Source organism: Lissotriton vulgaris, chromosome 7 (assembly GCF_964263255.1).
Source record: "Lissotriton vulgaris chromosome 7, aLisVul1.2, whole genome shotgun sequence".
Classification (NCBI taxonomy): domain Eukaryota; kingdom Metazoa; phylum Chordata; class Amphibia; order Caudata; family Salamandridae; genus Lissotriton; species Lissotriton vulgaris.
In genome coordinates, this window is record NC_141695.1 from 235,284,534 (window position 1) to 235,356,622 (window position 72,089).

Consider the following 72,089-nt stretch of genomic DNA (forward strand, 5'->3'; position numbering starts at 1 on the left):
TATATATTTTTGTTTTGTTTTGCCTTACTCCGCTCTCGCGATCAGAGTGCCCCAGCTGCTAGTGACCCTTCGCCGGAGTCCTACGGGCGTAACCTAGAACTGACCGTATTGGTCTTCAGGAGTTGGCAGAATATGCAATTGTACCTGCGTGCACCAGGTGAGTGGATTGTTTTTTATGTCTTTTGGAATGCGCTGTTGAGCTGTGCTTTTGAAGCAGTTAACTGTGTGGTATTTGGTGGTCGGTGTACCATGGAGAATTTTGGGGGTCTGACGGGGCAGCATTGTGGCTGTACGGGTAGATGCTCCACAGACTTTTTTTATGAATAATAAAGGTGCCGATCGGACGCCTTGGTTTGGCCTGTGTGGTGCACACCCGGCAGGACTGGTCTCGGAAAGGCCTGTGGTTGTACCTGGGTAGCCTGGGGGATATATCTGAAGTGATGCTAAGGTAGCAGGCTTAGTCAGAAAAGTCCCAAGGGTGAACGAGGAAGACTTCGGGATGGTCTGTAGGACAGTCTGTGGTTATACCTGTCCGAGGGTATTTTGGTAGTCTTTGGACTGCTTGATTTTGGTATCTGTTGGTCTGAAATCTGAATTGATTAATTCTCCATGAACAGGAGTCGACGGGCTCTGTTCTTTGTTTGAAAGAAAGAAAAAAAGCAAGAGAGACATGTCTTTTGAAAATCTTCTTATGTATGTGCATTATTACTCTGTATGGGTTCAAATATGAGTGCTGCTGAATACTTTGTGAGTATAGGAACATGGCCATGTCTGAAAGTTTGTGTTTATTTTGAATGAAGAATAAGTGTCAACAATCATTATGACGTGTATTAGCAAATTGTGTTTTGGATGTTGTTGCCGCCGAAAGGACACGCGCTTGATTGAAAGTCAACCTGCCCCGCCTGAGGGCAGCCCGAGTTATGATATGCACGTAAAGCATGGTATTACCCCTATCTTGTTTAATACCCTATGGCACAAATACACTATGGATAATGTGGAGTTGCAATGGCCCTTAACTGGGTCTTTTGATGAAACCAAAATACATTTCTTGCAAGATCGATTGTTTGCTAAGCGTAGTCGACAGGCAATGTTTGATTCCTTAAACATGTGGCAGAAGGAAGCAAAGCGTAGGCGTATACGGGAGGAGAAAATATAAACCAAAAACAGAAAAAGGAAATGATTGTGCAGACCGGCAATTTAGATTACAGGTGGATGAGACCTATGTGACAAGGACTGAAGCCGAGGATGAGATGGAGGATTTATTGGATATTCATCTACCTTTCCCTTATGCTCCACAACGTATATATCCTGTTGTACCCTCAACTCCAGTGCAGATCCCTTCAGCCTCTGCTCCGGTTGTTTGCCCTTCCCCTGCTTCTCCGGGAATGTCCTCTGTTTTATCTCCCTCCACGTAGAAAGCTACTTTATGGTCTGTTACATTGCCATCTTCTGTCATGTCCGCAGCTGTTTTGTCTCTCCCTACTCTTTTGTGGGCTTCCCAGACTGCGAGCACGCCCCCATCCTTAGCTGACCCAACTCCATCCCGTGCTCTGGGGGATCTTGGCACATGAAGGTTGTTTACTCGTTTGACTATCGGGTTAGATGAGAAACAGATGATTGCAAATCAGTCATCTCAGTGGGTGCGACATCCTATTTATACTCTAACTGATATATGGAGCACACTCTGAGACTATGAACCTGTTATGCAGCAGCATGCTTTGAAACACATGGCCTCATGTTTGATTACTTTATGGAAACAGTGTTTTTCAGGAGGGCAGGCCCCACAAGTGATGTATGATATCTGGGACAGGGCTCATAAGTCTGAACTTGGATCAGAGGAACTGTACAGAAATGTTGAGGTTCTATTAAATTATCGAGGGCGAATGCACCAAAAATGTCCCTCATGGGACTCTCAGCACCCTATGTGAGAAGTCCATCCTATTTTTCACCCTGAAATACCGGAACATAAAAATGATCAGGATGTAGTGACTAGACCACGTGTAGAGGCATGAGTACAGGAGCAGTGGGTTTACACTCCATGGAAAAGATTCTCTGGAAGACTGGAATAAATAAGTAGGCAGCGCACAGCGCTGTTACCATGAGTCTTGGAGGGTTATGTTCTATCTTGCACCTCTATTGAAATCCACGCAAGTATCCCCAAGTACGGAGGGTAGTTGACCCAGATGATGGCGGATGAGGGGCCAACGATACTGCAGTCAAGTGGAGGAATGGAAGGGGCAAAATGAAAGTGGGCTTTGCCAATGACCGAAACGAATACCTGGCCAAAGGGCATACAAGGGGAAATATAACCTAAATACCTAAAAGAGTCTACCCTCTGACCACCCGGCCGGAAGGCGGGGAACAAGCCCGGCCGCCAGGTGGAGTAGTCAATAATTGGGTTAAGGAAGGGGGTTGTATGAAGGAAGGAATGTAGCCCGGCCGGACGGCGGAGTACAAACCCGGCCGTCGGGCGGAGCAGAGCAGGAGAGAAGGCTGAGCACTCAAGTACCCGGCCGGACGGTGGAGTACAAACCCGGCCGTCGGGCGGAGCAATGCGGAAGAGGAAGCCGAATGCACAAGGGCCCAGCCGGACGGCGAAGTACAAACCCGGCCGTCGGGCGTAGCAGTGCAGGAGGCTGACAGAGTATGCAGCTTTCGGAAAGGGATGAAAGCGGAAGCCGCTACAACTACAGAATCAAAAACGAGGGAAAAAACTCTCTCGGTAGCTCTCCAAATGCTACGCAAGGTGAAACAGGAAGTCAGGCACTGGGAAAACAGGACAAACAGGATATCGGAACAGGAAAATCGGAGCTTCGACGCAAGAACGTAAAGCGTCGCTCCCTGGGCTCGTTTCAGATTTATAGGGCTTGTCAGTTAAAGGGGCAGTACGTGTGGTTTACAGACCACGATTCTCGGGGCATGACAATTTGGAGTGATAACAGAAAACACTTTAATGCAGATCTTATCAGTCACGTATGTAATGGACTACAGATTAAACAGAAATTCCATGTGGCTTGACACCCCCAGTCTGCTAGGTTGGTTGAGAAGTATAAAGGAATACTAAAGCCGAATTGGCGAAAGTGCACAAAAGTACTGGACTGAAGTGGCCAGACGCTCTGTCACTATTGATGTCCATTCGGGTTACCCCACATTCTTGTTCAGGCTTATTTTCCTATGAAGTCATCTTTGGGCGCCCTGCTAATGTTTGGGGCATCACGAGACCCAGAACATTTCATGATATAGAATATCCTATGTTTACAGACTATCTGTATTCTTTGACTAAAGATCTCCGTTCCATTCATCAACAGGTTTCAGCAGTTTTGCAACCCTTGCCAGAGGGTCCTGGACATCGCTTAGAGCTAGGACAGTGGGTGTTGGTTCGTAACTATCAGCGAAAATCCAGCCTGGACCCCCGTTGGTTCGAACCCTTCCCAATCCTGTTGGCTATGCGGACGGCGGTGAAGGTGAATGGCAAACAACACTGGATCCATTTGTCACATGTGAAGAAACTGCCCCTCCCGCTTCCATATGATCAACGAGGTCAGGAAGAGGTCCTGACCCAGGAAAGTAAGCGAGTTCCTTGTTTTTTCCCTTTTTCAGATGTCCAAGTACTTGGAGAAAGGCAAGAAGAAGGTGTCTCGGGTTCGGAAGGGGCTTCATCACCAGTACAAGTGATGGCCCCAGATTCTGTCAGGTGTTTTTCCTGTAGAGCAGAACCTCATTTTCATCAGTGATTAGTTTGAGGCAGTTGAGGTTCATCTAATTGGCGATGTTTGTCATACACCTATGGAAGTTAGTTCTCATGGTGGAGGGTGTAATGTCATGCTTTATTTATATGCACTTGCTTCCTTTGAGAACTAGCAAGACACCACAGAGGGCTCTTCTGATAGCGAGAGGATGAGCTGGGTATTGTCGGCGCAGGAGATAACAACACTCATCCATGGGTTCTGATGATGTCACCCAGAGGAGTCATGAAGGTGTTGAACAGAGTGGGACTGAGAGATGAGCTTTGATGAACGCCACAGATGATGTACTTGTCTTTTAGGGTATAGATTGGAAGACGGAATCTCTGAGTTCTTCCTCTGAAGAAGGAGGCAATCCACCTGAGGGTGTGCCTCTGAATTCTGATGTGGAGAAGTCTCTTGATAAGGGTATGGTGAGATACGATGTCCAAGGCTGCTGATAGGGCAAGCAGGATAAAGGTTTCTGTTTCCCTTTGGCCCACGAGGGCTCTGATGATGTCTGTGGTTGTGTTGATGGCATATCTGGTGATGCGGTTGGTGCAAGATCCATACTGGTAGATGCCTAGGAGGTTGTTGTTCTCTAAATGTTCTGTGAGTTGGTGGTTGATGGCTTTCTTGAGGACCTTGACAGTGAAGGGAAGCAGAGAGGTGGGGTGGCAACTTTTGAGTTCACTGGGGTGGCAGACAGTGCATTGAGAATGGGATTGACCTGGTGTCATTGGTCGGGGAAGATGGCCGTGTTAATGGATCCGTTGAAAATGTGGTGGAGACAGAGGTCCATTGGTGCTCCCAAGTATAGGAGTTCTTGCTGACAGTGGTACTTTGAGGGGTGAGCTGGTCCCAGGTGGTTAGCAAGTGGTTGTGGTTTGCCTCTGTGGAAGCGATGAGGCTGAGGATGTCGGTGTGGTAGGTTGGGGAGTGAGCTTCTTGTAGATGTCGGACATCAATACAAGATGATGTTTACTGCGTCTGGCTCTGGCCTCGATGTGATTTGTCTTTTTCAGGAATTGAAGGTTTTGGTTTTGTAGGCAGTTCAGTCTGTGGAGTTCTTGCTGGTGTACAACCTTTTCTGCAGTTGCTTGTAGTCTCGCTAAGTGTTTCTTAGTTTCGTGGTTTACCAGCTGCCCTGCTTGGAGTGTCTCTTTGATTTAGTTAACTAATTGGGGGTGACTCTGTTGGTGCAATTGGTGATTGAGGCAAAGAAATTCATGACAGCCTGCTTTATGTTGGTAGAGGTGTCCAGGAAGCAGGAGTTGAGGGTGTTGGTCCATAGGTTTTCTAACACTATATTCTAGCTTTTGTGAGTGGTGCTGGGCCATCTTGTGGGGTTGCTGAGGGGCCCTGTAATGGTGAAATGTACAATGGTGTGGTCTGTCCGGTTGAATTCGGTGGTGCGGCTGTGTCAATGGCTGTGAAAATGGGTTCGTGTGCGTGTCCTGTGATGTGCGTATGGTCTGTGACTGGTCAAGTGAAAACAAAGGTGTTCATGCTTACAAGGAGGTTGGCGGTGTTGGTGTAATCTGGGTCATTGAGGTGGAAGTTGAGATCTCTGAGGAATAAGTAGTGCTTGGAGTTGATGTAAAGTGGGGCAATGAATACTGGAATAGCATCTCAGAAGTTGGGTCGGGGTCCTGGAGGTCTATATGCAAGACTGGTATTTGTTGTCAATGTAAAGTAGGAAGTTGAGGTGCTCTAAGTTGATGTGCTCTAGGATTGGGTGGCGTCATCTGTGGTGGTGGTGCAGTGGATGATTTCTTTGTGGATGATGGTGATCCTGCCTTCAAGTTTGTTGGCACAGTTTTGAAATGTCATCTTGTAGTCGGTGGGTTGGCTAAGATGATATTGGACGCTGATACGGGCTTGAGCCAGGTCTCAGTAAAGAAGTCTCAGTAAAGAAGATGATGCCTGGGGTGAGAAGGGAAATTTTGTCCCAGATCTTGGTGGAGTGTTTGCAGAGAGATTGAGCATTGAGCAGGAGGCAGTGGAGATGTTCTAGGGCGGTAGTGGTGGGTGTGATGATGGTTGCTATGAGTGCAGGAGAACAGATGTTGCAAGTGAAGATGAAGTGCCGGTAGGTGAACCGTACTACCGTGTACCGAGGCGAGATGCAGCAGCAGTGGTTGGTGTGGAGCCCTGGGTCAAGGGCTCGGTTGGCAGGACAGCCAGGATCCCTGGTGCTGGGCATAGTCCAGGTGCAGACAGCCACATGCTCGCTAGCCTTTGGAATGCCGATGATGTGATGATTGCAAAACCACAGTTGATGGACAGAATGCAGAACAATGTCATACATTCACCCCAGTACAGAGATCTGGGCTTAAATCCATCATTTTTTTGCACTCCACACCACCCCAGTTCAGACATGGCCATATGCAAATCAGTCTGACCCTGCGTCTCATGGGAACAGTCCAGCCCGAACTGCCAAGCCATGTCTTCCCTGGACCGGAAACAAGCTTCTGAGGACCGGTTTCTGGCATTCCAGCTATCTTCAGCCCGGCTTGCTTGAATCCAGTGGTGTGGAGAGCATGGGACTCACGTCTGAGCATACCCATCCCACTCGGGGTGACAAATGCAAAGCCCACAGTTGATGGACAGAACGCAGACGCAGAACAATGTAATACATTTATTTATTTATTTATTTTTGATATTTATAAAGCGCATACAAAGGCCCGTGGGCGTCTCGGCGCTGAGTATCTGAATTGTTTACCCTGAAAGAAATGAGCAGGATTTATTGATTAAAAAGCCAGGTCTTAAGTTGTTTACGAAAAGACCATAAGGATGGACTGGCTTTAATCACTTGTGGCAGAGTGTTCCACAACTTAGGGGCCGATACCAGGAATCTTCTGTCACCCCATGAGACCGTTTTTGTACGGGGTACCACAAGATCGCCTGAGCAAGATGAACATAGTGTTCTGAACGGACGATAAGGAATCAAGTTGCGGATGAGATGTGCTGGTCCTTGATTATGCAATGCTTTATACACAATGCACAGAGTCTTGAACTTTATCCTGTTTTTAATGGATAGCCAATGCAGCTCTTTGATGGTATTAGAGGCAGAGTGATGTTTGGGAATATTTCCCAAAAGCCTTGCAGCTGAGTTTTGTATTATTTGCAGTTTGTTCAAGACTCCTTCCTGTGCGTTGAGGAACAAAGCATTGCAATAATCCAAAGTGGACAGCACAAGGGAAGTGACTAAAGTTTTACCGGCTTTATCAGGTAGAAAAGGGAGAATTTTTTTGATAAGCTTCAGTTTGAAAAAGGCTGAGGAGGTAATCTGGTTAGCATGTGGGTGAAACGTGAGACGGTCATCAAAGATGACACCCAGATTCCTCACTTTGCTAACAGGCTCCGGTGGGAGCCTAAAGAGGAAGGCCACCAATTGGATGACCACTCAGGTGTTAGTGGTCCGAAGATGACTACTTCCGTTTTATCGGAGTTTAGCTTTAAACAATTGGAGGCCATACAACTCCCTATTGCTACCATGCCTGATTTAAGGTCATCCGCTACTTTATAGCCATTGTTCTTGATGGCTAGAACCAACTGGGTGTCATCTGCGTAGGAAGTAAGGCTCATCCCATAAGCCCGAATGACATTGGCTAAGTCCGACACATAGATGTTAAAAAGTGTCGGACTTAGGGATGAGCCTTAAGGTACTCCACATGGCAGAGACATGGTGGACGAATGAAATGGTTCCATTGTAACTACCTGGGTTCTATCAGCCAAAAAGGAGGCCAGAAGTTTGCTGGCAGTCCCTTGTACACCCAGGCCTTCGACATGGTCAATCAGAGTGGTATGATCGACCGTGTCGAAAGCTGCAGATAGATCAAGTAGTATCAAAACCGCTGTACCCCCAGTGTCACGGATGAGTCTAATGTCATCTGCTGCTTTGATCAAAGCCGTCTCTGTCCCATGACATTGGCGGAACATTCACCCCAGTACAGAGATCTGGGCCTAAATCCATTGTTTTTTTGCACTCCACACCACTCCAGTTCAGACATGACCATATGCAAATCAGTCTGACCCTGTGCCTCATGGGAACAGTCCAGCCCGAACTGCCAAGCCATGCCTTCCCTGGTCCGGAAACAAGCTTCTGAGGACCGGTTTCTGGCATTCCAGACGTCTTCAGCCCAGCTTGCTTGAATCCTGTGGTGTGGAGAGCATGGGACTCACGTCTGAGCATACCCATCCCACTCGGGTTGACAAATGCAAAAACCACAGTTGATGGAAAGAACGCAGATCAATGTCATACATTCACCCCAGTACAGAGATCTGGGCCTAAATACATCGTTTTTTTGCACTCCACGCCACCCCAGTTCAGACATGGCCATATGCAAATCAGTCTGCCCCTGTGACTCATGGGAAAAGTCCAGCCCGAACTGCCAAGCCATGCCTTCCCTGGACCAGAAACAAGCTTCCGGAACCGGTTTCTGGCATTCCAGCCGTCTTCAGCACGGCTTGCTTGAATCCAGTGGTGTGGAGAGCATGGGACTCACGTCTGAGCATACCCATCCCACTCGGGGTGACAAATGCAAAATCCACAGTTGATGGACAGAATGCAGAACAATGTCATACATTCACCCCAGTACAGAGATCTGGGCCTAAATCCATCGTTTTTTTGCACTCCACACCACCCCAGTTCAGACAAGGCCATATGCAAATCAGTATGACCCTGCGCCTCATGGGAACAGTCCAGCCCGAACTGCCAAGCCATGCCTTCCCTGGACCGGAAACAAGCTTCCGAGGACCGGTCTCTGGCATTCCAGCCATCTTCAGCTCGGCTTGCTTGAATCCAGTGGAGTGGAGAGCCTGGGACTCTGGTCTGAGCATACCCATCGCACTCGGGGTGACAAATGCAAAAACCACAGTTGATGGACAGAATGCAGAACAATGTCATACATCCACCCCAGTACAGAGATCTGGGCTTAAATCCATCATGTTTTTGCACTCCACACCACCCCAGTTCAGACATGGCCATATGCAAATCAGTCTGACCCTGCGTCTCATGGGAACAGTCCAGCCTGAACTGCCAAGCCATGTCTTCCCTGGACCGGAAACAAGCTTCTGAGGACCGGTTTCTGGCATTCCAGCTATCTTCAGCCCGGCTTGCTTGAATCCAGTGGTGTGGAGAGCATGGGACTCACGTCTGAGCATACCCATCCCACTCGGGGTGACAAATGCAAAAACCACAGTTGATGGACAGAATGCAGAACAATGTCATACATTTACCCCAGTACAGAGATCTGGGCTTAAATCCATCATTTTTTTGCACTCCACACCACCCCAGTTCAGACATGGCCATATGCAAATCAGTCTGACCCTGTGCCTCATGGGAACTGTCCAGCCCGAAGTGCCAAGCCATGCCTTCCCTGGACTGGAAACAAGCTTCAGAGGACCGGTTTCTGGCATTCCAGCCAACTTCAGCCCAGCTTGCTTGAATCCAGTGGTGTGGAGAGCATGGGACTCACGTCTGAGCATACCCATCTCACTCGGGGTGACAATGCAAAAACCACAGTTGATGGACAGAATGCAGAACAATGTCATACATTTACCCCAGTACAGAGATCTGGGCCTAAATCCATCGTTTTTTTGCACTCCACACCACCCCAGTTCAGACATGGCCATATGCAAATCAGTCTGACCCTGTGCCTCATGGGAACAGTCCTACCCGAACTGCCAAGCCATGCCTTCCCTGAACCGGAAACAAGCTTCCAAGGACCGGTTTCTGGCATTCCAGCTGTCTTCAGCCCGGCTTGCTTGAATCCAGTGGTGTGGAGAGCATGGGACTCACGTTTGAGCATACCCATCCCACTCGGGGTGACAAATGCAAAAACCACTGTTGATGGACAGAATGCAGAACAATGTCATACATTCACCCCAGTACAGTGTGCTGGGCCGAAATCCATCGTTTTTTGCACTCCACACCACCCCAGTTCAGACATTGCCATATGCAAATCAGTCTGACCCTATGCCTTATGGGAACAGTCCAGCCCGAACTGCAAAGCCATGCCTTCCCTGGACCCGAAACAAGCTTCCGAGGACCGGTTTCTGGAATTCCAGCCATCTTCAGCCCGGCTTGCTTGAATCCAGTGGTGTGGAGAGCATGGGACTCACGTCTGAGCATACCCATCCCACTCGGGGTGACAAATGCAAAAACCACAGTTGATGGACAGAATGCAGAGCAATGTCATACATTCACCCCAGTACAGAGATCTGGGCCTAAATCCATCCCGTCCAGTCCAGCCCGAACTGCTTGGCAGTTCCGGCTGGACTGTTCCCATGAGGCACAGGGTCAGACTGATTTTCATATGGCCATGTCGGAACTGGGGTGGTGTGGAGTGCAAAAAACCGATGGATTTGGGCCCAGATCTCTGTATTGGGGTGAATGTATGACATTGCTCTGCATTCTGTCCATCAACTGTGGTTTTTGCAATTGTCACCCCGAGTTGGATGGGTATGCTCAGACGTGAGTCCCATGCTCTCCACACCACTGGATTCAAGCAAGCCGGGCTGAAGACAGCTGGAATGCCAGAAACCGGTCCTTGGAAGCTTGTTTCCGGTCCAGGGAAGGCATGGCTTGGCAGTTTGGGCTGGACTGTTCCCATGAGGCACAGGGTCAGACTGATTTGCATATGTCCATGTCGGAACTGGGTTGGTGTGGAGTGCAAAAAAATGATGGATTTGGGCCCAGATCTCTGTACTGGGGTGAATGTATGACATTGCTCTGCATTCTGTCCATCAACTGTGGGTTTTGCAATTGTCACCCCGAGTGGGAAGGGTATGCTCAGACGTGAGTCCCATGCTCTCCACGCCACTGGATTCAAGCAAGCCAGGCTGAAGACGGCTGGAATGCCAGAAACCAGTCCTCGGAAGCTTGTTTCCGGTCCAGGGAAGGCATGGCTTGGCAGTTCCGGCTGGACTGTTCCCATGAGGTATAGGGTCAGACTGATTTGCATATGGCCATGTCGGAACTAGGGTGGTGTGGAGTGCAAAAAACCGATGTATTTGGGCCCAGATCTCTGTGCTGGGGTGAATGTATGACATTGCTCTGCATTGTGTCCATCAACTGTAGTTTTTGCAAATGATGTGATGATGGCACTCCCTGATGCTGTGGCTTCCATGAAGTAGGGCCTAGGGGGAGGGGTACTAGGAGGTGAGAAATGAAAGGAAAAGGATCAGCAAAACAGCGTGAAAAAGCTTGTGGTTGCAGGACCAGAATGAAGAGCACAGAAAGGAAAAATAATCAGAGACACAGCAATGAGTTGCAGAGATAAGCAGACTAAATTAGAGGCTACGAAAACAAGTTACTGGCTATACGGAATGGAATACAGCAGACTGCAATACAATGTTACAGTATCAAAACAATGAGATACAAGATACAAAATAGTCAGTTACAATCAAAGGCTGTGCAGCCTAACGGATTCTGACAGCATTAACACAGTGTACAAAGCAGGTAAACAAGCTGCTAGGATCAGGCAAGCGACACATAGCAGGTAGAGCTGACATTAGTACCTCGGTGTATTGTGTGGATTATTTTTGCAAGGCACTGGATAGATGTGTAAAGGGCAATGAAGTCAAGGATTAGCAAGGGCTGTATGTTCTGATTGCTAGAGAGCACATGCTCAGTCTTTGTTTGGCAGATGTCCGCCAATACCTGATTGATAGCAAGCTCACTGACCCAAGAGAGATTTTCAAGAAAGCAGACCTCTGGCTCAGCAGCAGTGTCCATAATGAGGTATCTGGGTGAATCCTCACACTACTGGGCAGGGTCCCCACCAGAAGAAGGAGGTGGTGAGACAAACATAAAACAAGGAGTTCTCGAAAATGTCCACAAAATGCTTCCACAGTTCAGGACACCCAATGCCCCCTGAACAGTGGAAGAAATTGATCCCTGACACCAAATACTCATGGGAGGAACCCCCAAAATGCTATGAGTTCCAACAGGCTGGTAACTACAAGGGAGAACAGTCCCCTACTGTTGGGCAGACACCAATGTTGGCTAGTGTAGCGTTCGGGGAAGAGATTGCCCCAGTTAGCATGGGAGGTAATGCAGAAGTTATCCTTGTGTCTCTAGGTAACGGAGCGATGGTGCTAAAAGCCCATCTGCCTAACACTAAGAAATATAGGCAGTGGATCACCATCAATGGGCAGAGGCGGAGGCTCTGAGAGACACAGGAGCCGGCCTGACAACCTTCAGGTGTCATCTGGTGTCCTCAGAACAGGTAGTCCCAAATGTAGTCCACCAGGTTGATGTACCTGACAACCATGAGAGGGACTATTCAGTGGCTTTGGTCCCCTTTGAATGGAGAGGGTTCCAGGTTCCTTGAGTGTAGCTGAGTCCATCCTTGCCTGAGGAATGTTTGCTTGGAAATGACCTGGAGCACACCATCTGGAAAGAGGTAGATCTCTTATCCCACGTGAAGTTGGGGTTGCCTGGGCGGGTGTGCCTGACCATGTGGTAGTCATGAGGATTTGGAACCTGGGAGAAATGCTCAGGTGCCTGCCAAAAAGAGAAAGGGCAATGGACATGGGAATCCTGCTCAATAAGCTCTAAATGTACCAGAGGAGGCGGAGCCTCAGGGTGAAAACCTGAAACCTAAAGGGGCGGACATTACTGTCCTGAGAAAACTACCTGAGCTAATCAAGTATTTATTTATAAAGTTTTATGTAGCGCAAACTTGATCCTGAAGGATATCAGGGCGCTTTACAATTTTTCTCCTTTTGTACATATTCATATATTGTTTGAAATATGAAAGAATTATTGAAAATACCACCTGAGGTGTTCATGGTCTCCTTTCCCTTTGACATCAATCTAACCCACAATTATTGTGATTGTGCGTAATATTATCAATATAGAGATGTATTTTTTCGTAGGAACCACTGTTTCTGTTACATACAATTTACCGTGGTTCCTAGTGAGCAGGGTGTCCCTTGCTTTTGTTTTCAACTGAGCTGATCAAGTGGCAGAAGGATCGAGGACCCACCAGGGAGGAAATCTGCAGAGTGCAGCAGTGCCTGACTCGCGAGGGTCTACTACCGCAGGCCGAGGCTCAGGCAGTTGGTGACACCTCTGGTGGTAATCAGATTTAATAGGAGAATGGAAAGCCCTGCGCTTGGTGCAACACATGTGTTGGTGGCCCCACAGTGCTGCAGGGCCTTACGACTGGAATTGGCTCATAATATTCCTTTGGCAGGAAATTTGGGCCAAGACAAGACCTTTGTCAGGTTTGTCCCCACTTTTATTCGACCTGAATGAGGATGGCCGCAAGCACGTTCTGCGTCATGCCCTACCTGCCAGGGCAGTGGGAAGTAAGGGTGAAGCGCAAGTCTCCCTTGGTTCCCTTTACCATCATTGGCATGCCTTTTGAGAGGGTGGGCATCAACATTGTTGGTCCTCTGAACCTCAAGACAGTCCTAGGTAACAGGTACATCCTGGTCTTGGTAGGACATTTCTCCTGGTACCCGGAGGATAAACTTCTGAGAAAAGTGACCGCACCTGCATTGGCCAGGCATTGATGGGGATATTTACCCTATGGGATTCCTCCAGTTTCATGTCAGTGTCAAAGAAGTCCAAGTGGGGAGTAACATACAATTTCTCCACATCTTATTATCCCCAAACCAATGGGTTTGTTGGAAGATTCAGCAAGACCCAAAATGGTATGATCATGGGCCAGTCTCACTTCCCCTTGAAAGGGAAGTGAGAGATCATGCTGACATGACTGTTGTTTGTGTGGAGGAAGGTAATTCAGAAGGGGTTGGATTCAGCCTTTTTGATCTTCTGAAGGGCACTCTTTTAGAGGGTGGCAGCAAGCTCCCAAGAAAGCCCCTGAGGTTGTGGTCAGTTACATGCTGGCCCTTCACACCCAAATTAAGCGCTTTTAGAAGAAAGCAAAGGAGAATATAGAAGGCAGCCAGAAGGTTATGAAACAATAGTATGACTCTAGTCAAGTTTCAGCCTGGTTAAAAAGTATGGGTGATCGAGCCTGTAGAACACTGGGCCCTACAAGACCGATGATATGGGCTCTATGAGATAAAAGAGCGCAAGGGTGTTGTCACACATTTGGTGGACCTCAAGACATCCAGGAACCATTAACAGGTCCTGCACTGCATGTCAATCGCCTAAAACCCCACTTCGAGAGCTCATGGGTTACCACTCTCCTGGTCATGGATGACAGAATACAGTTCACCTATCTGTTCTCACTTACCCCGAAGCTCACTACATGGTCTACCCATGATATTGACACTGGGGACAGTGGGCCAGATGCATCAAGCATCCATTTTGCGATTCCTTATTAGCGAAAAATAAGGAATCGCTAATAAGGAATAGCAAAATGGAATGCATCAAGCAATCACTATAAAAATAGCGATTCCTTAGAATTCCTTAATTGCGACTCGCAAATTGCGAGTTGCAATTAATGAATACCTCCCCATAAATTCATATGGGCCTAGAGGCCCATAGGAATGAATGGGAAGACAATCTCAATTTGCGAATCGCAATTAGTGAATCGCAAATTGAGATTGCGAGTTCAAGGGTGCAGGGGTGTCCAAAGGACACCCTGTTACACCCCTGAATGTGATCTGTGCACATATGTTGTGCGCAACATGAAACTTTGAAAAATGCACAAAAGTGCATTTTTCTAAGTTTTTGCAAATTACCATGAAGTTGTACTTCGTGGTAATTTGCGTGCCCTATTAGCGAATTCGCTATTTTTGATACTTTCATGCATTGCATTTAAGGAATCTCAATTTGAGATTCCTTAAATGCAAACAATCGCAATTTAGCGAATTCTCTATTTGCGATTTTTGCATTTGGGATGATGCATCCCAAATGCAAAAATTGCACTCGCAAAGGGCCAGATTCTGAGAATCTGGCCCTTTTGCGAGCGCATTTCGCTTGATGCATCTGGCCCAGTATGCCTGTGAAGAGCAAAATCCTCCGGCTTTCTAACAGGGTGAGGGCCACCATAAAGGAGGAAGTATCCAAATGCTGAAGCTTGGGGTAATTGACCCATTGAGCAGCCGTTGGTCCAGCCTGTGGTATTGGGTTCCCAAGGCCTACATGCTCCGCAGAATACCCACTTACACCAAAAGAACTGTTGGCACGGAAACTGAAAAGTACAAAATTTATTTATTTATTTATTTACGAGCTTATATTGCGCTGGAATCGACTCCAGCTGGAGTATCTCTGGGCTTTTGGGCCAGTTAACAAATACAGAGGAGAAAGTACAGATGTGGATTATATCTCATTTTTAAATAGAACAGTTTTAAGGAGTTTTCTAAATTTTAAATGAGAGGTACAGAGTCTGAGAGTCAGGGGAAGTCGATTCCATAGAATGGGTCCTGCTACGGACAGCGCTCTGCCTCCGTGTCTGGTCTTTTTGACACGAGGAACCACCAATAGATGGCTTGTACTAGATCTGAGTGACCTGGAGGGGATGTAGGGGGTGAATTTCTGTTGCAGGTAGGTGGGGCCTTGTCCATTTATGTTTTTATGAATTATACAACAAATTTTAAATTTTACTCTTTGTCGTATGGAGAGCCAATGGAGTTGATGTAAAAGAGGTTTGGATGCTGTTCTTGGTGGAGCATTCAGGACTAGGTGCGCCGCGGTGTTCTGGACTACCTGAAGTCTGGCCAGCACTCCCTCGTTGGCAGATAGAAGCAGGCCATTGCAGTAGTTAATACGGCTCAGAACAAGGGTTTGCACTAAGGTCTTCCTAAACGTGTCTGGCAACAGTGGGAACATTTTTCGCAACATGCTGATGACATGAAGACACGAACCTACGACAAGGTTGCTGTGTTGCTTTAAAGACAGATCCTGATCGAGGCGGATCCCCAGGTTTTTCACGACCTGTTTGGGTTCTGGGATCACACCAAGATCGGAAGGCCACCAATCCGGAGTCCATAGAAGCTTGGCTTCGCCAAATAGCATAACTTCTGTTTTGCTAACGTTGCACTGTAGATAGTTGGTGGACATCCACTGTGCAACGGCCTTCATACCAGCAGAGAAGGAGTTTTTTATCTCAGCGGTGAGAGTTTCAAAAGGGAAGAGGAGCTGCGTGTCATCCGCGTAAGATACGGGGATGAAACCAAATTTTCGCATCACTCTTGCCAGGGGTGCCACATAGATGTTGAAGAGTGTTGGGCTCAAGCAGGAGCCCTGTGGCACCCCTTTAGAAATGTCCACCTCTGCTGACCGATGTGTACCCATGGTGACAGTCTGGGTGCGCTCGGTTAGAAAACTCCTTATCCAGTCAAGGGCTTTGTTCTTAACTCCTACGTTCGACAACCGGTCAATAAGGATGTTGTGTGAAACGGTGTCGAACGCTGCCGACAGATCTAATAACACTAGAATCACGGAGTAGCCTTTGTCTTGAAGCATATGTAAATCATCAGTGACAGACAAGAGGGCAGACTCCGTGCTGTGTTTCGGCCTAAAACCAGATTGGGAATAGTCTAGGCCGCCAGTGATTTCAACATAGTTGGAAAGATGTTGATTTACATATTTTTCTGTCAGCTTACCCAAAAAAGGAAGCAGGGAGATGGGCCTGAGATTTTGTTAATTCAGTACTTGGAATGGCGGTATTTTTTCTAATAGGCCTAACTAGCGCCTGTTTCCATTGTCTTGGGACAGAGCCTGTTCTAAGTGACAGATTGATGAGTTTTTCCATCGTGGGGCATAACACCTCCAGCAAGGAGGGCATAAGTCTGGCTGGGATTGTATCATTGGGACTACCACTTTTGATTTGCATGGTGAGTGCTGACAGCTCCTTTGGGGTAATGGGGGGAAAAATATCCAGAGTGTGATCATTGTGATTACTCTCTATTTCGTATGAAGCAAGACCTGCATCGCTGGTCATAGTGTTATTAGAATGAATGATTTTCTTATAGATCAAGTCTATCTTATTAGAAAAGAATTGGGATATCTCATCACAAAGCTTTTGTGATGAAGCGTCAGGACTTTCGCTTGCTGTCGGTTTGACAAAAGATTGTAGTATTTGGTACAGAACCCTAGGGGAATTATCTGCCTCTGTAATAAGAGATGTTATGTGGGTTTTCCTTGCAGTACGAATAGCTTTGTGATAGGTACTTAATGACTCCCAGTAAATGCTTCTATCAGTAGCTAAATGAGAACACCTCCATTTTTTCTCTAACTTCCTAGCTGTTAGTTTTAATGTTCTAAGGTTGTCAGAGAACCACACTTCCTGTTTTTTAGCTGGCCGTTGTTTGAATTTTTTCATAGGGGCTAAAGCATCTATGACAGCTTTTGAGGCTTTTTCAAATTTATTTAGGGCATTTTCTATATGATCCGCCGTGGTAAAAGATGGTTCAATGAATTTATCAGAAAAAGCAATTTTATTAACTTTATGCCATTGTCTTCGTTCACTGGGAAGAGACATCGGCCCATGAGAAGTAAGTTTTGGGTAGGGGGTGTGAAACTCAATAATATAGTGGTCAGTCCAGCTGACTTGGGTAGGAGGGGAACAGATAACTGAAGAGAAATTAGCTAAAATAAGATCTAGGGTGTGCCCAGCCTGGTGTGTTGGGCCCACATTGCATTGTTTTAGTCCTAATAGGAAAAGATCATTAAGAATGGATTGTGCTTCTTTGCAATCTTTCAGCTCACTATGTATGTTGAAATCTCCAATTAGAAGAAAATCTCTGTCATTACAGACATAGGGTGCAAGAGTCTCGAGTAGAATATTCGAGAAATTGGTACTGGGTCCAGGAGGACGATATACTAAAGCACCCATTCTTGTATGTTTAGGGGATAAGGCAATTTTAAAAATAAGTATTTCAATGTCAGGCGTACTTAGTTCTGCTACTGTGGTACAATTAATTTCCTGTTTATGAATCATCGCAATCCCCCCTCCGGTTTTTATGAGGCGATCTAATCGTATTATTTTATATCCAATAGGAATTGCCAAAGCGATAGCAGGGGTCGAGTGGGGTTTGAGCCAAGTTTCAGTGCAGAAACATAGGTCTGGCTCAGTGGTGGAGATAAGGTCCCACACTTCAGATGTATGTTTGGGTAGGAATCTTATGTTACACAGAATATTTTTCCCTCCAGTAAGACTGGGGGTGTTGGTATCTTTGTCCCTAACTCTAGGGAAGGAAGAACATACTGAAGGGTTTCCCTCAACATCGGCTTCCTGACATTGAGTGGAAAACTCGGCTCTGCAATGAATGCAAGCGAAAGGGCCCTCCAATTAATTGTTTGTGTCTTTACCACAAGCATGTATAGGACTTAAGACAAAAGACAAAAGACAAGTTTATTAAGACCCCATGGGGTGGTGGTACATTCCTACAGCACCCTTCGGCCATGCAAGAAGTATCACCCCGAACGTTGGTGCGAGTCCTTCTTTTATACAATTTACAGACAATAAAAAGGTAGGCGGTACATGATTACAGAGTTTAGGTACATATATGGTCATTTTTAAAGCACAGCCAACTCATGGGAGGGGTTACAACTCCACTGGTCAGTTTGGCGGGACATTCCTAAGGGGTGACTGGTCAGTTGGAACTGCGCATGTACAGGCTTGACCGTTACTAAAAATAGCCTGTTGCTGGGCAAACTCGAGCGGTCAGCGGCACGGACAAAGGACTAAAGGGCATGCTGACCACGAGGCCGCTCATTCCCTAAAATGGCCGCCGTAACATACAAAATGGCGTTTTCGAATAAGGCCAAGTTAAGGGAAATAACGTGTAGCAAAGCTAAGCGCTATCCCAGCCATCGTCAAATTACGACAGACGACCCTTTTAGCGTTTAGCTGAAGCTACCTCATAGTGGACATAGTCGGGATACTCATCTTCTATATCAATTGACATAATTTGAGCCACTTCTTTATGAAGCATCAATTCATTTTGGGCAAGAGCTCGTCTAGATGGAATACAAGCCGATAAACACATGGAACATAATGCAGGGCCACATTGTATACATAAACACAAGAAGAATAATATCCCAACTATGATACATAACATTGTCAGTAGCTTCCAGCCCCATGTACTAAGCATTGACCAGAACCACCCCGAAAGGGTCCATGTACCATTGTCCGGATGTATTTCAGCAGCAATTTTATGCAATTTAGATATGGCATCATATACAGATGGTGAGTTGTCAGGAACGTAAACACAGCAGCTACTGCCGATAATTCTACATGTCCCCCCTCGATCAGCAAGAACTACATCTAGAACCATCCGGTTCTGGAGCGTAACAATTCTAGATATTTGAAGCTCTTCAGTTATATTCCCCAATGCAAAAGCGGTATCATTAGCTACAGCCTCAACAACACGGGTCAGTCGTCGTATTTTCCGACTGTTCAGAGCAGCCCCCACAAAGGAAAACAAACCCAAATTAAAATCCACATATTGTTGTAGTGCAGTATCGGTCTGGTCAATGTCTTCCAGGACTACAGCACGTTTGACTCTATTTAACACAAAATCATGATACAATACATAGTCATTATAGTACATAGGTGGGGCAATGAATACAGGGGGCAATACAAAGGAGATATAACATGTACCTAACCATCCCAACGGAAGACGATGATAACCTTTATTACCACAGATAAAATATGTATTTCGGGATGCCACAAATGATATGCCATTCGGACTGTCAAATGTAAGTGTGGTGTTACATTCACTTTTTCCAACAGGGATTGTACCTTTATTTCTTATGCAAAGATCAGCTTTAGTCTCTATAACATTAATGCCATGAGAGCTGGACATATTAATGTTCCGTTGATTACTGTAGATTCGAGGTGCAGACACGTTGTCGGGGCGGTACTCTTCCCATTCGAATCGAGTACCCTCAGCTTGTGGATAGCCGTCCCGATCATGATAGCATATCTTGTTTAAACGGAAAAGCACCCCCCCTTTTGTTGGCCAGCGCAAAGTGAATAGAAGAGTATACCAAGCATTGCAGGAACCATTGTGGGAAAACGGGAGTGGAATAAGTGGTGTGCCTCCTTTCTTCTGGTGCCCAGGCAACATCCCACACACCCAACAGTTAGAAGTGTTCGTCATATTGTGAGTATGATGCAAGATTTGAATGAAGCTATTGTTCAAGTAAGTCTGTCGATGCCGTTCTTCATGGTAGGGTAAGGTGAAATGAAAATGTTCAGATGGAGCCGGGGTAGTCGGCAGCAAATGTTCTCGTACAGGCACCACAAGTTCTACTACCCAGGCTATCACTGCTATTACCACAATTGTCAATACAAACAATATAGCACCAAGAATTCTTTTGTCTCGTGATGCAGAAGACGCCATAGTTCAAAAGAGTTCACAATGTCTTGAATATACAACTAAAAAATAAAAATGTGAGTGCTGAGCTCCGAGGTAGCCGTTGTTTTCTTCTCCGGGGTCATGACGGGTGTCGATACTCTTGGCAGAACTGATCCCCCCCCCTTGAGATTCCCGGCTTCCGTTTCACAAACCCCAGAGCGGTAACCAACCAGTCTTGCACAAAAAAAAAAATGTTCTTCCTATTGTGGCCGCAGATTGTAGCGCTGTTGTCCAGAAACGGTGTGGTCCGGGAAGGCTCCCTCAGATTCGGCCGATGTCACAGCTGGGCTCTTTTCTTCGTCCAAGATATCTCTGTAGTCGGACAGCACAGTAGGATTCACCAGGTCCGGAGAGACGCGACGGCAGTGAGTTGAATGCACCCACCGCTTCCTGTTGGTCACTCGCACAGCCGTTCGAGTCGCAAGCAGGACTTGCTCGGGGCTACGCCACCTCGGTTCCAAGCTGTTCGCTCTCTCAAACGATTTTATCATAACGAAGTCGCCAGGACAAAGATTGTGAGCCTCTCCAATGGAATTGTCAGGGATCGCTTCTTGAACCTGTTTGTGAATAGAAAGTAAATCATTTGTTAATCGTGCCAAATAATCGTTCATCATTATACAAGGCACATCATGTAACAATCGCGGCTTAGGAACTCCCCATATATTCATTGGTTTTCCAAACACTATCTCATAAGGTGTGAGGCCAGTTCGAGAGTGGGGCACTGATCTAATAGAGAGTAATGCTAGCGGCAGGGCATCCGGCCACTTCAAAGACGTGGACGCCACAATCTTAGCCAGTTTTAGTTTCAACGTGGCATTGTACCGCTCGACAAGACCTGCTGATGAAACACAGCATGGAACTTTTGCTGAATCCCCAATCCCTTTAGCACATATTCCACAATTTTCCCAACAAAATGGGGACCATTATCGCTCCACAAAAATTTGCAAACTCCATATCGAGGAAAGTACTCTTTGAGCAAAACCTTAGCCGTTGTCAAAGCTGTATTATCTTTCGTGGGGAAGGCCTCAACCCATTTGCTAAAAGTACATACCACCACTAAGACATACTTAAGGTTATTGCAGCGCTCAAGCTGGATATAATCCATCTGAAGTACCTCGAATGGTACAGAAGGTGGAACGAACCCTCCTTTCGGAGTATGCGTCCCTTTTGCAGGATTGTGCTGTAAACATATCAAACAAGTCTGCACTACTCTCTTGGCAGTGTTGGCAATCTCAGGATGCTCCCAAACTCGTGTTAACAGTCGAGTGATTGCAAGAGCTCCAACATGTGCCAACCCATGTGTCATCTGGACCATCGCTTGCAAGTAAGCTGCAGGCAATTTCCATCGTTCCATGTCCTTGCTCCTCCAACAACCCTCATCATCCAGTACCCCTTCTGCTGCCCATGGTACAAGTTCTGCTTCAGTCGCTGATTTTTGGATGTCTAATATCTCTGCTCTAGCATCATGCCATCGCTCGGCCTGCGACTTCACTACATACATGGGGGAGTCGTTTCGTGACATAGCTGTTTGTCTTGCTATACTGTCAGCAAAGGCATTGCCTTGTCCCACTTTGTCAGTGACCTTTTTATGTGCACTGCATTTGATTATCGCCACTTTCTTTGGACAAAGCAACGCGTTTAAGAGATCACGCACTAGTTCTCCGTGCATAATGTGTACTCCATGAGAAGTCAAAAACCCACGCTCTCTCCAGAGTAGGCCAAAGTCATGCGCTACTCCGAAGGCGTACCAGCTATCTGTGTAGATGTTCACACAAAAGCCAGCACTCAATTCGCAGGCTCTTGTCAAAGCTATCAGCTCCGCTGCTTGGGCTGATTTCTGGGGTATTTGTGCTGTTTCTACCACTGTCTTAAGTGTTGTGATCGCATATGCTGCAGAAGTTGTGCCATCTGGCAGCCTCAAACACGATCCATCAACCCACAGTTCCCCATACACATCTGGAAGTGGCATATCCTGTAAGTCGACACGACCCTTTGTTTGTTCCTCGGTCAGGAAAACACAATCATGGTGTTTTTCCTCCTGGCCCTCTTCAACCGGATAAGGCAATAAAGTGGCAGGGTTCATGGTAGCGCATCTTTTCAGTGTGATATGTGGCGCCAGAAGTGTGAGCTCATATCCTGTTAAACGTGCGCTCGTAAGATACTGCATCTTTGTTTGATTTAACAGGGCATCTACTGCATGGGGAACTAAAACCAACAATTTGTGCAACAAAACTATTCCCTCATTTTGCCGTATAGCTACTGCTGTTGCTGCAACTGCTCGGAAACACACAGGTAATCCTCGCGCTACAGGATCAAGAATAGCGGAGAAATACGCACATGGCCTCTGCTTATCCCCCTGTGCCTGCACTAACACTGAAACGCGCACCCATCTTTCTCGTGCACGTACAACGTGAAAATCTTTGTGTAATCTGGTGTACCTAACACGGGTGCAGAGCAAAGGACCTGTCTCAATTGTTCAAAAGCATTTTGACATGCATCTGTCCATTCAAGGGGCATTGGTGTAGTTTTGGACAATAACGCTAACAAAGGTTTGATAATGTGCGAAAACCCCAGGATCCACTGTCTACAAAAGGACGTTAGTCCTATGAAGGCGCGTACATCTCTCTGAGTGCGGGGGACTGGCGTATCTAAAATCGCTTGAATTCGATCTGATGTTAATGCACGCCCCTCCTTAGACAAAAGATGACCGAGGTAGGTCACCTTTGGTCTACAGTATTGTAGCTTTTTCTTAGAGACTTTATGATTGTTCTGAGCCAAAAAGGAAAGCAAAGCAAGTGTACTCTCTTCACATTGTGCATAGGTGTCTGCAGCCAAGAGGAGATCATCAACATACTGTATAAGTGCTACTCCGGATTGCAATTCAAAAGAGTCAAGCTGTCTTTTTAAAGCCTGGCTATAGATGCTAGGACTCTCTGTGTAACCTTGGGGAACACGACAAAATCTATACGATTTATTATTTAACGTAAAGCCAAATAAGTATCTGCTGTCGGGATGAATGGGGATGGAAAAGAACGTGTTTTTAAGGTCAATAACAGTAAAGGTTGTTGCAGTTGGGGGTACCAATGTAAGTAATGTCGTGATATCAGACACCACCGGATATTGGGGAATGACAATTTTGTTAATTTCTCTCAAATCAATAATAAATCGATAGACTTTGTCGTGAGTGTCTTTCTTAAGGATCGGAAGAATAGGGCTGTTACAGACATTGTAAGGAACTTCCTCCACTACTCCTGCAATGATCAAATCCTGAACGATGTGTGTCAGAGCAATTTCACCTTCCCTATAGATCTTGTACTGTGGTACACGTGGCAAAAGTACTCCCTCCTTGACAGTAATTCGAATAGGTGGAATAAGCATCTGTCCCACATCCGTGTCTGATGTCGCCCATAACGTGTGTGGGAGAGAGGCTAATGCTTCAATTTCCTTCATTGTACAAAATCTGTCTGAATGTGGGTAATTGTGGTTCAAAATAACCCGCACTCCTTCAGGAGCGCAGCGTATCGTTGCTCGAAAATATTTGAGCAAGTCAATGCCCATAATGTTATCTGGAGTGTGAGGTGACAACAAAAATGGGCAAAAGCTGAAAAATTTGTCAATACAAAGTGCAAGAGGTTGTGATAATGGGCTAGGAGAGGGTGTGCCATCAAACCCTATACATGTTATCGTTTCGCCAGACAGGGGAGCCCTTGGAACCAAGTTTTTGGACAAAGCACTACGAGTAGCTCCTGTGTCAACTAAAAACCGATCAGTAGAACCCAAAATGCCCGCTGATACATATGGACCTCTTTGATCTACTGGCACTTCAACTGATTCCGTACCCCATCCTACGCAATCCTATGCATGCACATAATCCTGATGCTCCACATTCTCACCCTCCGATATCTGATATTGATTCCTTCTATCAAAAGTATTTCGTTCATCCTGACCATGACCCTTCGCTTCAAACCTACCACGATCACTTCCGCCACCTCTCGCTCCTGAATAACTATTCCTTGACCTTCCACCTCCTCGACCACGCTGGCTACATTGCTCACGAAGCACCGGACAATCTTCAGCCCAATGCCCAAACTCTTTACATTATGAACATTGGTCCTCAGCAATGTCGGTACGACCGTACGACGCATTACCCCCTCCTCGCCTGCCTCTATCGTTTCCTCTAGATTGCGCACCGCGAACCTGTGTCAACATCACCTTCGTTTTCAATTCCTTCGTTTTCTTATCAACACTTTCTTTAGCCTCTAATTCCTGCCGCTCGTAATACTGAGCCATAGTTAATAAAGACGCGGGGGTCGCCGTGGTCCAGGAACTTTCAATTGTTTTCAACCGTTTTGCAATCTCCGGTAGGAGATTAGCCACATACTTATCAACAAACAAATGCCTACCCGTATCATCTGTTAATGATTGACCACTGTAATCATGAAACGCTTCTTCGAAACGTGTAAAGAAATCAGATACCGATTCGTCTGGCTTCTGCTTGCATGAAGCCAACATAGTCCAATCGATCTTTTTAGGAGGAACAAGCGTTTTTAGTTTGTTCAAAATAGCCGTTGGGAGGTCTAAAATTAAATCACACGGTTTGCATGCAGGTTCCCTGTCTAAGTCAGCCTGGCTTATCTCCTTCCAAGTTGCCCCAAACATCGCTTGATCATTGGTCTTACGAATCGACCTCCACATATCAGGGGGGAGTATTAAACCAAAGAAAAGATCTATATCAACAAGAGTCATAGCACAAGAGGAAATGGCCCCCTCCACCCCTTCATAGAATGCTGCCGGATTCTTACGGAGATCAGGTAAAGCGTTTTTCAATGCCATAACATCTGCTCTATTCCAAGGCGTATACACCCAATTATATATAAAATACCCCTTTGAATTTGCCGACATTTTATCTTCATCTGTACCGTCCCCTTTAGGGGGAACATACAAAGGTGCAGCTTCACGCATAGGCATAACATGCACTTTAGAATTCTTATCTGAGCCCAGGATAGAACACTGTTTGGACTGCTCCGTCGACCCCGGCACGGACTCTTTGTCTGCTTTTCGTGCTTCCCGCAATCTGGACGCCTCATCCCGTAGCTGGAGCAGTCGCGTGAAAAACCCATCTGCATCTGCAAGAACAAATAAACCTTTACGCATATTCTCATGATGGACTGACATATCCTTGGGTTCTAAGTCCACTGAATTTTTACGGAATTGAGCAATAACTTCATCTGCAAAAGTAGTTAAAAAACACATCAATTCTCGTTCCGGCCACTTATCCCTTTCAGCTACAACTTCTGACACAGTTATATGATTCAAATTCAGTTTCCTAGCAAAACTACGCAATTCCGCGGCTCTCTCAGCAGTTAACCTGGTACTCGACTTATCTCGATCTTCATCACCAGAATCCTCAGTCGGGGCCGAATGTACGGAGGCGGAGATCGATCTAATAACGAAAAATCATCAATTTCATTATTAAGGACAGGATAAAGCGGACGTCGAATAGGAAATTGACCGGTCGTTTGCAAATTGGCCTGGACGTGCTGTCATATGCTGATGGCACACAGATCTTGGTATCCATCACCCAGCCAGTCTGTGAGATCGCCTCCAAGTTTAGAGCTTGTATGGAGGCAGTCTCCAATTGTATGACAGGTAATTTCTTAAAATTGAACGGTGAAAAAACCGAAGTTATGGTCTTTGGAGGGAGCCAAGATCTCTGGTCAAAGGACTGGTGGCCTCCATCCCTGGGAGATTGCCCGACTCCCACCCCTATTGCTAAGAACCTTGGAGTACAAATTGATCCCGCCCTTTCCTTGAACCCCAGGTAAATAGGACAGTGTGTACTTGCTGTGGCACCATCAGAATCTTAAAGAAAATTGTCCCTTACCTGTCCTTGGCAGCCCGGAAACAAGCAACAGATGGCCTAGTACTATCGAGGCTAGATTATTGTAATGCCCTTTATGGTGGCATCAATAAAGGCTCTATCCATCGCCTCCAAATGGTGCAAAATGCTGCAGCCAGATTGGTTCTAAGCCTCCCTAGGAGGGCATCTGCAACAATGGCCAGAAGGGACCTTCACTGGCTTCCGATTCCATCTAGGATCTCTTTCAAAATTCTCTGTCTGGCCCATGGTGCTATCCATGGCTCAGGATCTGAAAGCATTAGATCTCTTCTGTGTGCCTACACCCCCACTAGAACGCTCCATTCATCTTCAAAGAATAGGCTGGTAGTCCCTAGGTTTGCTAAGGTTAGATGGGGAGGTAGAGCCTTTTCCACCTTGGCTCCCAAACTGTGGAACTCCCTTCCCCTTGAGCTCACCAGTCAATCCTCCTGGACAATTTTCAAAAAACTTCTCAAAACCTGGCTTTTCTCTCAAGCATATTAGATTCTTGCTCTCCCAAATGGCCTTTGGTCTACCTATCTGGAGTCTGGACTTTCTATGTCTGTTCGTATTGCGCCTTGATGCCCCTTGGGGCTAAGTTTTGCGCGGTATAAAAATGCCATTCATTCAAATTACATTCCCGTGCCTCCCTCTCTTTCTTCTCCTGCGCCTCCTTCTCCTCAAGCTGTAAAGCTTTATCTCGAGCAGCCTTGCGCTGCTCTTTGTCCGCCAAGGCAACCTCATGCTTCATTCGTTCACGCACTGCTTTCTCCCATATTCGCACACAATCAAACATGTCCTGTCTAGACCTGCGCTAAAACAAACATTGCTCCACAAACTGAACCTTTCGCAAATCAAACGACCCATGTAGTGGCCATTGCAACTCGGGATCGGTTCTAGTGTATTTATGCCATAATTTACTGTACAGTATAGGGGGAAGGCCGAATTTCACATACATCTCACGATTAGGTTTTCCCTCTGGGGGAGCCGGCTGAGATTCTGTTAACCTATATGTGGTACCATTTCCAAGACAGCACATCCCTCGGAGTGTGCTTAAAACAGGCATGTTCAAAAAGTACCACGAAAGCGTGATACCGTAAAAAATGGCACTTACAGTACTTCACACAAATGTGCCGCTCAAAGTACGAACAAAGTTAGAGAAACATCTCTATACGCCTGCCTATGTGAAGTGCACTACACATATATTCAAAGTTCACAAAGTCAAAATGTTAGCTAACTCAAATTATAATCACAGTCATAGAACTTCAGTAAGCATCCGCAGACTACCTTACCGATCACAAATCTTACCCAAATCTCAAATATCCAGATTCCAACTGCCAAGGTCTTTGATCGAATCAGCCAAACGGGCACTGTACAGCAACGCAGACGATCAGGATCTCAGTCGGAGACCGGCGCCACCTGGAAGGTCAGATCAGAAGGAAGGGAAGAGAACACCGTGGGTGCCAAGACTCGAGTCACTCAGTGGCAGCGTACGCGTCCATGGCGAGTTTCCAATCCTTCGTCACGACCACTCCTTCGGGCATCCAAATCGCCGATGAGTCCCTTCGTGGTCGCCAATTTGTGGTATTGGGTTCCCAAGGCCTACATGCTCCTCAGAATACCCACTTACACCAAAAGAACTGTTGGCACGGAAACTGAAATGTACAAAAGACAAGTTTATTGAGACCCCATGGGGTGGTGGTACATTCCTACAGCACCCTTCGGCAATGCAAGAAGTATCACCCCGAACGTTGGTGCGAGTCCTTCTTTTATACAATTTACAGACAATAAAAAGGTAGGCGGTACATGATTACAGAGTTTAGGTACATATATGGTCATATTTGGAGCACAGCCAACTCATGAGAGGGGTTACAACTCCACTGGTCAGTATGGCAGAACATTCCTAAGGGGTGACTGGTCAGTTGGAACTGCGCATGTACAGGCTTGACCGTTACTAAAAATAGCCTGTTGCTGGGCAAACTCGAGCGGTCAGCGGCACGGACAAAGGACTAAAGGGCATGCTGACCACGAGGCCGCTCATTCCCTAAAATGGCCGCCGTAACATACAAAATGGCGTTTTCGAATAAGGCCAAGTTAAGGGAAATAACGTGTAGCAAAGCTAAGCGCTAACCCAGCCATTGTCAAATTACGACAAGCCCAGTGATGGCGGTGCTGGTCCCCAAGGTTGCACATCCAGGTTGTGTGTGGATTATCAGATGTTCAGATGATGCACAGTCCATCCCCGAGCTGACAAGCTCCTTTATTGGTTATTCGGCATGTTTAATTTAACATCTGAGGACTGGCAGATTGCCTTAATTGGGTGGGCTAAAGAAAGGTCTTCAGACTGCTTTTGACACCCTGGAAAAGGCCATGGGCACAGTCCCTGTGCTTGTGCTCAAAGCCCCTGATTTCCCCCAGGAGTTCATCATGTAGACAGATGCCTCAGAGCATGGCACAGGGGCTTTGGTCTCCCACCTTTAGCCTTCATTAGTCCTAGGTTTCTCCCCGGGGAGCAGAGCTGGATTGTAATAGAAAGGGAAGCCTTTGCAATGGTGTGAGCACTGAACAAGCTGAGACCATACCTGTTTGGCACTCCTTTAGGGGTTAATACATACCACTGACACCTCAGATGACTAATGGAGATGGGAATCCCAAACGTTTGAGGTTGTCCATCTCCTGACAAGGAATGGACTCTACGGTGGAGAATTTGCCCTGGAACGGAGGATGCCAATGCTGATGGTCTCTCCAGGTTCTTCAGTGTTGGACCTGCCACTTTCTGGCTAGCGGACTAGGTGCCCCAGCCAGGCAGAACCTACCACTTCTGTCAAAGGTGTGTGATTGCACACACTGTATAACCTGCACTTACCTCGGATAGCTTGGCACTGAGCAGTCATGCTTATCACAGAGGCAATGTGTAAAGCATTGGCACAGCAGTCCCACACAATAAGCACGCTGAGCGTCACAAAAGAGATTTCACATGAGCTGTATGTAAATAATGCTTGTATTCAACACACACATTACTGAACACAACATGAACGTCATGCATTTCTGGGCATATATCACATTTGGAAATATTACTAGCACTACTAGGCCCAACCCTATTAAAATGACATCCGTAGTATGCAGACTTGGGAAATATCCTAATTTCCCCCCCTACCCTCCCCAGACACCGTTATGGGTTGCAAAACATTGTCAGAACTAGACGTACTCTGGCAAGCATTACAATTCAATACCACACAGTTATAAGGTGCAGCCCAGATTACAACAGTATCAGAAATGTATACACACAGTTAACTACAAAGCTTTTATACTGTACCATGGGCCAAGGCCGCACTGGTAAAACCCAATTTCAAATGGAGTATTCTATTGGCAAAGAATCAACGTGTAAAGCAACACCACCTTGCGGTGTAATTATCAACAGGTGGTTCTCATGTAGTCTCTCCCACATTCAGAGTAGAAGCAGGCTGATGGGTCATAGTTGTTCAAACAATGGTTTCCACTATGGGCCTCTATGCACCGTGCTCCCTACGCCACCGGAGTCAAGCAATCCTGGCTGAAGACAGCTGATAGCCAGAAACCGGTCCTAGGATGCTTGATTCCGGTCCAGGGAAGACATGACTTGGCAGTTCGGTCTGGACTGTTCCCATGAGGCACAGGGTCAAGACTGATTTGCATATGGCCATGTCTGAAATGGGGTGGCTTGGTGAGCAAAATAACGATGGATTAAACCCAGATCTGTGATTGGGAGTGAAAGTTTTGCCATTGTGCAACATTCCGTCCATCATCTTGTGTGTTTTGCTGTTCACCCTAAGTGTCCATCAATTGTTCTTTTTGCTCCAATCCAGGGAGGACTGGGCATGGCAGTTTGGGCTGGACTTTTCCCATGGGGAGCAAGGTCAAGACTGATTTTCATTTGACTGGGTTTAAACTGGAATGGCATGGGGTGAATGTTTCTCAAAACAAAGAGAGAACAACCCTTTAAACAACAAAGGGAACAGGGTTAAAGTAACCAACTAAGAACGTCTTGTACCCCTTGCGCTGATTAATTAAGTCTAATAAAACACCCCTATTTTTTAGGTCTCGCCTACGCAGCGCGCATGCGTGCATAGGAAAAAGACCTTTTGGAATTGATTCACTTTTTGCCCTAAAAACATGCACGCATTGCATTGCGTTCAATGGCAACGCGTGCACCTTTGGCGATTCCCTTGCGGAGCGAGCTTTGGCACCATGTGTTAGCAATTATCGCTCCTGGTGCTGCTCACTCCCGCAAGGGAAACGCTTTCACTTTTGAAGAATTTTTGTTTTAACTTTTGGCGCGAGGCGCGCGCTTGTCCTGTTCTTGAGTTGGAGAGTTCAGCAGTTAACGTTTGTGAGAGCGTGGTTAGTGCATCGCCCTTTTAATGTCTTGTAGTGCTGGTGTGAATCTGGCTTAAAGTACATGCTAAATTTTCTGTTGAGTGGCGTTGCGTAGTCCTAGCCTCCACTTTCACTGCCTCTGAACCGTGGGAGATTTTACACCTTGTGCGTTTTAAAACACATTATTTACATGCCACTAAAATTGGGAAGTGCAGGTGCTTAAATAATGCCCATTATTATCTGCGTTAATGGTCCAAATTGTAATGAGCTCAAAATGGTGAAATTCAGAACCAGCATTGCAAGGATACACGTTTAACCGTTAGGTTACACCTAGACCTCAGCAGCAGGCACTTTGCCTGCTACGCTACAATTACAGCTAGGACGCAGTCTTTAATAATTTCTATGTAGATCGGGCAAAATATATTTCCACAGAACCTCGCTGCATAAACACATCATTTGGATGCATAGTGCGTTGGGATCTTGCTTAAATTAAAAAAAAGCTTGTTTAAAGCAACACTTTATCATCTTCAGAACCTGAGCACTAAGTTAATTATTTAACTGCACAAATAGAGAGTGCAAATTTAGGTATTAGTGGCACAGAAACCATAGCAACTTCTGTTACTTTGCTGTTGCGCAAGGTGTCTGGTTGTTCTCGGAGACGGCAGGGAGTTTGCTGTGAGACCCCTGAGGATGCGCACTGCTTATGTGATGCAGGACGGCTGCTCTGCGGAGCATGCTCTGCCCTCCTTGGAACCATGTTTACATATACAACCTCAGCCTGAGGTTTAACCAGGCGCGGTGCGTCCATTGGGGCCTGGGGTATAGCCCCCCGCCCGCAGCTCCGCAGCTCCCTCGGCGTCTCAGTTTACTTAGTTCAAAGTGTGTTGTGCTGCTGCCTAATGCCAGTGGGGGGCAACAGGCAGCAGCAAAACACAAGTGCGCATGAGTGGGGACGGAGGGCGAATTTTTGCACCGTGCCCACTCATGCGCACTTGTGTTTTGACTTGTTTGCGCATGCCCATTAGGAGCCCTTTCGGCATCTAATGGGCATGCGGCTGGCGAAGAATAGCTGTGCCCTAAGACAGACTGAGATGGCCTGTAGGCGCCAACGGACTCGGGGCGGCGCGGACCTCCTCAGGGCCTCAGGTAGGATTTTAAAATGTTATTTTAATAATCCCCCTCCCCCCGCGAACCCCCCCCCTTTCTCGAGCCGCGACTGAGCAATTGTGGTGCAGTTTCCGAAAAAAGTAATGGCGGAGGGTTGACAAAAGGGACAGAGGGTGGGAGAGGGATAAATGATTGTTAAAGGGAGGAGGAGGATGAATGAAGAGAGAGATATCATGCGAAGGAAGGAAGAAGAAAGTCTGGAGAAGTGGGGAAGAAATTTAAACTACAGGAGAAGTAGGTAAAGAAAAATACGTCTGCCGAAACCCGGGCTCGAACCAGGGACTTTAGCCTTGGCGCTATTGGTGATGCTTTTCAGGCCACAGTTTATAAAAACAGCAGTCAAAACATTTGGTCACGTTATGTACAGCTAGTGTGCTGGATGACGTCACTGGTCATAGCCAGTCGCAACAGGGTCCGTCTGTGCAGTGACAGTCTATGAAATGACACAGCCTGTGGGGTGGCAGCCTGAGACAAGACAGTCAATCACTGTAGCGGGGTGCTTTTTGGCAGACTTTACAGTGACTGGCTGCGTGGTGACAGTCTGTGGCATTACAGCCAATGCAGTCAGCGTCCCTATTGGCTGCCTTTTCCGTAAAAGTGCGTGGGGTCATAGTCTGTGAAATGACTGTGTAGTGGCAGGCTCAGATGTCAGATAACAGCAATGAAGAAGGCGTAGAGGTTACGGATCACAGCGAACTGTTCCTTTCAATTGAAGCTGAATTAAAGCAAACAGTAAAAGAAAGGAAGGAAATGGAGGGGTAGAGGTAGTTCGTGAGAGTGTTTATCCGGGAAAAAGGTCCCAGAGCGTGGAAAGGCTCTGTCATGCTGTTGGCTCACAGGGCCCCGTTTGCCTGCCAGCACTGGTGCTGAAGTGTAAAGTAATCGCTCTCAAAATGATGCTCATTTTCAATTTCTTTGTGCCGCGTTCAGAAAGTGTCACCTTTCAACCTGTCAGCAGAATGCCTCGCCTGCCTAGCCCTACTTTGTGGTAGGAGCCAAGAGAAGCATGCTGTGCATGACACACAGTCTAAGTGAAATGCAGTGTATTAAACATGCTAAAATTTACTTACAGTGTTTCACACGACTATTGCTGATGCACATGCTAATCAAGCACCCTACACTTAGCATCTCCCTTCTAGGAGCACTTTATTTGAGTGTATTTTGTGTGCTTATTCAGGATTTCCATGTGCTGGGCTGTATTTGCTTACTGCACAAGCTAAAGTCTGGTTGATGGAAAGTTACAAACTTCCAAATTGATATACAATGGACAACAGGGATATTGTACAATATAATTTTTCCGTTTCTTTGAAGAAACTGTGTGTGTGTTTGTATGTGTGTGTGTTCGTATCAGTGGGTTGTGTATGTGTGTTTGTGTATGTGTGTGTTGTATGTGTGTGTGGGGTTGGCGGTGTATTAGAGGTGCATTAGATGGCTTTGCTGGCCTGTCATCTTGTCCATGCTGTAGGTGTGATAGGTGAGTTTGGTAGGTGTTTTGACATTCAAGAGTAGGGGGTGAGGCTTGCCTTTCTGTGGATATATGACCTGAAAACTTTCCTCAACAAAGCTGCCTTCTGATCTTCAAGGACAAAATTTCACTAGTGTAGGTTAGTAGTCCGTGTCCTGTGCTCACTGTGGAAGCTCACACTATGTCTTTGTGGCTCACACCATGTCTTTGTGGTGTGTCCCCTGGGTGATAGTGTATGGGTCACAGAGTGTATGTGAGGGCTCAGTGAATGAACTTCACAAGCACACCCGCCATTAGTGTACATTGCTCAGAGGTGTGTGGCACTGGCAGGGCCTTGCTTCAGAAACATTTCTATCTACATGTTGTTGTTATATGACATCCCTTTATTAATGTAATAACTGCACTTTCACAATTGCTTTAATAACCTTATTGCTTCTCAAATTTGCTTGAAAATGCACCATTTGCCCACGGTGCAATCCAACAGAAAGTTTACACCTCACCACTTTCAAATGCCACCAGCCACCACTGGGTTTAACCCTCTGTGCCTTCTTCACGCATGTGTGTTCCATTTATAGAAGTGAGCGCACTGTGTGTGTGTGTGTGTGTGTGTGAGGGGGGTGGGGTAGGAAGAATGAGAATCATCCACTACCCCTGCTATCCTTGCAAGTATATTCTGATTGAAGTGAGTGAGGCTGGGTACACTGTGTGCTAGCTTGGGTGTAAGGAGACCCCTCCCCATTCATTCACATTGGTTTGATCCTCTCCAGGGTTGTTCGTGTTTATCATCGTATCCGGTGAACTATAAGACAGGTGTTTGTATTCCAGGCCTTAAAGAAAGTCATTGCTCCCTTCCTGCACGCATCCACAGACATTTTAATCTGCCAGCTGCTGAAAAAATGTGTTCTGGGTAAGGGCGTGTACTGCACCGAGGCGGGGATGGTGCTGCAGAAAATGTCATTGTCAGAAAGCATTCCTAAGAAGTGTTGGTGCTCTTCAGGGCACAAGTCCTAAACAAGCATTGGCATAGCCAATAGGTCTCGCCTTTGGGACCTCATAAGTGTGTAGTCATGCAACAGTTGATGTTGTTGCACCAATGATATTGTGCTGGATAACTAAACACTTCTAAGGTCCCAAAGAAGAGACCTATTGGCTATGCCAATGCTTGTTTCTTATGTTGTCGCACTCCTACATACACACTCATAACACATTGAAATACCTGTTTCTTGCAAAAGGTGTTTCCTCCTTTATTCAAAATGTTTCTTTTATATTCATGTAACAATAAAAAACAGCAATTAATATTTATACACAAGATCACAGAGAAAAATTCCAATATGTTGAACAAATACTTCATGTGATCTTGTGTATAAATATTAAGTGCTGTTTTTTATTTTTACATAAATATAAAAGGAGCATTTTTAACAAAGGAGAGGACACCTTTTACAAAAAACAGGTATTTCAGTGTGTTTTGAGTGTGTATGAAAGAGTGAGACAACATAAGACAAAATAGCGGTGTTTTATAGGACTAAATTAATCAGCGCAAGGGCGACAAGAGATTTTTATGGGGTGAATGTTTGACATTATTCAACATTCTGTTCATCAATTGTTCTTTTTACATTTGTCACCCAGAGTGGGTTGGGCATGTGCTATCCATATACCAATGGAGTAAAGCTAGCCTGTCTGATATGAGGTGGAACTCTGAAACCGGTACTAGGATGCTTGCTTTCAATCCAGGGAGGACCTGGTCTGGCAATTCGGGCCAGGTTGTTCCCATGAGGAGCATGGACAAGACTGATTTGCATATTGCTGGGTTTGAACTGGAATGGCAGAGGTAGCAAAAAACAATGGTTTTAGGCCCAGATCTTTGTACTGGGGTGAATGTTTGACATTGTTCAACATTCTATCCATCAATTGTTCTTTTTGCATTTGTCCGCCCCCCCTGAGTGGGACAGGTATGCCCAGACATGGGTCCCATGCTCTCAATGCCACTGGAGTCAAGCTAGCCTAGCTGATATGGGATGATACCCTGAAACCGGTCCTAGGATGCTTGTTTCCAGTCCTGGCCTGGCAGTTCGGGCTGGACTGTTCCCATGGGGAGATGGGTCACAGAAAAAAATTCCTATGGCTGGTTTTAAACTGGAATGACATGGGAAGAAAAACAACCAATGGATTTAGTTGCAGATCTCTGTACTGGGGTAAATGTTTGACATTATTCAACAATCTGTCCATCCATTGTTCTTTTTGGATTGTCACCCTGAGTGGGACGGGTATATCCAGACATCGGTCCCGTGCTCTGCATGCCACTGGAGTCAAGCTAGCCTGGCTGATGAGGGGTGATACCCCTAAAGCAGCCCAAGGATGCTTTCCAGGGATGACCTGGCCTGGCAGGTCGAGCTGGACTGTTCCCATGGGGAGCAGGCTCAAGACTAATTTGCATATGGATGGGTTTAACCTGGAATGGCATGGGGAGCAAAAAACAATGGCTTTAGGCCCAGGTCTCTGTACTGGGGGTGAATGTTTGACATTGTTCAACATTCTGTCCATCAATTGTTCTGTTTCCATTTGTCACCCAGAGTGGGACGGGAATGTGCAGACATGGGTACTGTGCTCTCCATGCCACTGGAGTCAATCGGGCTTGGCTGATGAGGGGTGATACCCTGTAACTGGTCCTACTCTGCTTGTTTCCAATCCAGGGAGCAGACTTTTCCAATGGGGAGCAGTGTCAAGATTGAGTTGTATACAGATGGGTTTAAACTGGAATGGCAACAAACAATGGATTTAGACCAAGATCGTTGTTCAATATTCTGCCCATCAATTGTTCTTTTTGGATTTGTCAGCTCGAGTGGGATAAGTATGCCCAAATGTGGGCCCCGTGCTCTCTCTGCCACTGAGGTTAAGATAGACTGGCTAATGAGAGGTGATACCCCAAAACAGGTCCTAGGATAAATATTTCCAGGCCAGGGAGCCCCTGGCCTGGCAATTCTGGCTGGAGTGTCCCCATGGGGAGCAGGGTCATGACTGATTTGCATATGACTGGCATGGTGAGCAAAAATCTATCGATTTAGGCCCATATCGCTGTACTGGGATAAATGTTTGACAGTACTGAACATTCTGTCCTTCAATTGTTCTTTTTACATTTTTAGAAAGTTGGTATTCTCTTGTCTTATCCATTTGGTGCCTTCAGCCTGTCACTGGGGCATATTACTAGGTGTAACTGGCAGTTGGTTTTTGTGAATTTCTCCCGTACAGTGACACAAAGGGAAGATAGGTGTTCTCTAGATTGGCCACTCTGAGTTGATGGGGGGACAAACTGTCACCTAACTCACTTACACATCACAAAGCCTCTGCCTGGTCATACTCATAAAGAGTTTCACACTCGTCGTTTCTGACCCCAGACAGGCTTGGGCCAGGGAAGGGAGGAAGTGGATGCATGACATCTCAGAAATGGGGAAACCTCGAGAACCTTCACCTACTTTAAAATGTGTATGAATATTTGACCCGTAGACCCAGCTCTTCAGTACACACGTGGACCAGGGTGAAAACTTAAATAAAGGACTGCTGTGCTGCTCTAAAAGAAGGACTGCCACTCTGCTGAAGGACTGGACCTTCCGCTTGAACTTAGGACCACCAGAGTGACAACAAGGGCTAGTTGACTGGACACCAACCACAGCCTCAGGGACAGAAGGCTCCCACCACCTTGAACCCAGCACCTGGACAGTGCCAGCTGTGAATCATTCTCTCCCAACTGGTGTTACCCCAGTCCTGGACCCTTACAAGTGGGCCTGAAGGTTCACTGCCAACCCAACTGTGGTCTCAATAGAACTGACACAGCGCGATGCACTGCCTGTCTGAACTACGCATCAGAATCGATGTGCAATGCAACTTCGATTCAGGGCTTTGCAACACAACCACTTATCCGCTGGGCAAAACCATTTAAGGTAGTTTGTTCAGCAGGCTTAACGGGGTCCCTGTAGCCAACCTGCTGTGCATCGCATTCAGCCTGAACTTTTGACTTTTCCCTGGCCTGGCGCAACCAGATAACCACAGCAGGTGCTTTGTGCTTTTTGGCACTATTTTCACTGAAATCTTTTAAATTGCATATCTCTGGTTCAACTGATTAGATGTGACACTTTTGCCTTAAAATATTTATAACATTTTACTCTTTCTTTTTTTATTTTATTTGTATGGGATTTTTCTTCTCTCCATCTACCCATAAGTAGCTCTCCTGTGTGCAACCCAGACTGATCAATAAAGAAGCTTTTGGAGGTGCTAAGCGCGCATCCAAGATGGTCGCGTGAGCACAGGGCTCCCGAGACCCTCGCCGCCTCCCGCATATATCCTGTCACTAATCCTGATGATGACGACGGGTTATTAAGGACATAACCCTGCTGACATAAAAGCTGTTTTCAGGAATCGATTTGGACGCCGGGAGCCAGACTTTTTTCACTCCGAATGTTGACGGCCTACACCGAGGAGCGGCCAGGGACTCGAGTCCCCGTGATACCCAGGTGGTAGTTAAACAACAACGGCCAGTGGAAGTTGACGTGTGCCCTTGGATGTACTTTCGGTTTTGTTTTTGTATTTTTCCTATCGAAACCTGCCACCACCCACCTTCGGTGGCCCATGGACTAAACTTTGGATTGTATGGTCGCCTGTTGCGTCTCATATCAAGACTCTCCCAAGACTGACTTGTGAGGAGCCACTCTTACCAGGTCTCAGAGGTCCCTCCGGGGCACATTGCTCAACATGGCGGGCAAGCCAGACAGCGAGAAGCGGACGACCAAAGTCACACACCGAGGGGGTATCATTCAATCAAATGTTATGGATCGTTACACCTGGCCTAAAGGATCCCCCAGTGGTGCTAGTAAAACTTTGGAAGAGGCCAGAGATGGTTCCGCTGCGACGGATGATTTGACTTTGCGAGACGTCATGGGCGCCATTACGCACATGAAGACATCTATGGGCCAGCAATATGAGACATTGGCTCTGAAGCTTGATACTGTGGCTATAGACGTTAACCTGATCAGGACAGACCTGGCGAAGACCAACGAACTGGTCAAGTCTCTAGATATAAAGACTGCCAGCCTCACGACTGACATGTCCGATCTGCAAACAGAGGTTCGCAATCTACGGTCCTCCAACGACCTATTTGCCCGCCGGCTGGAGGATTTCGAAAGTCGAACATGGCGCAATAACGTTCGTATCATCGGAGTTCAAGAGAAGTCCACTGAGTTGACCAAGGATCTCCTCGTGGACGACCTAATTCTGAATCATCTGGCCCACAAGGGCCTCAGTAACTTTTTTGCTGTTCAACGTGCGCACAGAGTTCCGGGCGGGAAGCATAAACCAGGTGCTCCTCCACGGCCCATAATAGCTAGAATCTTCAATTTCAGAGATAGAGACGCTATCCTGCAGGCGTCGCAGGCCAATGGCCCCATGAAATTTGAGAATGCGACGGTTAGCTTCTACCCAGACTTCACTCAATCCGTACAGAAGCACAGGATGGGATTCTTGGGGGTGAAACGGAGATTGAGAGACATGGGATTGAAGTATGCAATGCTTTTTCCTGCTCGGCTTCGTGTTGAATACAACGAACTGACGTTCTTCTTTGATCGGCCTGAGAACGTCAGTGACTGGCTTGACACTCTGCCGACGCATCGTGACCACCAGGAGCACTCGGGGGCGCAGAAGGTGGCCCGTTGGAACAAGAGTGAGGAGTGGTGACCGGCCCGAGCAGTATACGGACTTCAAAGCAGTGGTTTGATGACTTTTGTGTCTGTACATACAACTGTATATACCCAGAGGCGGTAGGGGAGACGGGACTCTCCCTCCTTCCAGGGTTCTTTTTCTTCTTGTAGATTAGTTTTTATGTCAGGGCGACAGGCACACTGCAAGTTGGGGTGGCTATTTAGTCTAATGCAGGGTGGGGGGGTGTGTTCAGGGGATTTCTTTGGGGGTGTGGGGGGACTTTGTTTGATTTCTTTTTGTTTAGAGGCAATACATTGTGGTATATTCTGATTTTGGTGACCTGTTCGCTGTGGGGTGGAGCCTGCCTTCATTTCCGGGATAGGGGGTAGGGGGTTGAGGGTACTAAGTTGGAATGTTAACGGTTTGGGGACAGGATAAAACGAGGGGTAGTACTACAGCTTTTGAAACGTCTTTCCCCTGATGTAGTATTACTCCAGGAAACACACTTGATAGGGAACACGTGCCATGCAATGAATCGGCGAGGTTATCGTTTAGTTGCACATTTGGGATTCACTACTGGATCTAGGGGGGGCGGGTATCCTAGTCAGGAGTTCCCTCCCCTTGGAAATAGATGATACGATTCTGGACGACAAGGGACGCTATGCCGCCATCACGGGCAGATGGGAGGGGAAGACGATTTCCATACTCATTGTGTATGTTCCGCCAGGCTTGCAAACAATGACTTTTGCTGATTTGGGGAGAATAGTGCTGGGACTCCCCGAGGGCATTTTAGTTATAGGTGGAGATTTCAACTCTGTTGTTTGTGGTAGGGAGGACCGCAGCCCTCCTAGGGATCTTGCGAGATCGCAGTCTTGGTTGGGTAACTTCTTGGAGATACTGGGTCTGGTGGATTGTTGGAGACTGATGCACCCTGGGCAGGCACAATACACTTTTCACTCTGGTGCACATGGTAGCCTTGCTAGGCTTGATTATGTCCTTATGCCGGCAGCGCAGGCCGTCTCGGTGAGGGAGATCAGGCACTTGGCCAGGGGTATTTTGGACCACTCCCCACTGTGGCTCTCTATTGATATACAGCTGGGGGCGGAAGGTCGAGTGGCTCTGATTAATCCCTGGCATCTTCGTAACCCTAAGACCCGGGCGGGCTTGGTCAAGTCTATAGATCAGTATTTCACTGAAAATGTGGGGTCGGTATCCTCCTCAATCTCACTGTGGGAAGCCTTCAAGACGGTAATCCGTGGTCAAGCTCTGTCGTTTATTGCTTGTGCAAAGAAAAGAAAGAATGAGGAGGTAGTACGGCTGGTGGCTGAAATCACTGCATTGGAGGGAGAGTTGGAGTCTAGTGCCACACATGATAAGGTGCACCCTCTCAACCTCAAACAGCTTGACTATAGAGCCTTGGTGACTGATGCGGCTAAAGCCATGAGTCGTGAGCAGCAGGGACGGCTGTATGATTTGGAGATAAAGCGGGCAAGCCGATTGCCTGGTTGGATAGAAAGGAAAGATTGAATAGTGTGGTGCCTGTGATTGAGAGAGCGGATGGAGTGCGAGTTGTGGATCCTGTGGAGATAGTGGAAAGTTTTGCACACCATTTTCAAAAGGTGTATGCGCCAGTCTCAGACAGACCGGAGGAGGACTCGCATTTGTTGCTGAGAGATATCGCGCTGCCTTGTTTATCTGATTCTGACAGGGAGCTTATGGATGCGGAATTTTCCAACGATGAAGTAGCGCTCGCTATCCGCTCCATCCGCTCTGGAAAAGCTATGGGCCCAAATGGTATCCCCATTGAGCTCTACAAGCTACGTCCAGACGAAAAGGCACCGTATCTCTGTGAGATGTTTCTGGAGTCGCGAAATGTTGGGTCCCTTCCCCGTGATCAGAGACTTGCATCCATTGTTGTGATTCATAAAGAAGGGAAACCCCGGGACCAATGTACGTCTTACAGACCGATATCACTTTTAATTGCAGAACATAAAATGTTGGCAAAACTGCTGGTAAACCGGCTAATAAAGGTGATCGGCGACTTGATACACCCGGATCAGTCTGGGTTTATACCACACCGCAATACCGCACTGAACCGGCGTCGTCTTCATGGCGTCCTGGCGAGAGCGGAGTCGCTGCGAGAGCCGGCCACCTTGTTCTACTTGGATGCCACGATGGCCTTTGACACAGTGGAATGGCCATATTTGTGGGCTGCTCTCGCAAAGTTTGGTTTTGGCCCAGGATTTGTTGGTTGGGTTAAACTCCTTTATGAGGAACCAATGGCCCAGGTTGTGGTAAATGACAGGGTCTCGGGGTCCTTTGTTGTCGGGAGGGGCACGCGGCAGGAGTGTCCATTGACTCCTTTGCTCTTCGCACTCGCCTTGGAACCCCTAGCCGCCTGGTTGCGGTGAGAGCCATCGCTTAAGAGTATTAGGTGGACCCCTGACTTTGAAGATCGCATATCGCTATACGCAGATGATATTCTGCTATACCTCACATCCCCCCGGAAGTCACTAATAGTATTGTTTGACGTGCTTAGTTCATTCGGGAGGAACTCTGGTCTAGTGATCAATTGGGCTAAATCCTATGTTTATGTTCTCATTGGGGATGTACCCCCCCTGCTGCGTGTCTGCCTGATACAGGTATCACAGATTGGTTTTAAATATTTGGGGATTTTCATATCACTTGACCCCGGTGTCCGATATGAACTTAACTTGCTTCCCCCGCTTCTGCGGCTTAAATCCGACGTAGCTTCCCCCCCGTCTGCTCCATATGGGTTATTCTGTGGATTGATTGTGTAAGCATGGGTGTGGTTAGACGGGTACTTTCCTCCATATCATATGGGAATGCCCGGAGGTGGTTGTGTTCTGGAACCGTGTGCATGCAGTTATGGAAAAGGTTACGGGAGTTTCGTTGTTTCCTGAAGCCCAACGCTGTCTGCTGAACGTATGGGAACCGAATGATTATAATGTGGCACAGACTCAATGGGCTACCCTTGGGAATATGGTAGCTAAAAGAGACATAGCACAATTGTGAGGGTCCCAAAGAGCACCTACGGTCTAAGCGTGGAAAGAAAACATGGACTGGTGCATGTTCAGGGAAAAAACGGTGTATGTTGCTCGTGGCAGACCAAGGAAATGGGTAAATGGGACCAATGGAATTCATACCGGGGGGAGGTGTGTACTCCTCCTTTTGTAGTTACTCCGGAAATGTCGCAGTCCCCATAGCCGAGCACTCCTTGTACTGTTTAGATCCTTTATACACTTTGGAATCAGCACCCATCAACAAAGTAGTTCTTGTAAAATACAAGTAATGTCCTTTAAGATAATAGGAAACATCCGTATCAAATGAACAGGACCGAGCTGGATAGACGTGTATTTTCAATCCTTTATTTTTTGTAGACAAATGATCAAATCACAATGAATTTTTCTTTTTCTTTTTTCTAGCCAACGCGTTTCGTCTCTTTTGATGAGACTTCTTCAGGGCTAAAAAACATATGGAAAAATATTTTATAAAAAACACACTCATTTATATTTACATAGTATTTAAAAGACAAAATGACAAACGTCTATATACAAAAAGATTTTTTACATTAAAAAACAAAGATTTTACCAAGTTAGAAACAGTTATATGGTGGGCATTTCTTTTCTTCTACATGTTTTTTTGGTTGACGATAAGAAGAAACTGCATATGTACAACTTGGGGACATGGAAATTTTTCTGCACAAAATTACCATGTCAATTCATATGTTTCACCCAAAAAAATTGGTTCATTTTTACCTGAATTTCAAAATCTTGTGACCATCATTTAGGCTGACCTATCGAACACAACGATAAGTTCGTACATACATTTTATCCTTTGAATTATTTCAAAAAATAACTATGAAACCTCAGAAAAAGAGTACATCTGATTATAAAAACACATCACATCCAATTTGAAAAGAGTCACTTGCAAAAATCATACCTCAAAACACCTGTCTTTATACTAAGCGGTAAAGAGTACATCTGATTATAAAAACACATCACATCCAATTTGAAAAGAGTCACTTGCAAAAATCATACCTCAAAACACCTGTCTTTATACTAAGCGGTATGGGCTGGAGAGTTCTTGGTATTCACAAGAAACTTGTAGAATCTAGAAAATGCATATTAGTGTTTAGAATAATCCGCTCTTGAGAAGTTTTACAATAAAGAGAATAACATTGAGCAATCCATCAACTGCCCATATGACAGGAAAAATAATCTTCAATAAAACTGAGATTTATATCACCCATTTAATAAGTGTCAGTTATTCTAATCCTATCAGAGATCTGTTGAGATGTTTTGAGATTATAAAAATCAAAAAGGATAAAGGTCCATAGATTAGCCTATAACTTGAAAACAGATTGCACTGTTAGATTATCCCTGAGAAACCAATTTAATATAGATTGAAAAAATGCAGCAAAAGAAAAAAAAATTTTTATATTATTCAAATGCAAAGCAAACCTAGATATTTGACAGTGCAATGAGACAACCAGTAATGCTATTGAGCTTCCTAACACAGTCATTAAGGTCAAAAGGTACCTGTCATATCCTATGGGTATTCAGGAATGACTGTCAAAGAAAGAAAAAAACTATTGTAATCAATGTAGTAAGGAATATATCTCTATCTTGTATAATGCACGCTAATAAAAATGAATAAAATTATTCCAAAATTACATCCTAAAGCTAAAATACCATATCAGCCAAAGAAGGTGTGTTGTTGAAAGTAAGGTAAACTAGGAAAGCGCAAGCGAGCATAAGAAAAATGCTCTGTCAAGTATTCTCATGGGGACCTTAATGGTGAGAGCCGATGTGAAACACACAGACCTCGTCGGACATCTTGAAATGTCTAAACGTTACTTTGAAAAGATAGGAATAGTGAAAACCGTATGCAAAGTACTAATAACTATAAAGAATATCTGATGCATGAGTTAAAGAGTAGAATCGAAAGCTCTCTACTGGAATTACATGTACATGTACATGTACATCCATTTTCGTTTTACTACTTTTTTTCACCGTTTCAGCTTAATTTCACAATCTTTTGAGATAATTTAATACACTTAAATCGTCTCTTGAAAGTGTAGGACCATGGCGATTTCCCTTTTAGAATCGTCTACTCTGGTTCTTAATTATTTACCCATTTAAGTGCATCTCTTTCACACATTTTTTCCCCCCAAGAATTTGGTTTGCTTATAAAACTTAAGGGAATTAGCGATTCAATCTCAATACATAGTCATTATAAGATGGCCGCCATTTTCGGGACTGTTTTCCCTATTATGAACCATGCTTTTCTCGTAAAGTTTGCCGACTTACGTTTTCACAAGTGTTGGTAATTATCCAATTATTTCCGTGTATATATACCGGCTCCTTTTTGACTTTTCTGTTCACTACTTTGAATCCACGCTGTCTGTTTAGCAGGTCACCATGCCGGTCTCGAGGTAAGCCTTTGGATGCTTCGCGTAATTCCAGTAGAGAGCTTTCGATTCTACTCTTTAACTCATGCATCAGATATTCTTTATAGTTATTAGTACTTTGCATACGGTTTTCACTATTCCTATCTTTTCAAAGTAACGTTTAGACATTTAAAGATGTCCGACGAGGTCTGTGTGTTTCACATCGGCTCTCACCATTAAGGTCCCCATGAGAATACTTGACAGAGCATTTTTCTTATGCTCGCTTGCGCTTTCCTAGTTTACCTTACTTTCAACAACACACCTTCTTTGGCTGATATGGTATTTTAGCTTTCGGATGTAATTTTGGAATAATTTTATTCATTTTTATTAGCGTGCATTATACAAGATAGAGATATATTCCTTACTACATTGATTACAATAGTTTTTTTCTTTCTTTGACAGTCATTCCTGAATACCCATAGGATATGACAGGTACATTTTGACCTTAATGACTGTGTTAGGAAGCTCAATAGCATTACTGGTTGTCTCATTGCACTGTCAAATATCTAGGTTTGCTTTGTATTTTAATAATATAAAAAAATGTTTTTCTTTTGCTGCATTTTTTCAATCTATATTAAATTGGTTTCTCAGGGATAATCTAACAGTGCAATCTGTTTTCAAGTTATAGGCTAATCTATGGACCTTTATCCTTTTTGATTTTTATAATCTCAAAACATCTCAACAGATCTATGATAGGATTAGAATAACTGACACTTATTAAATGGGTGATATAAATCTCAGTTTTATTGAAGATTATTTTTCCTGTCATATGGGCAGTTGATGGATTGCTCAATGTTATTCTCTTTATTGTAAAACTTCTCAAGAGCGGATTATTCTAAACACTAATATGCATTTTCTAGATTCTACAAGTTTCTTGTGAATACCAAGAATTCTCCAGCCCATACCGCTTAGTATAAAGACAGGTGTTTTGAGGTATGATTTTTGCAAGTGACTCTTTTCAAATTGGATGTGATGTGTTTTTATAATCAGATGTACTCTTTACCGCTTAGTATAAAGACAGGTGTTTTGAGGTATGATTTTTGCAAGTGACTCTTTTCAAATTGGATGTGATGTGTTTTTATAATCAGATGTACTCTTTTTCTGAGGTTTCATAGTTATTTTTTGAAATAATTCAAAGGATAAAATGTATGTACGAACTTATCGTTGTGTTCGATAGGTCAGCCTAAATGATGGTCACAAGATTTTGAAATTCAGTTAAAAATGAACCAATTTTTTGGGGTGAAACATATGAATTGACATGGTAATTTTGTGCAGAAAAATTTCCATGTCCCCAAGTTGTACATATGCAGTTTCTTCTTATCTTCAACCAAAAAAACATGTAGAAGAAAAGAAATGCCCACCATATAACTGTTTCTAACTTGGTAAAATCTTTGTTTTTTAATGTAAAAAATCTTTTTGTATATAGATGTTTGTCATTTTGTCTTTTAAATACTATGTAAATATAAATGAGTGTGTTTTTTATAAAATATTTTTCCATATGTTTTTTAGCCCTGAAGAAGTCTCATCAAAAGAGACGAAACGCGTTGGCTAGAAAAGAGAAAAAGAAAAATTCATTGTGATTTGATCATTTGTCTACAAAAAATAAAGGATTGAAAATACACGTCTATCCAGCTCGGTCCTGTTCATTTGATACGGATGTTTCCTATTATCTTAAAGGACATTACTTGTATTTTACAAGAACTACTTTGTTGATGGGTGCTGATTCCAAAGTGTATGCTGTTTTGTTTAGGACTTTTGTCCTTGAGAGGAACTTATAGGGTTGTGTTCCTAGGTCTCTCAAGCACCATCATATTATTCTAAGTCACGGACTACGACAGGTGCAGGTACTTTGCTCCAACCCTTCCTCTGTTAGCTTGCTGTTTAGATCCTTGTTGACACTGTGGTCTACTTTCTCCTTGCCCCCCCCCCACAATTTTTCATTTATTATTGCAGCGTACATTGTTTCACGGCGTTGTTTCTCCCCCCTGGAGCAGACACCTACCGACATAGCTTCTTTTGCCTCGTTAGTCTTTGTTTATTTATTGTTTATAATTTGATTTATGTATACCTAAAATGTAAAACCTTAACTTCATCCTGTGCAAATATCCTATGATTCATACGAACTGTATGCTGAATCGCTGCCGGACCCCCGGGTTGTCAGCTGAAGAGCTGTGTTTTTATACAATACCAAGTTTCTGTTTAATCTTAGTGACGGCCGGCCCCTGTGGTTGTCGGTCCACGAATGTACTGTTGCTGAAATGAACAATAAAGGTTTTCAAAAAAAAAAAAAGAAAGAAGCTTTCGGATGGTTAGATTAATATGCATGTACCAAAATTGAAAAGCTTCTCTTCGGATAAAAATTTGTGTATTTCAGAATTCATGAGCTGATGCTTGGGTAGATTTATTAATAAAATTAACTTGGTGCCTGGGGCATTGCTGCTGTGGGTCTTATGTATTACTCATGAAGACGCTTCCCATATTAATAAATATTTTTTCACATTACTTCTGGGAACCGTGCCTGACACACTGAGATGATCACAGCTAGTAATCTTGCATTGTCATGTCAGATGTGGTCAGTATTAACACTACAATAATAGTAGTAGCTTGGATTGATTTTATTGATCATAAGTAAATCTTACTGTAGAAAAAACTGGAAAGCCCTGTTTTTAAAGACTATAAGGCGAAATGACAGTGACAATTGTTAAGAGTAGATCAACAGGTTCTATGGAAACAAACAGCAAATAGCACTCACAGACGTCACCTCTGAATGGAATCAACAACAGCAAATATTGAGAGAACCTATGTGGTTTCTAGGCTTGAGTTTCATAGTTGAATATACCTTACAGTCTGGAATATCAAACCCTGAGAGAACAAAATGCACATGCCCTATTGCTAATGGACAATTACACCAGTGTGGCCTCATGCTATCAATCAATCAAACAATCAAGGGATTTGTAAAGCGCTCAAGTCGCTGGGAGAGGGGGAGCCCGCTAACACTCGAAGAGCCACGTCTTGAGAAGTCTTCTGAAGGTCAGCAGGTCTTGGGTCTGGCTAAGGTTGATGGGGAGGGTGTTCCAGGTCTTGGCGGCGAGGTTGGTGAAGGATCTGCCGCCGGCGGTCATTTTTCGGATGCGTGGGACCGTGGCGAGGGCGAGGCTGGCTGAGCGGAGGCTGCGGGTGGGGTGTAGAAGCTGAGTTGTCCGTTGAGGTATGCTGGTCCGGCGTTGTGTAGGGCTCTGTGTGGGTGGATGAGGAGTTTGAAGGTAATCCTCTTGTTGATGGGGAGCCAGTGTAGGTCTCTCAGGTGGGGGTGTTGTGGCTGGGTCGGGGAATGTCGAGGACCAGTCTTTCAGAGGCGTTCTGGATGCGTTGCAGCTGTCTTAGGAGCTTGGTTGTTGTTCCTGCGTAGAAGGCATTTCCGTAGTCCAGCCTGCTGGTGACGAGGGCCTGGGTGACGGTTTTTATCGTTTCGGAGGGGATCCAGTTGAAGATCCTGCAGAGCATTCAGAGGGTGTTGAAGAAGGATGCAGAGAAGGCGTTGACCTGCTTGGTCATGGAGAGGGTGGAGTCGAGGATGACCCCCAGGTTGCGTGGGTGGTTGGTTGGTGCTGGTGCTGTTCCCAGCGAGGTAAGCCACCAGGAGCTGTCCCAGGCTGAGGGGGTGGAGCCGAGGATGAAGACCTCCATCTTGTCAGAATTCAGCTTCAACCTGCTGTCCTTTATCCATTCGGCGACGGCCTTCATTCCCCTGTGGAGGTTGGCTTTGGAGGTGAGAGGGTCTTCGGTGAGGGAGATGTTCAGCTGGGTGTCGTCGGCGTAGGAGATGATGTTGAGGCTAGGCTGGCGGGCTACGTGGGCGAGTGGAGCCATGTAGATATTGAACAGCGTTGGGCTGAGGGAGGATCCTTGTGGTACCCCACAGATGATCTCGGTGGTCTTGGAGCAGAAGGGTGGGAGGCAGACGCTCTGGGTTCTGCCGGAGAGGAAGGATGTGGTTCAGGCCAGCGCCTCCTCTTGGATTCCTGCGTCCTGGAGGCGCGCCATGCTGAGAGAATTCTGGCTACAATTAAGGGGGGGGTCTAATCAAGGGGCAAAGTTATTGCAATTACTTTTCATCAAGCTGTTTGTCAAACATTACCTGACTTGTGCGCCTCCACTGCAACAATGCCCCCTAAACTAATGTTTGGAAGGATGATTGAAATAACACTACCTCAATTTCTAGGCGATAATCACATGGCTATGAAAATGTCCGCCATCATGAGCGACAAACGAAGCAAAGAGGGAAATAACATGCTGAGCTTCATCCTCGTGCAGGTTTCAGAAATCAGTATTAAGAAATCAGCCCTGGGGTTTGGGCGCTCATGAGAAGCCGTAGTTAAAGAGGACTGATGCTCAGTTTAAAGACAATCCGATGCAAGTGACACAAGTTAAAGGCACTATGGTGTGCGCAGCAATCTCTCAAATGTCTGTGAGGAGAAAATATAACTCGCTTCAAACGTGAACAGGGACAGACGTTTGGCAGGAGTCAGAACAAGATGACGTCCGTGCATCACAAGATGTATGTGCGTGAGTTCGATTTGGACTGAAATTCTGCATGAAACCAAGGGTTTGCTAGTTATAGTGTCAGTCAGTATGTTCAGAAGAACATACTTGCACACCTGTTCGCAAATCAACAATTATCAGAAGGCCTCAACAAATACTTGAACAAGTATGATCACTGCCGTGTTCAGGACCGGCCCCTATGAAAGAACTATGGTCTTTTTAGATCAACAAAATCCCGCCGTAACGGGTCCATGCAAGAATGAACCCAAAATATGGATATGAGGGGAGTTGGAACGAGGGTACAAGGGTCACGTGATGTGGCGACCGTCTTTGGGTGCAGTCATCTGCGTTTTCTTGGCTTGGTTTTTCAGAGTGGGAAAAGCACCAGTGCGAGTTACAGGTCTCGTCCAGGAAGGCGCTATCTACCTTCCTAGGCACTTGGATATGTGTCACTTCGACGAATCCTCACCCCCGTTGTGTTTGTGGTGAGCACTGGGTCAGCTGTCATGAATATGGGTTTTCTTCTCCTTACTTCCTCATTGCATGTGTGCTGCATTCTGCAGGAAACATACAATTAGCAATACACCTCGAAGGATATTTTCTGTGAGTAAGTTCCTTCTTCCTACACAAAAACGTTCCTGCCCACAACACAAGTGCCATGGCAGCATGTGAATATATCTCCTCGTAGTATACAACAACAGTGTCTAAGAAACATTTCTAAAATACCGCTTCGGACTGCTGCCACTCATCATCTACCTCAGTGACAAAAAAATAAAGGCCTCACGGTTGCGGCTATGCAATGAGGGAGCAGAGGATATGGCCCACCTCATATGCACCTGTAGGGATTTGCAATGGAAATGGACATTTCTTTTAAAAGTCTCTTTTAATAAAAAAGGAATCCGTACACAAAGGAAGGCCTTGCTGGCTTGTTTTGCCCCTACGAATCCACAACTCAACTGTAGCCTAGTGAAGTTCCTCCGAAGGGTATTAAGGAAAATGGCAGCCCTACAATCACGATTGAGGTTCCCCGTTTCTTCCCGCCCTCTCTTCTCTAATGTCTGTATGCAATCCACTTGCAACAAATCTTTACCACAGGCATTTCAACGCTCCTTGTCTGCACTAGCAGAAATTGCCCGGAGGAGCCCCAGCTTTTTTTGCACACCTTGTTCTCCCCAAAACAAATCTTGTATTAGCTCTGTCAATATTTGCGGTTTTGCACAACTACCCCCAAGTTGATGGTAACTGTATATCTACTCCATTTTCCTACCGCTTCCTGTGAATTTACACAACACTATATGAAATGTTTACACATCTAAGAGACTGACCCTCATGGGTAACCTGCCTGGATTGCATCTTAGTGGCAATAAGAACCTTTGGGCATATTATCAAGGAACGGCGTTAAAATTATGGCAGCTTAACACCAGAACATAGGTTTCTAATGGAATTCTCGAGGGCATATAATCAAGCCCATTATCGCCGTTTTAGCTGCAGTTTCCTGCCGCTAAAGCGGCGATAACTTTAACGCCGTTCCTTGATAATATGCCGCCTAATTTGGCCCCATAACAGACCGGTGCCTAAGCTCACCTGCACTTTTTGTTCAAAAGGTCTTAGTTGGGTATCACATCTTTCCTTCCGTTATATTCCTGCAAACTTGCACATTAGAGACAGTACAGAACCGGTCTCAAAGACTATTGACCCTTGGTGGCTTTTGACTCCTGTGCCAAACTTTGGGAATTTGCACATATTAGTTTGTCATTTGGGTCACTCTCGAAGGTAAAAGCCTCGCAGGACTAGCATCCCATAACTTTAAACTGTGAATACGGAGCATTTTACATAACACTGTTATTTTTTTACCATTTGAATGTTTTGGGGACATATTATCAAGAAACAGCGTTAACATAATTGCCGCTTTAGCAGCAGAATACTGCTGCTAAAGTGGCCATAATGGGCTTGATAATACGCCTTTGTGAATTCCCATAGAAGCCCATGTTCTGGTGTGTACATGGGCTTTTATGGGCATTCTCTACGGCGTATTATCAAGCCCACTATTGCCACTTTAGCGGCAGTTTTCTGCTGCTAAAGCTGCGATAATGTTAACGCCGTGCTTGATAATATGCCCTTTAGTTCTTTTACGACCAACTTTTGTATTGATAGTTTTCATTGTTTTTGCACTGGTTTTAATTACCAGCGCAATATTAATGAACTAGACCAAACAATACTCCTTGTGCAATGCTATTGTAAAGATAATGTGAATGGCAATCTTGCTAAGAAAAAAGGCAAAATGGAAATGCTCTGCAAAGAGTGAAGTGGGAAAGAAATTCACTTCATACATTTTCCACCTGAGTGAAGTTCAATTAAAGTAAAAAAGATTTTACTTTGTGATCGATAATTTGTCATAATTTTGAAAAAGCTTTGCGTGGGCAAAGGTAATTCAGGAAACGAAAACTGAGTTAAGTGTATGTATTGCTTTTTCTTTTACATATATCTGGGCACGAAGGGGGCTATTCACTAAAGTATTTACGAGTATTTAAAATATCACTGCCATAGAAATATGTAAGATACTCAAATGTCATTACTCATCTCCGATCATCGATCAACGTCTACGTCAGTCACAAGTGCAGAGAACTCCACTCTTCGAGGTACACATTTTTAGGGTAAACATGGGTGGGGCAAGAGGCAGCGGTTGGAAAGCGGCAATGTCTACTACAAAATGGGAGGAGTAAGACAAAAATTAAAGAGGGGGTAGGGAGGCTACTGCAGATACTAAAACACGCCAAACAAAAGAGTTAAACTGTTCCCATTCACCAAAGTTAAGACCAAATCTACTTCAGTAGAGCTACTAAAAAAACCACAGGTTAAAATCTACTCGGCTCAAACCTTGGAGTACGTCACATACCACAGATGCAAATCACTGGTACTGTAAGGTAATCTCATGCAAATCAATAAAGGCAACACTTACACAATATAAGGAAATATTGCATAGATTCATCAACCAAAATCGCGATTGCAATTGCTGTTAGCGCAGTTCATGATAGTAAAAACCACCAAATTGCGAATTTGCAAAAAAAAATTTGCGAGTTCGCAATTTAATTTGCAGAATCAACGTGGAACCCCCTTTGTGATTCTGTAATAGCGATGTTCCACTGATTCTACAAAATCATTTGCGAAATGGCAAAATAATCGCAAAGCAAATTCATCAATAATCGCAATTTTGCGAAAAACCCCAAAATCGCTATTAGCGAGGTGCAATTTAAGGAGAGCGCGAACCAGGTGGTAACCATAAAGTTCCGTTTGAAAAAAATATATTAAAAAAATTCCTAACAAGATACAGGTGCAGGGCTAAACAAACACACTTAAGGAGACACAGTAGGAGCATGAGGACATTCCCAATGCCAGGACTCTACATCGTGGTAAGGCGGCTAAGGCTCCAGGCTGCAGCACGGGACCGACGCAGGATCCAGAAGCGCATCTTCCGGCTGGGGATCACACTCCTGGACGAGACGGAAGAGGAGATCTACTCCAAATACAGGCTGAATAGGGCAATGATATCCAAGCTCATGCGAGACCTTGACCCCCTGATCCAGCACCCAACGAGGAGGACCAATGCAGTGCCCACCCATGTCCTGGTCCTCTGCTGCCTGCACCTCCTGGCTTCCGGAAGCTTCCAGGGGATAGTCGCTGTTGCAGGGGGGATCGTCCAAAGCACACTGTCCTGCTGCCTACAGAGTTTCCTGGACGCCATGCTGACCCGGATACACCATTACATAACCTTCCCTACCACCCAACAGGACTTAAATCAAACAAAGCTTCAATTCTACAACATTGGGCAAATTCCCCATATAATTGGATGCATTGACTGTACCCACATCCTCATCTGCCCACCCGCTGAGACAGAATACATGTACCGGAACCGCAAGTCCTACCACTCACTCAACATCCAGATGGTCTGCAATGCAAAGACAATCATCACCGACATAGTGGCCCAATACACATGATTCTTTCATATTCAGGCACAGCGGCTTACACACCCGCTTGGCCGGGGGTGACTTTGGCGAAGGACACCTCCTAGGTAAGTACACATGCCCACATACAGTACGTCAAGCACATGTAGCTGCGCATGACAGGCACTGACCCTCTGCTCCTTTCCTTCAGGTGACAGCGCCTTTGACCTCCGTGAGTACCTCCTCACCCCATACCTCAACCCTGCCTCACCACAGGAATGCGTTACAATGCAGCGCACATTCGTACCAGGAATGTCATTGAACGGACATTTGGGATGTTAAAGAGCCGATTCCGCATCCTACATAAGACTGGTGGGGCCCTCAAATACCAGCCTGAGGTCTGCTGCCGCATCGTGGCCGTGTGTGCCATACTCCACAATATTGCTATCAAGCGGAGGATACCTTTGGAGATCTCTGGCAGTGAGTTGGAGGGGGACAGCCGCCCACCTGCACATGTGCGTCATGCACGCGGGGAGAATCCTGCTGAAGGACACAGGCGCCGCAACAACATCACACTGAATTATTTTTAGCGCTCACATACCCCTCACACAACACTGCACTCATGCATGCCAAATGAAATATTGACATGAGATATGATTTGCGTTTGAAATAAATTCTCATTATAATGTAAACAGGATCTTTCTTTTACATTTTTTGATTCACAAAACATGAAAACTGTATTAAGTCATACAGCCCCATTATTAGGAAACATGCCTGCTTTGTACTTCAGCATGGCACTGCTGCTAATAGTCAGCTGATCACTAACGCCTTCGGCCGGACACGCCCTGTCACCTCTCCACATCCACCTTGCCAGTATCGGGCCTTGATACTGCAGTGGGCCTGGTACTGCAGCGTCGTTCTTGTACGCTTTCGGTGAGCTGGCTCACGTTGCGCGCTGTTTTGTAAAGCTGCAGCTGCATGGCTGCCATGTGCCGTGCCAGCTTCTGGTGGACAGCTAGCATCCGGCGTTCGATGCCATGTCCTTGTTCCTGATCATATTGACCCCGGTCAGCCCTTGTTGCCATGTTGCCCTGCTGCCTCATATGGCCACTCGACTGCAACCGCACAGTGGCTGTGTGCCGTGTCTTCCTCCTGGGTGGTGGTGTGGCCTGTTTCACTGACATTTGTGATGCATGGGGTGGTTGCTCTCCTCCTGTGGCTGCAGGGGTGGCCCTGTTTGCATATGGAGGTGGTGGTACTGGTGCAGGTGTGTCGGAAGGTCCAGGTCGTGGGACAGGATGGCTCTCTCCCTCTGTGTCCTCTGTGTTCTCCTCAATTTGGAGTGCCTCGCTGTCTTTGCTCTGTGGTTCAGAAGCACCTGTGATGTAATGGGTGCATGATTAATGATATCAATCTTGCACATGGGAAGTTGAGACATTCATGCAGGCTTGCATTCCCTGACTGTCTTTAGGGACATGTTTCACTTTACAGGTCTGGCTGTGTGTGGCTACCAGGAAACTATTATCACACTACTGGTCCCACAATGCAATATGGCGTTTCTGATGTGCATGGCCTGCATCACTGTGGTTTTCAGATGGCTATCTCTGGGGGCATTGGCATTGTTAGGGGACGGGGTTGCAGTTTCATGGCTCTTACCTTTGGATTGATGGGTGGGTCAGGATGTGTCCAGCTGGGTGACCCCCACGCAGGCTGGAGGGTTTATGGTCTCCTCCACCAAGTGGTGTGTTGGGCACAACTGTGGGGTCTCCTCCTCGGGTCGCATGTTGCTCCCCCAGCCTCTCTGCTATGCACTCTTTGGCACGGCCTCTGAGGTCTTACCACCTCTTCTTTAGCTCATCAATAGAGCGCTGGGTGGCTCCGACAGAGTTGACCTTAGCCCTGATGCGCTGCCAAATGCGCCTCTTGTCTGCTTCAGGGACCTTCCGGGATTGCTTCCCAAAGAGCCTATCATGGTCCCTACTTACACCCTCGATGAGGAACTCGAGCTCCTGTTCAGAAAATCTTACTTTTCTTTTTCTGCCAGGTGCACTGCTTCCTGCTGCTTCCTGGGACATTCTGCATGTGTGTCCTGTTGTGGGGCTGCAGGGTGTGTATGTTGGAGCTCTGTGCTGTGCTTCTTTCACTCCCAAGCTCTGTGTTCAGAATGAGTGAGGAAACTGCCTACTTCCTGGTTGTGATGTCATCATTGTGCTCGAAATGCAACTTCCCGTTTTTGCGATCTCCCAGTTAGCGAGATCGCAATTTGCGATTTCGGTAATTGCGAAATCGCTATTTCTCCATGGGAAACCGGCTATTCTGTGATTTTTGTAGGATTTAGCGGAAATCGCAATCAGCGAATGTGGCCGTCTGTGAATCGCTTTTTTGGTTGGCTTTTACTGATGCATCCCATTCTGTGAATTCTAATTTGCGATTCGGTATTTTTCGCAATTTAGAATTCACAGAATCTGGGCTTGATGCATCTGAGGGTATAGGAGGTAAATGTAAGCCTTATCGTAGGCACACAACAGTAAACATAGCTGCTGTTAGAAAACACAAATTGCAACAAGACTTCTATTGTATTCAACATACCTGATGTTAGAAATGGGGTTTCTGGTTGGCTAAGGTATGCACCCAAAACACACAAAACCCACAACCCTAGTCAGGGTAAGTCAGATACATATCCTAAATGCTTGGCACACAGAAGTCAGGCTTAACTTAAGAGGCAATATGTTAAGTATTTGTTTAGCACATATAACAGCAACTCAATGAAAACACCACAAAAAGACTTCACACTGGTTTAGACAACAAGGGGATATGTATCTGAATAAATGACAAAAACAACAAAAATCCAATCAGTAGAAGAAGAGAAGAGGATTTTTAGAGATTAAATGTTAAAACAGTGCTTAGAACTCACTAGCAGTCAAAAGGTTACTTGAGGTCGTGAGGGACCAGTACTAAGTCAAAGTTCAGGCCAACCACAATCGATGGCAGGCCGGCTACAAGACCCAGACAGGTCTTGCTAAAGAAATACCTAGGGTGGAGCTTTGGTCGACTTTGAAGACTCAAGACTTGAAGTTGAGGGTACATCTCGTCACCGTTGATCCATAGAGGGAGACGAGCGTCAGCGCTGATCCTAGCCGCCGAAGGGTTCTTCTGTGTTGAACCTTTTTTATGCAGGTTCTGCATCGATGTCGGGCTGCACTGTCATTGTCAAGCGGCTTCAGAAGTAGAATCACCCTTATCGTCAACCTGCGTCGGCGCTAGAAACACTGTTATCTAGCCACCACTGTGTCGGCATCAAAGGGCAATGCGTCTGTTCCGATTGGTGCAAAGCTGCTGCTGTGCCGACGTCAAGGTAGGAAATGCTGCAGAAACCCCCTTCTGGTGTCCAGGAATGGAGGAGCACCTCAGGCAGGGGTAGGACTCACAGATGGCAGAGTCCAGCAAACCAAGCCGGTTTGCAGGAAGTCTTTTGTGTCCCTGTGGCTTCAGGAACAGGAGGGAAGCCAGCAAGGTCTTGGAACCACTTTGGGTTCAAATTAGATAAATCCAGTCAGCAGGGCAGAGATAAGCAGGCAGCAACGCAGCTCAACAAAGCAGAGAAGTAGTTCATCAGAACAGTCATTCACATCAACGTGGCAATCCTTTCAGTACAGCAGTCTTTACTTCAGCAGAGTTCTTCGCAGATTCAGTAGTCTGCTGATTTGGTAGGGTCAGAGCCCAGGTACTTATATTCAAAAGTGCCTTTGATATAAGGGGTGACTTCAAAGGATTTCTCTGAAGTGCACAAGGTTCCTTTTCAGCCAAGCACTGCTCCAGACTACCAGTAAGGGGCAAATCAGCTCTTTTTGTGCGGGAAGGACACAACCCATTAAGACGTAAGAATAACCACCTCTCCCTGCCCAGGAAGGCTATCAGAATTCAGATGAATGCAGATTATCCTCTGTCACACCCAGCCCTTTCTTTGTTGTGGCTGTGTAGAGAGTATGCATAAAGCGTAGCTGTCACGCAGCCCACACGTGTAGTGGGGACAGACTGCAAGGCACCAAAGTAAAGTTAAGAGCAGAAGAATGTCCACGTTCTAAAAGTGGAATTTCTAGAATGGTAATGTTAAATGCAAATTTACCACTAAAGATGGTTTATAACCAACATTCAAAATATATTAAACATAAAGTAGCTACTCAAATAAGGAATTACAGCTTAAAAGGTATTTTAAGGAATCCTCAAAACTAGCCTATCGAAGGTTTAGGCCTCACAGCAGTGAAAAATAAATGTAGCTGTTTGCTACTGCCAGGATATGTAAACCTTAAATGTATATGTCCTGCTTTTAAGTTACACAGCGCCCTGCCCTTAGGACCACTTGGGTCCTACTTAGGGGTGACTTAGGCATAATAAAAATGGGTGTTTAAGGCTTAGCAAGTGGTTGTAAATGCCAAGTCGAAGTTGAAGTAAACTGCACACACAGGCCTTGCAATGACACGCCTGAGTCAGGTTTAAAAGGCTGTTTGGGTGGTAGGCACAATCAGTGCTGCAGGGCAACTAGTTGTGTTTAGATTACAGGCCCTCTGTAAATGGTATATCACTTTACAAGAGACTTACAAGTAAACTAATTATGCCAATCAGGTATATACCTATGTTAACATGTCTTAGGGGAGAAGCACATGCACGTTATCACTGGTTAGCAGTGGTAAAGTGCTTTGAGTCCCGAAGCCAACAAAATTAATTCAGCAAAAATAGGAGGAGGAAGGGAAAAAGGTTGGGCTAACCCTGCAAAAAGGGCCATTTCAAACACCTGAATAGTCAAGACTCCACCAAAACATAAATACGTGAAAATCACCCTATACCCAACCAGTCACACTGCATACCTCTGAAGGTAAGTCATAAAAAGCATTTTTTCACCAATGCCTTTTTCTCAGAAGCAACATGACTCTCATTTTAAAGAACAGTTACTTGAAGAGGTGAGAGAGAGAATTTACAAACAGAGGATTAAAGTCTTTGCAATGTAGTTATTGCTAGACACCACTACTCGCCAGATGTGATTATTAACATATTTGGAAATTATGAGCAGAAGCTCACTTCACAAAGGGTCAGGTCTTTTTTAACATGTTCTATGCTTTCTTGTATTACCTTATTTGGTTGAATAAAGATTATTTGAATTGAATTGAATTGAGTCGGGTCCCAGATCTTTCCTGTACATGTCCAAATACTGAATCAATCTACAATGGTTCAGCACTTAAAATTGTGTGGATTGAATAACATATATTGGGTGGGAGTTCAGCAAATTCAAATGATCAGCAGACATAATACATATTTTACAATTATCAATTTGGCATATTACGTTTATAATCCTTTATTCTTTATTCTTTTTTCTTCTTTTCACATTTGATTAAGAACCTTAGACAACATGTTTTGTTCACTCAAACTTCTTCAGGGCTCCAAGCAAATTTTTTCTTGGTTTGGCTAGAAGGTACTGTTGCATTATTCCATTAGTATATGGTGTACATATGGAACCAGCTGTTTCTCCTCTCAAGAACGAGGTGAGTCTAAACGATTGTTGTGCCAAATTCATAGATTTAAAAGTTATGAAAGATGTCATCATGCCCAATGACAATGATGTCATCATTGCCCCATGGCAAATCGCACTACAAAACACTGCACATGGAGAAACCTTAAAGTCAGTCCTCTACCCATAGAACACCACTAATTGGAGTGGAACTATCAATTTGAACACTGTGCGTGATGACATCTTTGATGACAAACTCACTTAGAACGACCACACCATTGTCTACTTCACCATTGCAGGGTTTCCATGCACCACTACCAGGCTGTAGTCATAAGAGAGGGTTTTCAGTAGATAGGAAGTTGCGGCGCTCAGCTATATTTGCTTGTGTGTAAATGACGTATAAATGACGTTATAGGTAGCCAGGTAGGGGAGACCCCTGTAACCCCTATATCTGTGTAGGAAAATCCCACAGCAATATCGTACTGCCAAGTCCTGGGCACTCATATACAAGAGTAATTAGAACAATTAGAACAATTCTCTAAGTGTAAGTCCATAGTAAGAATCCATTAAAGAGAATCGCAGAGGAGTTGTTTCATATTTCTTTTAATTTCCTTTGTGTTGTCAATCAATCAGCATAGAACAACCAGCCGACACTTGTTTCATCAGGGTAATGGTGGACCCCTGACTCTTCGGGCTGTGCTAGTGTGAGCAAGGTGGTGTAATTGAGATGCCGGTGATAATTCCAACCCGGCACGTCTATATTGGCAGGTATGTGTGACTTCGCCAAGTCTGTAGGAATATCTGAATTCGTGGTTGCTTGATTTGTATGTAGCCATGGTAACGTACACGTAAATGTATTCAAAGAGTTAGGTTTAGTTAGAAACGTGAGCTGTAATCCCCGGAATTCACGCCTCTCATAATGAAAAAGTACGAGCAGGTGATTACATGGTTGAAGTCCAAGGTATCACCACAGGACATTGACTGGGTGAAAATAGATCGGACGGTTCAGGAACCGAAAGAGACGGTGAATGAATATTATGAGAGACTGTTGCAGGTCTTCAAGCAGTACAGTGGGTTGGATATAATGGACCCCAAGGACATAGGACAGTTTGTTTTGAAGTTTGTTATAGGATTGAGACGTGATATCAGTCTTACGATTCAACAGCATTTGATTTGTTGGCAGAACAAGCCACTGTATGAGATTTTGAGGTACGCGAGGTACTGTAGTGATGAAATAGATTAGAAGACTAAGAAGCTTAAAGATAAGCTAATGCTGGTTCAGATGCAGACCGCTGACAAGGGAGGTCAGGTGCAGTCGGGTGGAGGTACCTTAGGGAGGAAGCAGGATGGTCAGAAGAAAGAAAATGGAGATGACTCTAAACCGAGAGTAGACTTGGCGACTCTGAAAAAGACCACTGCGTGTCATCAGTGTCATCAGATTGGACACTGGAGACGCAAGTGTCCCTTTAATCTGGATAATCAGGTACAGCAGAAAGAGCAGGTCTTTCAAGCGCAGGCACCTCAGGTGACAACGACGGCAGTAGCAAAGACTAAGTCGATAAAAGGGGGGACTTCGGCTCCTCTTGTCCAGGTTCCCCAGCAACCTAGAATATCGACGGGGAATCGGATTTCCCAACAGATGCCTCTATTTGATGAGAGCGATGAATGTTATTTCGATCCGTTGGCATGACAGTGCCTGAGAGGGAAAGAAGACTGTAGTCTTGGGGCAGTCTTGGAGGTAGACCAGAGAGGACCATTCGTGGAGGCTGATGTTGACGGTCACCCTACCACCTTTTTGGTTGATACTGGCGCTACCCGTTCTATTGTGAGATCTGCAGTGGTCCCTAATCTACCCCTCTCGGGACAGACAATCCAAGTTGTAGGTGTTGCCATTAGGAAAATGACGAACCCTTTGACGGAACCGATTCCTGTGAAGATAGGAACTTTCAGGGACCGACACCAATTTGTGGTGTGCGATTCGAGTCCTGTATGTTTGCTAGGGAGGGATCTCCTGTGCAAGCTTAATTGTACCATCTATTGCACCCCGAAGGGAGTGGAATTGCAGATGAATGATGATGATGCTACCTTTAAGGTTGCAAAGGAGCGTGTGTGCATCGAGATGTACCCAGCTTTGACGGTGTAAGAGCTTCTGCTAGACTTGAGAGATTCAGTCTCACAGGAGGTGTGGGACTTTACAGGAGAAGACATAGGATTGATCAAAGGAGTTGAGCCAGTTAAGATTCAGATCAAGCAGAATGCTCAATTCCCGAGAACGCCTCAGTATAAATTGACTCCAGAAATGATTGCAGGGATAAAGCCTGTGATTGAGTCCATCATTAAACAAGGCATTTTAAAGGAGGTTATGGGCAATCATGGGATTGCAGAAACCGAGAGGGAAATTTAGAATTGTACAGGACTTTTGATGAGTAAACAACATAGTTGTTCCCTGTTGTCCAGTGGTACCGAATCCATCTGTTATAGATTCCGTGCCAGGCTGAGTGGTTTACTGTGATGGACCTTTGTCTCGATACCTTTGCATGAAGAGAGCCAGTTTCTTTTTGCTTTTAAGCTGGAAAGTCTTGTTTTAACATGGTGTCGTATTCCTCATTGGTACACAGAAAATCCCTCGATCTTTAATCAGATCTTGAAAAGGAATCTTGAGAGTCTAGTACGGCCGCAGAACTCTCTTCTCGTCCAGTACATAGATGACCTCCTTGTGGCGTCAGAAACCAAAGATGCTTGCAGGATTGATACCATCGCTTTACTGAACCATTTGACAGAATGGACTCAAAGTGTCGCCAAATAAGCTGCAGTACTGTTTGAACGAGGGAGCTTGTGCCTAGATTCGGGATTCCGACCTCTTTAGAATCAGACAGAGGCACTCACTTCCATAGTGAGATTATGAAAATGCTTTGCACAGCACTGAACATTGATCAGAGACTCCATTGTAGTTACCGCCCGGAGGCTTCTGAGATAGTGGAGCAGGTCAACGGAACTTTGAAAGTTCGAATGCCAAAGGTGTGTTCATCCACATCACTGAAGTGGCCGGACGCATTACCTTTTCTGCTAATGAGTATGCGCAGTACCCCAGACAGGAGAACAAGTCTTTCACCTCATGAAGTGCTGATGGGGAGGGCAATGAGGTTACCATCAGTGTCATCGACAGCCTTGCTGAGTATCACAGATGATCCGATCCTTGATTATTGCAAGGGACTGGCTGATGTCATCCGTTCTGTGTCTCATCAGGTGCAGGCTGCTGTGGTCACGGCTTCCAGCGATCTCTGCCATGACCTGAGTCCGGGGGACTGGGTATTGGTATGGAAGCACGTGAGAAAAAGCTATTTGGACGTTCGTTGGAAGGGACCCTACCAGATCCTTCTTGTCACAAATACTGCTTTGAAGTATGGGGGACTGCCGAATTGGGTGCATGCTTCACACACACATCGAATTCCAGCACCCTTGAAAGAAACAGCTCCTTTCCCAATTGAAAATCCAGCTGGAATGGAAGGGCCACAGGAGGAGGCAAGCCAAGCTGTGAGGGTGTCTGACGAAGCTGGTTGCTCACTAGGTTAGGCTGAGGAGGATCACAACAGGAGTGACACTGAAACTGCCTTGAAAAGAGGAAGTGACTGTGAGGGTGACCCAGAGGCAAACTCAGCTGAGGAGAGTTGTGAACAGAGTGAGCAAAAGAAAGACCAGAGAACCAGAGGAGCAGTGGCCGGAGAGACAGAGGCGACTGAACCTGAGGTTGGTCTCTGAAAGAGATCTCGCTCTGGTGTCTGAGTGGTCTGAATCGGACGGAGGAGAAGCAGAGCAAACCCGAGGAGGTCCAAGGAGGTCAAGGCGAACGAGGGTGCCTTGCCAGAGCTACGCAGCTCCTGAGCGGACCTATCTTGTGAGATTGATGCCAGGTGTACTGAGATCGGGGAGGGTGAGGGCAAAGACAGTGATCAGTACCAGTCCTAACATCAAGTTGGATGTGCTGTTGTTGGTACCAGTACTTGAGATCGAAGGTGTACTGACAATCACAGTTCCGAATCCCCCGATACTGAGTGGAATACATCATCTGATTCTAAGTAGATTGCTTTTCCCTACGTTTGGCTCTGAGATACCATCTCATGAATCAATTGTTCTTCGTCTTGAACTTCCGGAGTATGTGCTAGAAACGATTGGAGCAGAGCTGATTATAGATTAAAAGACTTTTGCTGTAAATAATTGCTGTAAATAGCCTAGGTCCGAGAGGAAGAAGAAGAAATTTAGGGACTTCCCGTAGAGGACGGAGAAGGGTTAGGGTTGTCTATTGTTTGCTGTATATAAAGAACTGAAGTCAAAAAGGGGACTTCCCTGCTTCTGATGTGCGGTTCGAGTGATTCAAGCAACTGAAGAGGAAGAGAGCCTTTTGCGTGCTGTTGCTGAATAGCGAACTGCGAATAGTCCTGAGACCATGGAGGCTGGAAACATGAATCGTAGAGCTAGGTGCATTATAGGCACATTGGTAGGAGGAGTGATACTCTTCATCATTTCAGTTGTTTTAGTTTCGTATTTAGTACCACATGAGCAGGCAATAGAGGTTGAAAGGACACCCACACCTACCACTCCTAGCAAAGAAGAGGTCAAAATAGGAGACAGAAAAGCTTTGCTTCTAGAGGAGAGTCGTAGGTTACACGTATATTTGTCTAAGGGTAATTTCAAGCTTAACGCGTATGCAAAATTGTTGTATGAGTATATTGATGCCATGGATGCGAAAGATTGTTATGTGTGTATGCAGTTGCCTGCTTCAGTAGATGAGGGTATTAGATACCATCACCTTCCATTAACATATGGAATTTCATGTAGTTTGCTGCTTAGCATATTTTATGGTTGTAATCATTTTTAATATTTCTTTTCGAATTATGATGCGGTGCTTCCTGAAGTACCAGGTTATAAGCATTTGAACAAGTTTGATTATTACAAGTCAGAGGATAGACTTGGAACGTATTTTATTCCGACCCAGGAGTTGGATATAGCATATGCACATCGTTATAATTTGACATGCCTGTTGTCAGATACAGAAATGAAATTCATAAATCAATTTTAAGATAGATATCGGAAAAAAAACAGTTGCGAGATTCAGGACGGGGTAAAGTGGACTGGACAGATGAAGAAAAGTTGCATAAGTCAAAGGGGAGTTTTGGTCTGATAGCTTTAGATGAAGTGCAGAAAGGGAAACTATGCATTCACCAACCGTAGACCTATTATGAGAATGTCAATGTAGGTCACACCACATGTGAACATACTTTCAACTTGGAGTATTATGCAAAGGATTGCTTGCAAAGTGTGGTGCAAGTGATTCCGAGTGTGTATTTTGTATGTGGAAGGAATGCTTATGTGCAGTTGCCTGAGAAGTGGTATGGAACTTGTTATTTGGCAATCATTTTCCCTAAGATTTATCATACAGAAGACTTTGAGTTAATAGAAGGAGGACAACATGTGAGAGTGAAGCGAGGTGAAAGTGCAGGAGCAATAGTTGGAGATGTTTTTGGACCAATGATACCTATGGTGGGAGTGATTCTGAATGATGTGAAGATTCGAAGGCTGGCGACTGTTGTAGACGAATTATCTATGAATACCGCTAAGTCCTTAGTGTTGGTTGAGGGTGAGATGTTGTTGATAAAGACTATGGTTTTACAAAACCGTCTTGCTTTAGACGTCCTTCTAGCCAAAGAGGGAGGAGTCTGTAAACTTTTGAAGGTCCAAGAATGTTATACTGATATACCAGACAATAGCAAGGATCTGTAGAAATATATAAGCAACATTACCGCAGTTCATTATGTGATAGAGGACTTGACGGAAGAAACTGTGTGGGAGAAAATTGGCAATGGATTTGGCAAGGTTGGAAGTTGGTTTGCGAACCTTGGTAAGGGAATTCTTGGGTATATCCTGAAGCCAATTATTATTGTGGTGTGTTGTGTGATTGGATTGTGGGGTTTGGTACGAGCGTTCAAGTGGTAGAAGTCTAGCAGACTGAAGAGGTCAATGAGAATGCAAGAGAGGCTAATGGAAAGACTGCAGGACAGTCAATATCAAAGTCTGAAAAGCATGGAGTTGCTCAGGAGAGGGAAAGTGGCAACTAGCTCTGTTTAAGACGGTTCTTGCCCAAGGGATGGTGTAGTGTGTGATGACACAGGTCATCAAAGGGGGGAACTGAGAGAGCGCCATGTTATTTGAAAATTTGTAGGGGTGCACCATATTCCTACGTAGATGGCACCCACATATTTAGAGGACTTACTAATATGGGTTAGAAATGTAACAGGCCGGGGATCAGTGCAATATGTAGAGGAGTGTTTAATAACCGTAGACAATTGTAGTGCCTTAACCAGTGTTAGAACTGGGATTTCTGGTTGTCGAAGGCTTACGCCAAAGCCACGCAGAAACCAACATTCTAGTCAGGGCAAGGGAGTCACATGCCAAGATATAACCCCTGCTCACCCCCTTGGTAGCTTGGCACGAGCAGACAGGCTTATCCCGGAGGCAATGTGTAAAGCATTTACGCACGCACACAACAGCAACAACATCCTAGGCACACCACAAAAGGAACTCCACACAAAGTTATATAAAAATAACTTTTGTATTGTCAAAACACATCAGATAGTAATCACACAATATACATTGTGCCAACTGGCACGGGCAATATTCACAAGGGATTATTTACACCAGGACAGGGCCACGTGGGCCACTGTCAGAATCAGCACTTAGTAGAACTAGCACTTAGAGTAACTGTCACACCAAATAACAATTATAGATCACAACCAGTAACCACTGGTAACAGGTAGGTACACACTACACAATACTAATAACCATAGGCCTAGATCACACAGGACACATAAACTCTCTAGTATAACATACTAGGCAAAGCAAACTTCTAATCATGAGCACCTTTAGAAGTATCGCAGGCATAATGGCATTGCACATTACCCATAAATCACATTTCGGCCTGACCAGTAAAACTACAGTAGGCAATCTCTTCACTAGTCTAAACACATTAGACCCTCTCCTAAGAATAAATCACATTTAGGGGTGTAACTCACAGTGAAACTTAATCTCACTAACATAAACCTCCATAGGTAAAACCATTTCTAGAGGTATCAATACAGGGTGTGTAAAACATACTAAATGCATTACATTTCCTAGCACCACATCACTCTAGCCTATAAAACACATTAGGTAATTATCGTCATAACATAGTAAAATCACATTGCGCAAAAATCACATTAGGGCCTTGCGCCCTACCCACATACCAGCCCCCAGGCCAACTGGCCATCCAAGAAGGGTTCAAATGCCCTGTGTCCAGAATGTCAGGGCGCGCTGCCACGCAGCGCCAGTCAGGAGAGCGCCACCGGCGCAAACCTAAACGTTGCAGCTGCCCACTAAGTGCTGCGCAGCTGGGAACAACAACAGGGCCTAAACGTTGCAGCTGGCACTAAGTGCTGCGCAGCTGTAGCAGGTCTGGCACCACTGTGCCATCTCTGTCCCTCCCAGGGGCTCTCACTCAATTGCGCCTAAATGGTGCAGCTGCCCACTAATTGCTGGGCAGCCGGGAATCAGTAAAGCTGCGACAGGGCCCTCACTGGCCCTAGGAGCAAGGTCTGCGCCACAGGCTTTCACTAGCCCTTTAAACACAATTGCGCCAAACTGAGCCACCTGGCTCTGCACAGACCCTTCTGGGGCCTTTCAAATAACCATGGCCCCGCAAGCCCCTTACAGGGATTTTTAAAACAACTATGGGCCATTGGTGGAGCCTTCGTGGCTCTAAAACAACATGCCCCCAGAATGTTGGAGTCCCCCCTCTGGGGACTCGTGATCAAAAGAAATACCCCCTGAGCCTCTCGTGGCTCGACAACAAATATGCCGCCTCGATGGGGGAGCCTCGTGGGCTCTTAGAATCACTAATAACGCGTTGGGGCGGCCCACTGCCATCCGGGGCTGCCCTGCATGCTCCAACTATGCCCCCCTAGACTGAGGACAGGACACAGGCCATCATTAGATCCTACGGGGCTCTAAGACACATCATGGCAAAAACAGAGGAGCGGCCCGCTTCCACGGTGCTGCTTGAATGCTGCCTCCTCCCTCGCAACCACTAGGACCAGCCATAGTCCACTCACCGGAGTTTTCCTGGGGGAGGGGAGGGCTGCCGGATCTCTTCCTCGGCGGCGCGGGTGGGCTCTGGCTGCACGCGGGGCTCGTCTCTCCGCACAGGAGCCCCGCCATCCACTGCAGCACGCCTCCTGTCTTGCGGCGGCATTCGGGAGCTTCTCCCTTCTTCGCCGCCATGCTGGCTACCTCACTCGGCCACAGCATCCCTAGTCTCAGAGAATGGCTTCCCCCAGGCAGGGGGAAGCGGAAACAACGTCCTCCCGGCCCCGCCCACAACCAGGCGGCGGGCTGGATATCTCCTGCCGGCGTTTTCCCCTGGCTGTGGCGGTGAACTCTTCCTGGGCACAACGAGGGGTAGGCACCCTCGAAAAGCAACTGAAACGCAGAAGCAAGGTGGGTACTCGCCAGACAACAAACTAAACGGAGTGGCACCCGTCCACAAAATAATTGAATCAAGGCACAAAACAACGAGGTGGGCTCTCGCAATGACGGCATCAGGAGGGAATCCCTCACGTTGGGATTCCCTCTACCAGGGCTGCAGCCACCGCGCTGCGCAGCCCGCGGTCTCCCCTCTCCTGGGGACCGAGAGGAATCTAGCGCTCTGCCAAAGATAAAGCGCCTCTCAGCAGTCTGCCGCCACAGCCCCCCACCAGGTGCTAGGGTCACAAAGAAGTACAGATAAAGTGCTCCTCCTGGCAGCAGCAGAGAGTGCACATGGGGAAAAAAGCACCATACTCCCCCCAGCGCTATAATCCCAGTCCAGGGACAAAGAGAGGGAGCACCAACAGATCCTATCCAGGGAAAGTCTTCCAGATATCCAGGGGCTGGGCAGGGCTCAGGGAGGCAAGCCTTCCCCTGGACCCCAGCAGCAGCACGCCCCTGGCAGATTCGAGTTAAGAACAAGAACATCTTACAAGAGGTCACAGCCTCTTTTTATACACAAAATCCTTTGTCTAGCAGGGTGTAGGCAATGTAAGAACCAGCTACAACTGGTTATGGGGAACTCCTTTCATTGGCCGAGCTAGGGACATCAGACAGACCACAGGGGGTGGAGCCAGAATTGTGGAGGGAAAATCCACCCCTATTCAGGTCCCAGGTGTACCCTACCCTCATATCAGCATGTTAATCTCTCCATTCACCACCGGGGCAGACCCATCCTGACTCCTGGAGCCAGGCTCACCAGCCAGCTCCAGCCAATCACACGCCAGACACAAATTACACAAACATGCCAACTTCTAGAAATCATCTATTTTACTTTAATATTTTTGTATTTTTAGAAAAAACATTTAACCATTTGATTTGTATATGTCATCAAACAGACAGTCAACAAACAGTGAAAAATTACATACAGACAAGTAAAGTGTGCATAAATGTACAAGTGCTATACAAGTGCTCAAAATTTATATAATCAATACTATCAGTTCATACAGGCAACACCAAAAAAACATTAATCAAATACCTAACAATAAATACAAAAATGCTAAAATAAAATAGATGACCCTCCAGAACTGATCGGCTGTGTGGGATCAAAAACTTCAAAAACGAATCTGTCTGGCTATTTTGTTTGTTGCGCATATTTGAGTGGTCCAAGCCAGTTCAGACACAGGACCCAAACCATTCCCCTTGCCCAACTTCTGGACGTGGCACTTCCACACTAGACACAACCATGCCGCATTTATCATTGCGCAGCATTCAATCTCACGAAATCGCACATACCAAACTCGACCTTGCACTCCCCACACATCAGGAACTACCATGGGCACACATATTCCCCATGCATTCCTATCGGAGGGAAGGTCACTCTCACCACACACACACAGAGCGCACGCACTTTACACTGGACCACAGTCAAAAAGTGCGCAGAGACCTAAAATCACCAACACCAGGTTACTGAAAGAGGCTAGGCAAAAGCAAAAAGTTTCGGGGTGAACCTGCCAAAAAGGCCGGGTCCAACAACCAGGAATTAATGTTTGCATAACGTGGAAATGTAATCACATGTGAATTGCCGTATTAACAATGAAGTGCCTTAGTGGAGAATAAAAATGCTTATTAATGAGTGATTTAACAGAGGTTTTATGTGAAGAGACATTGCTTGCACTAAAAGTAGAATTAGGGTTAACCGATGAAATGTAATGCTCATGTAATGATAGAAATGCATTTAAATGTGCAAAGGCCCGAGTTATGCTGAAGCCAGAGAGGCCTAGCTGTATTTTTTCATGGTTAGCTTTAGTTGAAGGAAATCATTTATTATTCTTGGAAAAGGCTGTCCTCAGCTTAATGAGAATTGTAACTTTGAATGTTGCACGGTTTCTTCTCATGTATTCCAGCCTGCAGGTGCAAGGCCATGGGCCTCGTTAGGTAGAAGGAGCCATTGTTTAGAAGTTAGATTGGTAGAAGCGAGCGCAGAAGAGGTGCCAAGGAATTTGGGAGTACAACATTCAGCGGAGAAGGTGCCTGGGACCTAACGACACTCCAATGGACCCTTGGTGGAGAGGTGCCATGCTGGAAAACTCCATGGATCAATACTTGCCAGAGGGGCATGTCTGAAGGCGTGTTAACTGTCTTTGGGGTTTTGTATTAGGGACAGCACCCGAGGGTGGAGCGGCAGTCTTAGTCAGTGGAGTAAGAGAGAAGTCTAGGAAGAGAGAGTGAGAGTTGGTTTTGGGAAAGCAAAGATGTAGGGAATAGTAAACTTAAGACAGAATAAGGTGTAGAAAAGAGCATCTTAAGAGCGAGCTCGGAAGCTTAGGCTTCTTACAGGAAAGTGAGTGTACTTCTTAGGAAGTCATCACTGCTGACACCTTTATTCTTGACTGAGTGCTAGGTTAAGTAGGGATGTCATTTAGAGTAGAGTAGGGACAGTCTAACCAAATTCTTCCTTTCTGTAAATGCAGTCCAAAACTCAAGTTGGGATTGTCATTCTTTGCCTAATGCTCCTTGAATTGATTTTGCTTTTCATCTTGAGTCGCTTGAGAATCCTGCGTAGGATCATGTATGTATTAGTTCCGGTTTATTTCCTGAGATGTCTGTACATCCAATTATTTTTGGCTATGTAATAAATCCTTGAAATTTCAGTTCGTAGTCAGTGGTTCTTTGAGGAAAATTGGATTTGGTGGTGAATAGTTTAAAGTGATGATTGGAGAATTTTCCCCTCTACGCTCTAAGACAGGTAAAAAGGTCCGGTTGGCCTGTTCTGGGATTCTGGAGATTGGTAAGAAAATCTAGATGCGAATTCCAGCTTCTCCAGTAGCATAGCTGCAAAATCGGCCCTGTATCAAAATCGGCCAAAAACCGGCCCGGCAAAGAGCTCGGAGGCACCTCTAACCCCCCCAAGTAGGGAGTGGGGGGGCTGCGGCCGAGCACTTTGCCAGGGCCGGTTGTGGTTCCCAGCCCGGCCCTGGGAGCCTTGCCACTGCTTTTCTGTTTTGCGCCACCTACGTTAAGTTCTGTGTCGAAAAAATATAATAATTTACTCTTTCCTCTCATTAACAGCAAGCGCAAGGCTATACACTTTTGTTGACTAGCCTGGTGACGTCCTCTTAGTGGGCTCAGCATGTTTAGCAGTGCTGTTGACAATTTCACATTATAATGACTCACACGGTATATAAGCAGGATTAAATTGTTTGCACCCGCTTTGCGTGTTTTGTGTCCCATGAGCAACTTAATATGAAAAAAATGGGACTATTTCCTTTTTACCTATTTTACACGTGTGTCAGTACCTCACTTTGTATATTCTTGTCTGCAGGAAATTACCACCAGTTGAAACCTGATGGTAACTTCCGATCAAAACAGGAGCAAATGTAAATTGTGCTCTATTCATGATAGGCGCTAGAGCAGAATCTGTCACAGAAAAAGTTGCAAATTTATTTCCCTTTTTTTTTTTTTTACTATTTGAGATTTGGAGGGTAAGAACGGCCCTGTAGTTTATAAAAGTAAGAGCCAGCGTCAAACCCACTCTGCTTCAACAGGAAATGGTTCCCAATGCTCAGAGGGGCTCTCAAGTCTGTTCACTTCCAGCTCAGACCCTGAACGGGCACAAGGCAGCAGTAGGGACTTTCAAAATCTGCCATGATTGACAAAATCTGATTATCTGGCCTTGGTGCGTGCCTCCTCTGTTCGTATCTAAGGCTGGTAAATTTACTCAGACACTGCTTAATTTGAGCCTGTGGTTGCCGGTGTGAGGAACTGCCACTCATTTTCCGGGACTGGCTCTTATTATCACACATACACAAATCCGAAAGCAGAGGAAGAGCAAGGCAAAAGAAAGTAATTAAAGAGAAAGTAGGAACCTGCAATGGTGGAATGAAGGGGCAGGGAGTGTCTGGTAGTGTATTAAAGGGTGATGAGGTGGATTTAAGAGCACGCAGCCTTGATATTCACTGTATCAGTGCTTAATTGCACTGGTCCCAGACTACTGGGAAGAGCTTTTGGCACAAGGACTCATTCTTTCTCAAGTTAAGAGCCGCTTTCAGGCATTTAGCAGTTGAGGGAGTGTTCTGGGGGAATACTTGAATGTGCAAGTGTGAGAGCACAACTCTGCACTTTTCAAGGGTAATGATGCCATCTTTTTCTATTTTTGCAGTCGTCGTTGTGCTTGGCTGTAAAAGACGCCAGCTTTTGGGAATGTACAAAGAAAACATGCAGTATAGTACAATATATAGCGTTTTCATCCACAGGCAAGTTATTATTCTGTCATCCACTCATTCTTTCATTCCTCATTCAATCTTTCACCATTTCATCCATCCACCTATTCAAGCATTCACTAATTATGCATGCATCCATCCTTTCACTTACCCATCCATCAGAAAACAAAGAACACAACTGCGTATTTTGAGTCTGAAATTCAATTTAATGTAAACAATGCCATAATTGAAAAAATGTTTAGGTATTCTTCTTAATCACAAACAGTGGTAGAAGGTCCATTAATTTGGCGCAGTGGCTCACCAAACTCTTTACATAACTTTTCTAGCCCGCGACATTTGAGTCCTAGCTGTCATTAGACAGGGCATACTTGCGTTATGCTCCTCCGTTGCAGGTGCGTGAACTATATACTTCATGCGCAATGACTGCCTGCATCCAGTGCTTGCTTGCCGTTCACCTCTTTTATCCAAAAGTGAGCTCTAAGTAGCATTTACCATGGCTGCATGTACTTTTCCCAGCTACTTTATGTTAACATTGCCATACCTTTTCTGTACAGTTGCTATAAACGTTATATTTTGGTATAACATGAACTTTTTTGTTTAAATAACCACTCCATTGAAAACAAAAAAACATAAAGAAAAAACATTGCGATTTACAATGCCAATTACTCCATCTCCAGCAAATGCGAGACCTATTGCATTGCAAATGCTGTTCTTGTTACAGGCGCGACAGCTTTGGTAAGCGGGGCATGGCGGTTTGCTCCGCTGAAGCAGCAGGGGAGGGGGCGAATGGTTTTCACTCCCAAGGTGCGCAGGAATGTTTTGCTGGTCGTCTCGGGCTGGCCAAACATTCATGCACACATAGCATGCTCTCTGCCCAGGCTGCATTACAGCCTGGGTGGAGAACATGCACAGGCCCCTATTCCCTGTCTGAGCGCCGTGTTTCGGTACTCAGATCAATCACAACGCTGCAATGCAGCATTGTGATTGGCTTAGGGGAGCCTGGGTGTTTCCGGTTTCCTTCCTGTTCCGTTCGGAGGAAGGAGTGGAGAGACGCCACAAGGATGACAAAGCGACCTGCACAGGAGGTTGTTATATACTCATAATATTACATTTCCTTTCTGTATCTTTCCTGTGTGCTAAGAGTCTCGTGGTTGCAACCACGAGACTAGTTCTATGAACTGTGTTCTGGAATGCTGCCCTTCAGTCGTGAAGATTCCCTGAACGTCATTCTGGACATTGGCCTCTTCACGACTGGACGGCTCTGGTTGTGGGTGTAGCGGAT